Source organism: Coregonus lavaretus, assembly GCF_964263955.1.
Source record: "Coregonus lavaretus genome assembly, chromosome: 5".
In the NCBI taxonomy this organism is placed as follows: Eukaryota; Metazoa; Chordata; class Actinopteri; order Salmoniformes; family Salmonidae; genus Coregonus; species Coregonus lavaretus.
Genome location: NC_139992.1, coordinates 63,014,683 through 63,086,771, shown reverse-complemented (window position 1 = coordinate 63,086,771; position 72,089 = coordinate 63,014,683). Strand labels below are relative to the sequence as shown.

General features: G+C 43.1%; 2 protein-coding genes across 2 annotated transcripts; one reads left to right on the top strand and one right to left on the bottom strand.

Annotated features, from left to right (window-relative positions):
- Positions 1-15,122: 15,122 nt before the first annotated feature.
- Positions 15,123-40,733, top strand: wdr75 (WD repeat domain 75). The gene is made up of 20 exons (XM_084162385.1): positions 15,123-15,221; positions 23,800-23,929; positions 26,015-26,080; positions 26,176-26,275; positions 26,466-26,590; positions 26,781-26,851; positions 27,344-27,460; positions 27,581-27,669; positions 29,149-29,307; positions 31,417-31,592; positions 32,056-32,231; positions 32,898-33,049; positions 33,278-33,455; positions 34,495-34,589; positions 34,743-34,838; positions 35,073-35,242; positions 35,515-35,574; positions 35,697-35,843; positions 36,222-36,313; positions 40,170-40,733. Exons 1-20 carry the CDS (start codon positions 15,136-15,138, stop codon positions 40,387-40,389), a joined length of 2,505 nt encoding a protein of 834 aa, XP_084018511.1. The 5' UTR covers positions 15,123-15,135; the 3' UTR covers positions 40,390-40,733.
- A 4,908-nt stretch (positions 40,734-45,641) lies between these two features.
- Positions 45,642-67,330, bottom strand: slc40a1 (solute carrier family 40 member 1). Its single transcript, XM_084162386.1, has 8 exons — positions 66,995-67,330; positions 66,779-66,846; positions 65,548-65,707; positions 65,139-65,254; positions 56,060-56,186; positions 55,398-55,643; positions 48,533-49,183; positions 45,642-47,648 (listed from the first exon to the last, which is right to left on the bottom strand). The coding sequence occupies exons 1-8, from the start codon at positions 67,026-67,028 to the stop codon at positions 47,326-47,328; spliced, it is 1,725 nt and encodes a 574-aa protein (XP_084018512.1). The 5' UTR covers positions 67,029-67,330; the 3' UTR covers positions 45,642-47,325.
- Positions 67,331-72,089: the final 4,759 nt, after the last annotated feature.

Here is a 72,089-nt window from a genome sequence, read left to right as displayed (position 1 = left end):
TTAGAAAATGGAAGAAGTTCAAGATGACGGTCAATCACCCTCGGTCTGGGTCTCCATGCAAGATCTCACCTCGTGGGGCATCAATGATCATGAGGAAGGTGAGGGATCAGCCCAGAACTACACGGCAGGACCTGATCAATGACCTGAAGAGAGCTGGGACCACAGTCTCAAAGAAAACCATTAGTAACACACTATGCCGTCATGGCTTAAAATCCTGCAGCGCACGCAAGGTCCCCCTGCTCAAGCCAGCGCATGTCCAGGCCCGTCTGAAGTTTGCCAATGACCATCTGGATGATCCAGAGGAGGAATGGGAGAACGTCATGTGGTCTGATGAGACAAAAATATAGCTTTTTGGTCTAAACTCCACTCGCCGTGTTTGGAGGAAGAAGAAGGATGAGTACAACCCCAAGAACACCATCCCAACCATGAAGCATGGAGGTGGAAACATCATTCTTTGGGGATGCTTTTCTGCAAAGGGGACAGGACGACTGCACCGTATTGAGGGGAGGATGGATAGGGCCATGTATCGCGAGATCTTGGCCAACAACCTCCTTCCCTCAGTAAGAGCATTGAAGATGGGTCGTGGCTGGGTCTTCCAGCATGACAACGACCCGAAACACACAGCCAGGGCAACTAAGGAGTGGCTCCGTAAGAAGCATCTCAAGGTCCTGGAGTGGCCTAGCCAGTCTCCAGACCTGAACCCAATAGAAAATCTTTGGAGGGAGCTGAAAGTCTGTATTGCCCAGCAACAGCCCCGAAACCTGAAGGATCTGGAGAAGGTCTGTATGGAGGAGTGGGCCAAAAACCCTGCTGCAGTGTGTGCAAACCTGGTCAAGCCCTACAGGAAACGTATGATCTCTGTAATTGCAAACAAAGGTTTCTGTACCAAATATTAAGTTCTGCTTTTCTGATGTCTCAAATACTTATGTCATGCAATAAAATGCAAATTAATTACTTTAAAATCATACAATGTGATTTTCTGGATTTTTGTTTTAGATTCCGTCTCTCACAGTTGAAGTGTACCTATGATAAAAATTACAGACCTCTACATGCTTTGTAAGTAGGAAAACCTGCAAAATCGGCAGTGTATCAAAAACTTGTTCTCCCCCACTGTATATATACAGTTGAAGTCGGAAGTTTACATACACCTTAGCCAAATACATTTAAACTCAGTTTTTCACAATTCCTGACATTTAATCCTAGTAAAAATTCCCTGTCTTAGGTCAGTTAGGATCACCACTTTATTTTAAGAATGTGAAATGTCAGAATAATAGTAGAGAGAATTATTTCTTTCAGCTTTTATTTCTTTCATCACATTCCCAGTGGGTCAGAAGTTTACATACACTCAATTAGTATTTGGTAGCATTGCCTTTACATTTTGTAACTTGGGTCAAACATTTCGGGTAGCCTTCCACAAGCTTCCCACAATAAGTTGGGTGAATTTTGGCCCATTCCTCCTGACAGAGCTGGTGGAACTGAGTCAGGTTTGTAGGCCTCCTCCTCGCACACACTTTTTCAGTTCTGCCCACATATTTTCTATAGGATTGAGGTCAGGGCTTTGTGATGGCCACTCCAATACCTTGACTTTGTTGTCCTTAAGCCATTTTGCCACAACTTTGGAAGTATGCTTGGGGTCATTGTCCATTTGGAAGACCCATTTGCGACCAAGCTTTAACTTCCTGACTGATGTCTTGAGATGTTGCTTCAAAATATCCACATAATTTATCTTCCTCATGATGCCATCTATTTTGTGAAGTGCACCAGTCCCTCCTGCAGCAATGCACCCCCACACCATGATGCTGCCACCCCCGTGCTTCACGGTTGGGATGGTGTTCTTCGGCTTGCAAGCGCCCCCTTTTTCATCCAAACATAACGATGGTCATTATGACCAAACAGTTTATTTTTGTTTCATCAGACCAGAGGACATTTCTCCAAAAAGGACGATCTTTGTCCCCATGTGCAGTTGCAAACCGTAGTCTGGCTTTTTTATGGCGGTTTTGGAGCAGTGGCTTCTTCCTTGCTGAGTGGCCTTTCAGGTTATGTCGATATAGGACTTGTTTTACTGTGGATATAAATACTTTTGTACCTGTTTCCTCCAGCATCTTCACAAGGTCCTTTGCTGTGGTTCTGGGATTGATTTAAACTTTTCGCATCCAAAGTACGTTCATCTCTAGGAGGCAGAACGCATCTCCTTCCTGAGCGGTATGACGGCTGCGTGGTCCCATGGTGTTTATACTTGCGTACTATTGTTTGTACAGATGAACGTGGTACCTTCAGGCGTTTGGAAATTGCTCCCAAGGATGAAGCAGACTTGTGGAGGTCTACCATTTTTTTTCTGAGGTCATGGCTGATTTCTTTTGATTTTCCCATGATGTCAAGCAAAGCGGCACTGAGTTTGAAGGTAGGCCTTGAAATACATACACAGGTACACCTCCAATTGACTCAAATTATGTCAATTAGCCTATCAGAAGCTTCTAAAGCCATGACATTTTCTGGAATTTTCCAAGCTGTTTAAAGGCACAGTCAACTTAGTGTATGTAAACTTCTGACCCACTGGAATTGTGATACAGTGAATTGTAAGTGAAATAATCTGTCTGTAAACAATTGTTGGAAAAATTACTTGTGTCATGCACAAAGTAGATGTCCTAACCGACTTGCCAAAAATATATATTTTGTTAAAAAGAAATTTGTGGAGTTGTTGAAAAACGAGTTTTAATGACTCCAACCTAGGTATATGTAAACTTCCGACTTCAACTGTATATATGCCTGGCTTTATAAATCATCCATATATATATATATATATAAAGCCAGGCACATTTATCAATTAGGCTATTGACCTAATTAAGTTGGGTTTTCCTCTCTCCTCAATTTTCTTAGACAATTAGGCTAAGGCAAGGGCTGTTTCTTCATCTCTGCTGCTGCTGCCTCTGCCGCATTGTTCTCAATCCCAATATGCTGGTTAACTTTGCTATTATGCACATAGCAACATAGGGAAAGGCACCAATTCTATGGCTCACTGAAGATTATGTTTCAGAACCAAATCACATTTTATTTGTCACATACACATGTTTAGCAGATGTTATTGCGGGTGTTGCGAAATGCTTGTGCTTCTAGCTCCGACAGTGCAGTAATATATAACAATTTCGCAACATATACCTCATACACACAAATCTAAGTAAGGAATGGAATTCAAGAATATATACATATATGGACAAGCAATGACAGAGCGGCATGGACTAAGATACAGTCGAATATTATAGAATACAGTATATACAGTGGGGCAAAAAAGTATTTAGTCAGCCACCAATTGTGCAAGTTCTCCCACTTAAAAAGATGAGAGAGGCCTGTAATTTTCATCATAGGTACATGTCAACTATGACAGACAAAATGAGGAAAAAAAATCCAGAAAATCACATTGTAGGATTTTTTATGAATTTATTTGCAAATTATGGTGGAAAATAAGTATTTGGTCAATAACAAAAGTTTCTCAATACTTTGTTATATACCCCTTGTTGGCAATGACACAGGTCAAACGTTTTCTGTAAGTCTTCACAAGGTTTTCACACACTGTTGCTGGTATTTTGGCCCATTCCTCCATGCAGATCTCCTCTAGAGCAGTGATGTTTTGGGGCTGTCGCTGGGCAACACGGACTTTCAACTCCCTCCAAAGATTTTCTATGGGGTTGAGATCTGGAGACTGGCTAGGCCACTCCAGGACCTTGAAATGCTTCTTACGAAGCCACTCCTTCATTGCCCGGGGGGTGTGTTTGGGATCATTGTCATGCTAAAAGACCCAGCCACGTTTCATCTTCAATGCCCTTGCTGATGGAAGGAGGTTTTCACTCAAAATCTCACGATACATGGCCCCATTCATTCTTTCCTTTACACGGATCAGTCGTCCTGGTCCCTTTGCAGAAAAACAGCCCCAAAGCACCCCCATGCTTCACAGTAGGTATGGTGTTCTTTGGATGCAACTCAGCATTCTTTGTCCTCCAAACACGATGAGTTGAGATTTTACCAAAAAGTTATATTTTGGTTTCATCTGACCATATGACATTCTCCCAATCCTCTTCTGGATCATCCAAATGCACTCTAGCAAACTTCAGACGGGCCTGGACATGTACTGGCTTAAGCAGGGGGACACGTCTGGCAATGCAGGATTTGAGTCCCTGGCGGAGTAGTGTGTTACTGATGTTAGGCTTTGTTACTTTGGTCCCAGCTCTCTGCAGGTCATTCACTAGGTCCCCCCGTGTGGTTCTGGGATTTTTGCTCACCGTTCTTGTGATCATTTTGACCCCACGGGGTGAGATCTTGCGTGGAGCCCCAGATCGAGGGAGATGATCAGTGGTCTTGTATGTCTTCCATTTCCTAATAATTGCTCCCACAGTTGATTTCTTCAAACCAAGCTGCTTACCTATTGCAGATTCAGTCTTCCCAGCCTGGTGCAGGTCTACAATTTTGTTTCTGGTGTCCTTTGACAGCTCTTTGGTCTTGACCATAGTGGAGTTTGGAGTGTGACTGTTTGAGGTTGTGGACAGGTGTCTTTTATACTGATAACAAGTTCAAACAGGTGCCATTAATACAGGTAACGAGTGGAGGACAGAGGAGCCTCTTAAAGAAGAAGTTACAGGTCTGTGAGAGCCAGAAATCTTGCTTGTTTGTAGGTGACCAAATACTTATTTTCCACCATAATTTGCAAATAAATTCATTAAAAATCCTACAATGTGATTTTCTGGATTTTTTTTCCTCAATTTGTCTGTCATAGTTGACGTGTACATATGATGAAAATGACAGGCCTCTCTCATCTTTTTAAGTGGGAGAACTTGCACAATTGGTGGCTGACTAAATACTTTTTTTCCCCACTGTACATATGAAATGAGTAATGCAAGATATGTAAACATTATTAAAGTGACTAGTGTTCCATTTCTTAAAGTGGCCAGTGATTTCAATAGGCAGCAGCAGCCTCCAATGTGCTAGTGATGACTATTTAAGAGTCTGATGGCCTTGAGATAGAAGCTGTTTTTCATTCTCTCGGTCCCAGCTTTGATGCACCTGTACTGACCTCGCCTTCTGGATGATAGCGGGGTGAACAGGCAGTGGCTCGGGTGGTTGATGTCCTTGATGATCGTTTTGGCCTTCCTGTGACATCGGGTGCTGTAGGTGTCCTGGAGGGCGGGTAGTTTGCCCCCGATAATGCGTTCAGCAGACCGCACCACCCTCTGGAGAGCCCTGCGGTTGCGGGCGGTGCAGTTGCCGTACCAGGCGGTGATACAGCCCAACAGGATGCTCTCAATTGTGCATCTGTAAAAGATTGTGAGGGTTTTAGGTGCCAAGCCAAATTTCTTCAGCCTCCTGAGGTTGAAGAGGCTCTGTTGAGCCTTCTTCACCACACTGTCTGCGTGGTTGGGCCATTTCAGTTTGTCAGTGATGTGTACGCCAAGGAACTTGAAGCTTTCCACCTTCTCCACTGCGGTCCCGTTGATGTGGATAGGGTGATGCACCCTCTGCTGTTTCCTGAAGTCCACGATCATCTCCTTTGTTTTGTTGACGTTGAGTGAGATGTTGTTTCCTACCTTCACCACCTGGGGGCGGCCCGTCAGGAAGTCCAGGACCCAGTTGCACAGGGCGGGGTTCAGACCCAGGGCCTCGAGCTTAATGATGAGCTTGGAGGGTACTACGGTGTTGAATGCTGAGCTATAGTCAATGAACAGCATTCTTACATAGGTATTCCTCTTGTCCAGATGGGATAGGGCAGTGTGCAGTGTGATGGCGATTGCATCGTCTGTGGATCTATTGAGGCGGTAAGCAGATTGAAGTGGGTCTAGGGTGACATGTAAGGTAGAGGTGATATGATCCTTGACTAGTCTCTCAAAGCACTTCATGATGACAGAGGTGAGTGATACGGGGCGATAGTTATTTAGTTCAGTTACCTTTGCTTTCTTGGGTACAGGAACAATGGTGGCCATCTTGAAGCATGTGGGGACAGCAGACTGGGAAAGGGAGAGATTGAATATGTCCGTAAACACACCAGCCAGCTGGTCTGCGCATGCTCTGAGGATGCGGCTAGGGATGTCGTCTGGGCCGGCAGCCTTGCGGGGGTTAACATGCTTAAATGTCTTACTCACGTCAGCCACGGAGAAGGAGAGGCCACAGTCCTTGGTAGTGGGCCTCGTCGGTGGCACTATGTTATCCTCAAAGCGGTCGATGAATGTGTTTAGCTTGTCTGGAAGCGAGACGTTGGTGTCGGCGACGTGGCTGGTTTTCCTTTTGTAGTCCGTGATCGTCTGTAGACCCTGCCACATACGTCTCGTGTCTGAGCCGTTGAATTGTGACTCCACTTTGTCTCTATACTGATGTTTTGCCAGTTTAATTGCCTTGCGGAGTGAGTAGCTACACTGTTTGTATTCTGCCATATTCCCAGTCACCTTGCCATGGTTAAATGCGGTGGTTTGCGCTTTCAGTTTTGCGCGAATGCTGCCATCTATCCACGGTTTCTGGTTAGGGTAGGTTTTAATAGTCACAGTGGGAACAACATCACCTATACACTTCCTGATAAACACCGTTTCAGTGTATTCGTCTAAATTATTTTCGCAAGCTACCCGGAACATATCCCAGTCCGCGTGATTAAAACAATTTTGAAGCGTGGATTCCAATTGGTCAGACCAGCGTTGAATAGTCCTTAGCACGGGTACTTCCTGTTTGAGTTTCTGCCTATAGGAAGGGAGGAGCAAAATGGAGTCGTGGTCAGATTTGCCGAAAGGAGGGCAGGGGAGGGCCTTATAACCATCCCGGAAGTTCGAATAGCAATGGTCGAGGATTTTAGCAGCTCGAGTACAACAGTCGATATGTTGATAGAACTTCGGCAGCCTAGTCCTCAAATTTGCTTTGTTAAAATCCCCGGCTACAACAAATGCAGCCTCAGGATATGTGGTTTCCAGTTTGTATAAAGTCCAGTGAAGTTCTTTGAGGGCCGTCGTGGTATCGGCTTGAGGGGGGATATACACGGCCGGGACTACAACCGAAGAAAATTATCTTGGGAGATAATATGGTCTGCATTTGATTGTGAGGTATTCTAGGTCGGGTGAACCATAGGACTTGAGTTCCTGTATGTTACTACAATTACACCATGAGTCGTTAATCATGAAACACACACCTCCGCCCTTCTGCTTCCCTGAGAGATATTTATTTCTGTCTGCGCGATGAACTGAGAACCCATCTGGCTGGACCGATTTCGACAGAATATCACCAGAGAGCCATGTTTCCGTGAAACAAAGTATGTTACAGGCCTTGATGTCTCTCTGGAAAGAAATCTTTGCCCTGAGCTCGTCAACCTTGTTATCCAAAGACTGAACATTAGCGAGTAGTATACTTGGAAGCAGTTGGTGGTGTGCGCACCTCCTAAGTCGAACCAGCAGGCCGCTCCGCCGGCGATGTTTTGGGTCAGCCGCTGGAATCAGTTAAATTGCCCTGGGGAGAGCAAACAAAGGATCTGCTTCGGGAAAGTCGTATTCCTGGTTGTAATGCTGGTGAGTTACCGCCACTCTGATATCCAATCGTTTTTCCCAGCTGTATGTAATGATACAAAACACTTCTGAACTAATAATGTAAAAAAATAATACATAAAAAAAACAAAATACCGCAAAGTTTCCTAAGAGCTAGTCGTGAGTCGTCTTCGTCGGCTCAAACATCAACCACGACCGTATCCAACACGGGAGAAAGCGCATTTCTTATAAAATAACATTAGATATATTAGTGTTGCACCATTATTTTTACATAATAAAACCATATACAATTTAATGTCTTAGCGTGATGGACTGTGCCATCCCTGTGGGCTCCGCAATGTATTAGTCCACAGAGACAGGCGCGAATCAGACAGGTGTCCATGTGCACCATGAAGAAAATAACTTTTGCGACTGCTTGACTAAAGAAATCTCAGTTGACCAACAGCCTATCGACCAAACAATTGACCAGTCGACCAAATGGGGTCAGCCCTAGTAGTAAATCGATGATTTACTATTAGGAGATAAAAGTGTATGGTATGGGCAATTTACCTTCCTTAGAACAACATGTTGTAGGGGCAGGGTGTAGACATGAAAGATATCACAAATATCCAGATCTCTGCTCAATCTATTCCCTCACCTTGACTTTATTTCTCTTCACGGCATCCTGCTCCATCTGAGGCAGGGGATCCTTCTTCACCTCTTCCTCATCTTCATCATTCTGATTATCAACGAAATCTCTCTCAGCTGCATCAGTATCAGTGCTCCGGTCAACTGTTGACCTGTTGGCACTGGTCCTCTTCTTGGTCTAAAAAGACAATATAGTCAATGACATACTGTATGTATCCACATCTCTGCTCAATCTATTCTCTCACCTTGACTTTTCTCCTCATCACAGCCTCCTGCTCGATCTGAGGCAGGGGATCCTTCACTTCCCTATCTTCTGGATAGTTTAAACCCAGGATATCATTCTTCATTTTCTGGACTTGATCTTCAAAACTTTGATGATCATTTGGATCATCTTTGTTTAAACTCTGATTGGAACAAATTAGGCCATTATTTGAATGCTCATGGATAATGTGTGGCACAAAAGAGACAAACACAACTAGGTTGTACATTTCACCACCCTTGCACACAAACAGTATTCTACAGACAACACCAAGCCTACATTTAGCCTACTACTAATGATAACTACTTTTACTTTGGATCTGGTCACTTACTCTTATCATTCTGCAATTTAAGATAAAGTTGTTGTGAGATTTATGAAAACATAAAATCTTCACATGTACTTTCACAGCAGCTAGCCTATAAAGATTTGTTAAACTATTGCTGTTTTCAACTCTAAATGATCGGCTATGAAAAGCCAACTGAGAGACCTGAGCCCTAGGACCATACGTCGGGACTACCGGCCGTGGTGACTCCTTGCTATCCCCAGTCCGCCTGGCCTTGCTGCTATTCCAGTTTAAACTGTTCTGCCTGCGGTTATGGAACCCCTACCTGTCCCAGACCTGCTGTTTTAAACTCTAATGATCGGCTATGAAAAGCCAACTGAGATTTATTCCTGATTATTATTTGACCATGCTTGTCACTTATGAACATTTTTGAACATCTTGGCATGGTTCTGTTATAATCTCCACCCGGCACAGCCAGAAGAGGACTGGCCACCCCTCATAGCCTGGTTCCTCTCTAGGTTTCTTCCTAGGTTTTGCCTTTCTAGGGAGTTTTTCCTAGCCACCGTGCTTCTACACCTGCATTACTAGCTGTTTGGGGTTTTAGGCTGGGTTTCTGTACAGCACTTCGAGATATTAGCTGATGTAAGAAGGGCTATATAAAATAAAATTGATTGATTGATTGATTGAACTGGATAAACTAATAGGGCTCACTTTTGCAAGAACAAGAATATAAATAATTCACACCTTCTATGAAGTCCATAATGCATTATAAACACACTAGGCTATAACTAAGCAATAAGGCCAGAGGGAGTGTGGTATATAGCCAATATACCACAGCTAAGGGCTGTTCTTATGCACGACACAACGCAGAGTTATTATAAACTGGTTACCAATGTAATTAGAAGAGTAAAAATAAATGTTTTGTCATACCCGTGGTATACCACAGCCTTCAGCCAATCAGCATTCAGGGCTCGAACCACCCAGTTTATAATGGCCCATATACTACGGCTAAGGGCTGTTCTTAGGCAAAATCGACGGGGCTGCAGTGGAGCGGGTCGAGAGCTTTAAGTTCCTTGGTGTCCAAATCACTAAGGACTTAAAATGGTCCACACACACAGTCGTGAAGAAGGCGTGACAGCACCTCTTCCCCCTCAGGAGGTTGAAAAGGTTTGGCATGGGTAGGGCTGTTACGGTGACCGTATTACCGCCACACTGGCGGTCACGAGTCATGACGGCAGTCAAATTCCACGTCACAGTTTAGTCACGGTAATTAGCCAAGCTCCAAGCTCTGATGCTGCTGATGGTCATTAGTAGCCTACCAAACTTGCTAAATGCCTGGTACTCAGCACTCTATTGTCCCTCTAATCACTCTGACGTCAATGCAAATGTAATTGAAAATCTAATCAAACACTTCATGAGAGCCCATGAGCTCATGTTGCCAACATTTCTATAGGCTATGCAATTGAGTGAGAAAACAGAGTGATGGCCTCCTATATTTATATCTAAACTTTCCTAATATTAAGCACATTGCTTCTCTTTAAAACAGGAGTATAGCCTACCTGGCTGGCATGAAAATGAACCAAGGGAGAAGATAGATGACATGTATTTTTTCCCCCTGCCCCTGTTTCGAGACAGGTGCATGATAATTGTCCATTCTAAATCTAAAAAAATGTCACACATATTATTTTGTATATGTAAAGATGAAATTAAGAATAGTCTGATGGGTGACAATACTAGCCTATCACTTGTGAATGATATATTATCACTTGCTCATGCAATTTTTTGCGACTTTTTCAAATCATAGTCGCACACCTCATGTAGCCTAGCCCATAGGCCTATATGTTTTGATAAGGTTTGTATCACAACTAAAGTGGCCAAATAACTTCTTAAAATTAAGCACATTAATCCACTTTACAACGGGTGTAAAGTCTAACTGGCATACAGTGCATTCGGAAAGTATTCAGACCCCTTGACTTTTTCCACATTCTGTTACGTTACTGCCTTATTCTAAAATGGATTAAATAGTTTTTTCCCCCCTCATCAATCTACACACAATACCCCATAATGACAAAGCGAAAACTGTTTTTTATCAATTTTAGCAAATTTATTAAAAATAAAAAACTGAAATATGACATTTACGTAAGTATTCAGACCCTTTACTCAGTACTTTGTTGAAGCACCTTTGGCAGCGATTACAGCGTCACTGCACAGCTATTTTCAGGTTTCTCCAGAGATGTTAGATCGGGTTCAAGTCCGGGCTCTGGCTGGGCCACTGAAGGACATTCAGAGACTTGTCCCGAAGCCACTCCTGCGTTGTCTTGGCTGTGTGTTTAGGGTCATTGTCCTGTTGGAAGGTGAACCTTCGCCCCAGTCTGAGGTCCTGAGCGCTCTGTAGCAGGTTTAAATCAAGGATCTCTCTGTACTTCGCTCCGTTCATCTTTCCCTCGATCCTGACTAGTCTCCCAGTCCCTGCCGCTGAAAATCATCCCCACAGCATGATGCTGTCACCACCATGCTTCACCGTAGGGATGGTGCCAGGTTTCCTCCAGACGTAAAGCTTGGCATTGAGGCCAAAGAGTTCAATCTTGGTTTCATCAGACCAGAGAATCTTGTTTCTCATGGTCTGAGAAGCCTTTAGGTGCCTTTTGGCAAACTCCAAGTGGGCTGTCATGTGCCTTTTACTGAGGAGTGGCTTCCGTCTGTCCACTACCATTAAGGCCTGATTGTTGGACTGCTGCAGAGATGGTTGTCCTTCTGGAAGGTTCTCCCATCTCAACAGAGGAACTCTGGAGCTCTGTCAGAGTGACCATCTGGTTCTTGGTCACCTCCCTGACCAAGGCGCTTCTTCCCCGATTGCTCAGTTTGGCCGGGAAGCCAGCTCTAGGAAGAGTCTTGGTGGTTCCAAACTTCTTCCATTTAAGAATAATGGAGGCCACTGTGTTCTTGGGGACCTTCAGTGCTGCAGAATTTTTTTGGTACCCTTCCGTATACAGTGGGGGGAAAAAGTATTTAGTCAGCCACCAATTGTGCAAGTTCTCCCACTTAAAAAGATGAGAGAGGCCTGTAATTTTCATCATAGGTACACATCAACTATGACAGACAAAATGAGAGAAAAAAAATCCAGAAAATCACATTGTAGGATTTTTTATGAATTTATTGGCAAATTATGGTGGAAAATAAGTATTTGGTCACCTACAAACAAGCAAGATTTCTGGCTCTCACAGACCTGTAACTTCTTCTTTAAGAGGCTCCTCTGTCCTCCACTGTATCTGTGCCTCGACACAATCCTGTCTCGGAGCTCTACAGACAATTCCTTCGACCTCATGGCTTGGTTTTTGCTCTGACATGCACTGTCAACTGTGGGACCTTATATAGACGTGTGTTCCTTTCCAAATCATGTCCAATCAATTGAATTTACCACAGGTGGACTCCAATCAAGTAATAGAACATCTCACAGATGATCAATGGAAACAGGATGCACCTGAGCTCAATTATCGAGTCTCATAGCAAAGGGTCTGTAAATAAGGTATTTCAGTTTTTTCTTCGTAATAAATTTGCTAACATTTCTAAAAACCTGTTTTCGCTTTTTCATTATGGGGTATTGTGTGTAGATTGCCCAAAAAAATGGAATCAATTTTAGAATAAGGCTGTAACGTAACAAACTTTCGAATACACTGTACAAGTTTCAAGTTTAGGGAAGATAATTTTCACCATAAAAAATGAACCTTTATAATGAAAGCATTACATGCATAATTGCATTTGCGGTCACTTTTCATAATGTTGTTTTCCAGCTAATTGATTGCATTTTGGAACATTTGCACTCATAGCCTACTGCTGTGTGTGCATTGCTGCGCTTATAATGTGAAGAAATAGCCTAATAGTTTATCATAATTTTAAGCTAAACGTTCTGATCTGTTGCGTCAGCCTCATTGCTTAAAAAAGTTTTTGGATGCTAACGGTTTTATAAATTTTGGGATCTATCACATCCCACAACTGTCCCAGACTATGTTTGGAATATTTAGATCTTGCACAGAATAGAATAGGTCAACTTTTGTACTATGGGGATAGTAGATTGACATAGGCTAGTGCTTTTGCTGTTCGTTAGGCCTACTCATTTTGTTGGCTGACAAAAAGTAAATGTGGACAGAATTGGATATTGGATGCACACAGTTGCGGCCCCGATGTGTCTGTCTTCACTTGTAGCCTGTGAGAAAGACCTGATCATATGACGGGCATTGGCTAATGAGAATTGAGCTATCTGAGAGAGCCATGTGAGTGAGAGGTGCTTCGGAGCCAGGAAAAGGGAATTATTATTATTATATTCAGCCCAAGGGCACAATGGCCACTGGCTGCAAAAGGCATGGATTTTTTTAGGGGGCATTACAGCCACACAAAGGGGATGCTGCCGGGAAATTCGAGGCATTATCAAGTGCTTGTCAAATTGTGAATGAGACTGATTAAGTGTGCGCAGCCTGAGCAACAAAAAAAAGCAGAGCTCATGCAACTTTTTTCAAATCATCATTAGTCGCATCATGCAGCCTTAGAATGTATTCAAAATCAAAACTTATAGCCCAACGTTTGTATCACAACTAAAGTTGCATAAATAACTCTAAATTAAGCATAATCGGAGAACCTGCTTATTTGTTAACCGCTCAACACAGAATAGCCGCATGTGCGCACTCCCTCAAATCATTTGGAGAAAATATATTGTTCAATTGTATTCTTCATACTATAATATCATATAAAATAATGCCACGGATTTCTAAGCAAATCTTGTCTGCTAAATGAACTAGTGTAGCCCACAGCCATATGGCATAGCCAGATCAGGGTCTAACATAAAGACAAGTCAGAGTATGCTATTCTGTTCTTCTGAAATAGACTACATTTTCTTCATATAATGTTTCTTTAGACTTTTCTAAAATAAATAATGGATTTATTGTGATGGTGTAGGCTATATTACATGGATTTATTTGACTTTTTAAAATGTAGATGTTCCAAAGGTCTGCATCAGTGGGTTTTAGGCTATGTGTGGAAGCCAGGAGATGGGTGTAAGTCGCTCTGGATAAGAGCGTCTGCTAAATGACAAACAAACAAAAAATGCTAAATGTGTTTATGTTAAGTGAGACCGTCAGTTATTTGTTTGACAATCACCAGCTGACAAAATTTCATGACCACCACGGCCCTAGGCATGGGCCCTCAAATCCTCAAAAAGTTTTACAGCTGTAACATTAGGAGCATTTTGACTGGCTGCATCACTGCTTGGTATGGCAATAGCACCTCCCTCAACCGCATGGCGCTACAGAGTGTGGTGCGGACAGCCCAGTAAATCACAGATGCTGAGCTCCCTGCCATCCAGGACCTCTATATCAGGTGGTGTGAAAGGAAGGCCCGGAAAATCGTTAAAAACTACAGCCACCCAAACCATAGACTGTTCTGTCTGCTTCCGCACATCAAGCGGTACCGGTGCATCAAGTCTGACACCAACAGGCTCCTGAACAGCTTCTATCCCCAAGCCATAAGACTGCTAAATAGCTAACTAAATAGCTAACAAAACGGCTACACAGACTATCTGAGTTGACAGTAAAAAAAATGTACAGTACAGGTTTTCTTTATGAATACACATAGCTTCTATTGTCTCATATCAAGATTCGTAATTAATGCGTTATGGAGTCGCCTATTATTATAATAACTTAGGTCAAATTATGATAATTAGCCTACTGCTGTTATTTTTGCAAGGATCATTTTATTTATAGCAAGTCCCATAGATAGTTTATTATAATGCATACTTTTATTTTACAATATTCATAATAATTATAATATTAGCGGCACCCCACCCCTACATTAACGTTAGCCCACACCGCCACCCAGCTGCCACTACTTGCGGCACCCCTAGCGGTATGTCCTGTATACCCTGTGGTTCCTGCCGCAGCATTTTAAAAAAGACTGCAGTGGTCCTGGTCCCTGCACCACTGCATAGGGTTTCTCTGTTAGCAATTATAGGCCTACCTTATTATCCTCCATGGTCAAAGTCTATGGCTGGAGCGCATTTACCCATCATGTGCAACTTTACCATGTGATTACCAAAGAGATAAGATACCGCATTTTATACGGTAACTCAGCAAACGTCATAATGTGAGTGAACTTTTACGTAATAAAACAACTTCAGGGATGATCTGTCAATCAATGCGATCCGCGATTCCCATACTACTAAAAAGACCACTCGAAACAATGAATACTGGTGTATTAGCTACTTACCCGTTGTTTTTTCTGGTACATAATGTGATAAGTAAACAACAGCCGACAACAATAATGAGCAATACATAACAAAGGGCAGCCAAAACAAATGCAGTAATTTGAGAAGAACGCTTGAGGGCGACTACGCACCAGTTTTGAATAAACAAGGACAGAAGCGTGCCATGTGTTGTTGGGTCAGAGGCGAAGGTTCATAGTTGAAATTCGGAAACATGGTAGCGCACGCAGAAATCCGCGTGGTTCACCGTGGTGGCAGCAAAATAAACTTCAGAGAGCCAGTTATTACAAATGATTCCAGGTACGTGTGTGTGCATTGCAGCTGACATGAGCTAAACCTAAACTAACTGTATGTCACAAGTATGGCATGGACGCAAACTGTAGCCCTGGCTAGCTAGCTTGCTAACCTAGCTAACGTGTTACTGTATAGCTACAACACAAGTACTTTAACCCTGAGATAAACGTAGCTATCGCTGTCTGTGGTCCTGTACCTTAGTTGGTACAGCATGGCGCTTGCAACGCCAGAATTGTGGGTTCTATTCCAGGGAGCACCCATACGTAAAATGTATGCGTGCATGACCGGCGTTGCTTCGTCCCGCAACGAACCATTGTTTATACAGATGGCTCGTTGCAGAAGCTTCCGTACATAGCCAGGCGTCCTTGATCAACTAAAAAAAAAGTACCCAATTGTCATACTTGAGTAATTTTCTATTAAGGTATCTTTACTTTTACTCAAAAGTGAAAGTCATCCAGTAAAAACTTGTGTAGTAGTCTAAAAGTATTTGGTTTTAAATTTTTATTTTATTTTTTATTTAACCTTTATTTAACTAGGCAAGTCAGTTAAGAACACATTCTTATTTACAATGACGGCCTACACCGGCCAAACCCGGACGACGCTGGGCCAAATATACTTAAGTGTAAAAAATACATGTTATTGCTAAAATATACACTGCTCAAAATAATAAAGGAAACACTAAAATAACACATCCTAGATCTGAATGAAATAATCTTATTAAATACTTTTTTCTTTACATATTTGAATGTGCTGACAACAAAATCACAGAAAAATTATCAATGGAAATCAAATTTATCAACCCATGGAGGTCTGGATTTGGAGTCACCCTCAAAATTAAAGTGGAAAACCACACTACAGGCTGATCCAACTTTGATGTAATGTCCTTAAAACAAGTCAAAATGAGGCTCAGTAGTGTGTGTGGCCTCCACGTGCCTGTATGACCTCCCTACAACGCCTGGGCATGCTCCTGATGAGGTGGCGGATGGTCTTCTGAGGGATCTCCTCCCAGACCTGGACTAAAGCATCCGCCAACTCCTGGACAGTCTGGTGCAACGTGGCATTGGTGGATGGAGCGAGACATGATGTCCCAGATGTGCTCAATTGGATTCAGGTCTGGGGAACGGGCGGGCCAGTCCATAGCATCAATGCCTTCCTCTTGCAAGAACTGCTGACACACTCCAGCCACATGAGGTCTAGCATTGTCTTGCATTAGGAGGAACCCAGGGCCAACCGCACCAGCATATGGTCTCACAAGGGGTCTGAGGATCTCATCTCGGTACCTAATGGCAGTCAGGCTACCTCTGGCGAGCACATGGAGGGCTGTGCGGCCCCCCAAAGAAATGCCACCCCACACCATGACTGACCCACCGCCAAACCGGTCATGCTGGAGGATGTTGCAGGCAGCAGAACGTTCTCCACGGCGTCTCCAGACTCTTGTCACGTGCTCAGTGTGAACCTGCTTTCATCTGTGAAGAGCACAGGGCGCCAGTGGCGAATTTGCCAATCTTGGTGTTCTCTGGCAAATGCCAAACGTCCTGCACGGTGTTGGGCTGTAAGCACAACCCCCACCTGTGGATGTCGGGCCCTCATACCACCCTCATGGAGTCTGTTTCTGACCGTTTGAGCAGACACATGCACATTTGTGGCCTGCTGGAGGTCATTTTGCAGGGCTCTGGCAGTGCTCCTCCTTGCACAAAGGCAGAGGTAGCAGTCCTGCTGCTGGGTTGTTGCCCTCCTACGGCCTCCTCCACGTCTCCTGATGTACTGGCCTGTCTCCTGGTAGCGCCTCCATGCTCTGGACACTACGCTGACAGACACAGCAAACCTTCTTGCCACAGCTCGCATTGATGTGCCATCCTGGATGAGCTGCACTACCTGAGCCACTTGTGTGGGTTGTAGACTCCGTCTCATGCTACCACTAGAGTGAAAGCACCGCCAGCATTCAAAAGTGACCAAAACATCAGCCAGGAAGCATAGGAACTGAGAAGTGGTCTGTGGTCACCACCCGCAGAACCACTCCTTTATTGGGGGTGTCTTGCTAATTGCCTATAATTTCCACCTGTTGTCTATTCTATTTGCAAAACAGCATGTGAAATGTATTGTCAATCAGTGTTGCTTCCTAAGTGGACAGTTTGATTTCACAGAAGTGTGACTGACTTGGAGTTACATTGTGTTGTTTAAGTGTTCCCTTTATTTTTTTGAGCAGTGTACTTATAATATAAAACTAATTCCATATATTACGCAACCCAGACGGCACCATTTTATAGTTTTTTTAATGTATGGATAGTCAGGGGCACACTCCAACACTGACATAATTTACAAATGAAGCATGTGTGTTTAGTGAGTCGCCAGATCAGAGGCAGTAGGGATGTTCTCTTGATAAGCCAGATCAGAGGCAGTAGGGATGACCAGGGATGTTCTCTTGATATGTGCGTGAATTTGACCATTGTCCTGTCCTGCTAAGCATTCAAAATGTCAGAAAATGTATGGTGTAAAAAGTACATTATTTTCTTTAGGAATGTTGTGAAGTAAATGTAAGGTACTTATACCAAAAAAAACTACTTGGGTAGTAGTACTATTTTTACTTACGTACTTTACACCACTGCACAGAACAAAAATGTCAACGCAACAGGCAACAATTTCAAAGATTTTACTGAGTTACAGTTCATATAAGAAAATCAGTCAATTTAAATAAATTCATTAGTCTGGATTTCACGTGACTGGGAATACAGATATGCATCTGTTGGTCACAGATACCTTAAACTGGTAGGCGCATGGATCACAAAACCTGTCAGTATCTGGTGTGACCACCATTTGCCTCACGCAGCGTGACACATTTCCTTTGCATAGAGTTGATCAAGCTCTTGATTGTGGCCTGTGGAATGTTGTCCCAGTCCTCTTCAATGGCTGTTCGAAGTTGCTGGATATTGACGGGAACTGGAACACGCTGTCATACACGTTGATCCAGAGCATCCCAATTGTGCTCAATGGGTGACATGTCTGAGTATGCAGGCCATGGATGAACTGGGACATTTTCAGTTTACAAGAATTGTGTACAGATCCTTGTGAAATGGGGCAGTGCAATATCATGCTGAAACATGAGGTGATGGTGGCGGATGAATTGCACGACAGCGGGCCTCAGGATTTCGTCACGTTATTTCTGCATTCAAATTGGCATCAATAAAAGGCAATAGTGTTCGTTGTCCGTAACTTATGCCTGCCCATACCATAACCCCACCGCCACCATGTGGCAAACCACTCGCCCACACGATTCCATACACGCTGTCTGCCATTTGCCCGGTACAGTTGAAAATGGGATTCATCTGTGAAGAGCACACTTCTCCAGCGTGCCACTGGCCATCGAAGGTAAGCATTTGCCCACTTAAGTTGTTTACGACGCCGAACTGCAGTCATGTCAAGACCCTGGTGAGGATGACGAGCACGCAGAGGAGCTTAACCGAGACAATTTCTGACAGTTTGTGCAGAAATTCTTCGGTTGTGCATACACAGTTTAATCAGCTGTCCGGATGGCTGGTCTCAGACGATCCCGCAGGCTGGCGTGGTTACATGTGGTCTGCGGTTGTGAGGCCGGTTGGATGTACTGCCAAATTCTCTAAAACAATGTTGGAGGCAGCTTATGGTAGAGAAAGGAACATTCAATTCTCTGGCAACAGCTCTGGTGGACATTCCCGTAGTCAGCATGCCAATTGCATGCTGCCTCAATTTGAGACATTTGTGGCATTGTGTTGTGACAAAACTGTACATTTTAGAGTGGCCTTTTATTGTCCCCAGCACAAGGTGCACCTGTGTAATGATTATGCTATTTAATCCACTTTTTGATATGCCACACCTGTCAGGTGGATGATTATCTTGGCAAAGGATAAATTATTTAACAGGGATGTAAACAAATTTGTGCACAAAATAAGACGTTTTTTGTGCGTTTGGAAAATTGCTGGGTTATTTTATTTCAGCTCATGAAACATGGGACCAACACTTTACATGTGGTGTTTTATAGTTTTATTCAGTATACAGTACCAGTCAAAAGTTTGGACACACCTACTCATTCCAGAGTTTCTTTATTTTTACTATTTTGTACATTGTAGAATAATAGTGAAGAAATCAAAACAATGAAATAACACATATGGAATCACGTAGTAACCAAAAAAGTGTAAAACAAATCAAAATATATTTTATATTTAAGATTCTTCAAAGTAGCCACCCTTTGCCTTGATGACAGCTTTGCACAGTGTCAGACACATCTCAACATCAACTGTTCAGAGGAGACTGCATGAATCAGGCCTTCATGGTCGAATTGCTGCAAATAAACCACTACCGAAGGACACCAGTAAGAAGAAGAGACTTGCTTGGGCCAAGAAACACGAGCAATGGACATTAGACTGGTGGAAATCTGTCCTTTGGTCTGGAGTCCAAATTTGAGATTTTTGGTTCCAACCGCCGTGTCTTTGTGAGACGCAGAGTAGGTGAATGGATGATCTCTGCATGTGTGGTTCCCACCGTGAAGCGTGGGGGTGCTTTGCTGGTGACACTGTCTGATTTATTTAGAATTCAAGGCACACTTAACCAGCATGGCTACCACAGCATTCTGCAGCGATACGCCATCCATCTGGTTTGCGCTTAGTAGGACTATCATTTGTTTTTCAACAAGACAATGACCCAAAACACACCTCTAGGCTGTGTAAGGGCTATTTTACCAAGAAGGAGAGTGATGGAGTGCTGCATCAGATGACCTGGCCTCCACAATCACCCAACCTCAACCCAATAGAGATGGTTTGGGATGAGTCGGACAGCATAGTGAATGAAAAGCAGCTAAGAAGTGCTCAGCATATGTGGGAACTCCTTCAAGACTGTTGGAAAAGCATTCCTCATGAAGCTGGTTGAGAGAATGCCAAGAGTGTGCAAAGCTGTCATCAAGGCAAAGGGTGGCTATTTGAAAAATCTCAAATATAAAGTATATAACACTTTTTTGGTTACTACATGATTCCATATGTGTTATTTCATCATTTTGATGTCTTCACTATTATTCTACAATGTAGAAAATAGTAAAAATAAAGAAAAACCCTTGAATGAATAGCTGTGTCCAAACTTTTCACTTGTACTGTATATTAACTCTATCTTACTTCTAACTAGGCAAGTCACTGATTCAACTAGCTCGCTAGCTGGCTACTGATTCAAAATGTAATGTTACACATACCGGTAACTAGCTAGGTGCTATTAGCAACGGGGGTGTAACGTTAACGTTATTTAAATACACTAGCATTGCTTTCAATTGTATTGGGTTGCACAAAAACAGTCCATGGGAAGCCAGAATGTAAATACAATTCTATTTCAACTTAGGGTGTTTCCACATATAGTCCTCTTTAAAAGAACCGATCTCGGTCCTCTTTAAAGTGAACTCGGGAAGAAAAGAAAGAGGAAAATAACTGTTCCCTTTGAATGAGGACTGAAGGTTGTATTTATTTTTTATTTTATTTTTTTTATTTTTTATTTCACTTCACCTATTTTGTGGTCCGAAACCTCTTTGCATTCCCATTGCTATGTTTAGAAAGAAACCAAGGTATTTTTCCAACATTCACTCAATGAACTCTGGCTGGCCCACAGTCTGGGTTTTTACAAAGGGCAGGACGAGCCATTTCATCAGAACGTGTTATCGGACCGCTAGATATACCTACTCACATTTTGGAAGCTAATAAATTGAATTTAGGTAAACTATGAGACATAATAATTATAATCAGATGATTAATAATAACATGTAAATATTATTGGTAACAGAATAAATAGCAGAAGAATAACTGCAGATTAAATAATGCTGTGTAATTTAAAATTGTACACCCAATGAAGGCTACTGCCCCTTTAAGAGCAAGCATTGATTCACCAAATATGTCATCATAAACTATTCAAACCGCACAATCGAATAAACGGCTTATGAAGCTCTTAGCCTATAGATCATGACTCATATTGCAAATAAATAATCTGAACATCGTGTCGATACAAAACTCAATACATATTTTGTCATGTCTGTGCATCCTTGACGCTAATCAATGTCCAAAAACAGCACACGTTTTTTCCGCGAACCTGAACATCGTATTATCTCTCTTGTGGCACCAATGTGAGTGGTTATGGCAGGGGGAACGGTATTGCAGTAGTCTAGTGTGTGGTGCGGCATTAATGACAAGCGAACATTACATTTAAAAAAACATTTTAGTCATTAAGCAGACGCTCTTATCCAGAGCGACTTACAGTTAGTGAGTGCATACATTTTTCATACTGGCCCCCCGTGGGAATCGAACCCACAACCCTGGCGTTGCATGTACCATTCTCTACCAACTGAGCTACAGGAGGCCCTAACATGGAGAGCTTTGTTTTCACATTGCCCTAAAAAAGGGAACCGGACCACAGACTTCAAGCGAACCGAACTTAGACCACCTCTTGAGATGGTTTCCGTTCTTTTCGGGGCTCTTTTGAGGGGTCTGGGTTCCCTTGGAGTGTTCACACTGAGTTCACAAAAGTTGTCTGAAAGGGGCCAAGTTTGAAAACACTTAAGGGACTCTCTGCTTACCTCATGTCAAAATAAAAGTCCCCCTCAAGTTATTCCTTTTTGTCTACATATGGCACACATGCAGTACTTTTTTATTTTGACATGCGGTAAGGAAAAAGGAAGTGAACAGACCCACGTTTGGAAAGTGTTTATTATTAATCTTTTAGATATTGTGTCTGAAATGTCCTCCCATCATAATGACCAACTGTCCTGCCCACCGGCACAGTAAGTTGAAATTGAATTATATTTAACTTCTGACTGTTTTTGTACAACCCAATACAATTGAAAGCAACGCTAGTGTATGTACAGTGAGGGAAAAAAGTATTTGATCCCCTGCTGATTTTGTACGTTTGCCCACCGACAAATAAATGATCAGTCTATCATTTTAATGGTAGGTTTATTTGAACAGTGAGAGACAGAATAACAACAAAAAAATCCAGAAAAACGCATGTCAAAAATGTTATAAATTGATTTGCATTTTAATGAGGGAAATAAGTATTTGACTCCTCTGCAAAACATGACTTAGTACTTGGTGGCAAAACACATGTTGGCAATCACAGAGGTCAGACGTTTCTTGTAGTTGGCCACCAGGTTTGCACACATCTCAGGAGGGATTTTGTCCCACTCCTCTTTGCAGATATTCTCCTAGTCATTAAGGTTTCGAGGCTGACGTTTGGCAACTCGAACCTTCAGCTCCCTCCACAGATTTTCTGGCTAGGCCACTCCAGGACCTTAATGTGCTTCTTCTTGAGCCACTCCTTTGTTGCCTTGGCCGTGTGTTTTGGGTCATTGTCATGCTGGAATACCCATCCACGACCCATTTTCAATGCCCTGGCTGAGGGAAGGAGGTTCTCACCCAAGATTTGACGGTACATGGCCCTGTCCATCGTCCCTTTGATGCGGTGAAGTTGTCCTATCCCCTTAGCAGAAAAACACCCCCAAAGCATGATGTTTCCACCTCCATGTTTGACGGTGGGGATGGTGTTCTTGGGGTCATAGGCAGCATTCCTCCTCCTCCAAACACGGTGAGTTGAGTTGATGCCAAAGAGCTCCATTTTGGTCTCATCTGACCACAACACTTTCACCCAGTTCTCCTCTGAATCATTCAGATGTTCATTGGCAAACTTCAGACGGGCATTTTTATGTGCATTCTTGAGCACGGGGTCCTTGCGGGCGCTGCAGGATTTCAGTCCTTCACGGCGTAGTGTGTTACCAATTGTTTTCTTGGTGACTATGGTCCCAGCTGCCTTGAGATCATTGACAAGATCCTCCTGTGTAGTTCTGGGCTGATTCCTCACCGTTCTCATGATCATTGCAACTCCACGAGGTGAGATCTTGCATGGAGTCCCAGGCCGAGGGAGATTGACAGTTATTTTGTGTTTCTTCCATTTGCGAATAATCACACCAACTGTTGTCACCTTCTCACCAAGCTGCTTGGCGATGGTCTTGTAGCCCATTCCAGCCTTGTGTAGGTCTACAATCTTGTCCCTGACATCCTTGGAGAGCTCTTTGGTCTTGGCCATGGTGGAGAGTTTGGATTCTGATTAATTGATTGCTTCTGTGGACAGGTGTCTTTTATACAGGTAACAAGATGAGATTAAGAGCACTCCCTTTAAGAGTGTGCTCCTAATCTCAGCTCGTTACCTGTATAAAAGACACCTGGGAGCCAGAAATCTTTCTGATTGAGAGGGGGTCAAATACTTATTTCCCTCATTAAAATGCAAATCAATTTATAACATTTTTTTTTGTTGTTATTCTGTCTCTCACTGTTCAAATAAACCTACCATTAAAATTATAGACTGATCAATTATTTGTCAGTGGGCAAACTTACAAAATCAGCAGGGGATCAAATACTTTTTTCCCTCACTGTAAATACACCCAAGTTGCTAAAAGCACCTAACCGGTAACGTAAGCTAGCTAGCTAAACCTGTTTTTGGTATTTAGCTAGCTAGTTAGCTAATCATAATAAACAGTCTACATTGAATCGGGAATAACCGTAGTCTCTAAAACTGATTTTCTTTTCGTCAGGTTCCTTTTGTGTGCCTCGGGGGAGTCAGTGAAAGTGTACAGTTCCAGCTCAGAGGAATGCATCCATGATTTGCAGGGACACACAGACCTGGTGTCGGGCATTGTCCGCAACCCTTCAAACCACCTGCAGGTTTGTAAATACAGTAGCTACCAGTTTGTGGGCCCGATATGTGAAAACTTTCCATACTGGGCGTTACAGGAAAGCCCTATACAAAACGTCACCATAGACTTTAACTAACCCGTTCTTGGCGACACTTTTTTCACCGACTCAAGAACGAAGAAAGTATCTTAGAAATGTCTGTGTCCAGTTGCAGGTGGTTTACAAAAAACAGCGAAAACGCAAAGATATTAAATCCTTGTTTTGTACCGAGTGAGAAATGCCTCTTGCATGTGTGTAGATCTTTGTTTTGGTCGCACAGTGTGACGCGCTGTCATCTACTTCTACACGCATAGTTCCTGCAAAGATGTTGTGAAATGCAAGATGTCTGGCAGCTAAAATGCAGAGGGAACGCCTCACTTGGTGCAAAACATAGATTTAATATCTTTCTGAGTTTCCGCAGGTTTTTGTAGAATGACCTGCAACTGACACACACATTTCTAAGATACTTTTTTCACAGAATGGAGAACAAAGAAAGTATCACTAAGAATAGGTATTATTATTATTATTATTATAAAATAGGTAGGTTGAAGAATCTATGGCAGCGTCTTGTATAGGGCTTTCCTGTAACACCCAGTATGGAAACATAGTTATCACATATCTGGTAGCTATAAAGACAGTAGCTACATACAGTACCAGTCAAGTTTGGACACACCTACTCATTCAAGGGTTTTCTTTATTTTTACTATTTTCTACATTGTAGAATAAAAGTGAAGACATCAAAACTATGAAATAACACATATGGAATCATGTAGTAACCAAAAATGTGTTTATATTTGAGATTCTTCAAAGTTGCCACCCTTTGCCTTGAAGACAGCTTTGCACACTCTTGGCATTCTCTCAACCAGCTTTATGAGGAATGCTTTTCCAACAGTCTTGAAGGAGTTGCTGAGCACTTGTAGGCTGCTTTTCCTTCACTCTGCTGTCCAACTCATCCCAAACCATCTCAATTGGGTTGAGGTCGGGTGATTGTGGAGCCAGGTAGCTTAGTGGGTAAGAGCGTTGTGGCAGTAACCGAAAGGTCGCTGGTTCTAATCCCAGAGCCGACTAAGTGAAAAATCTGTCTGTGCCCTTAAGCAAGGCACTTAACCCTAATTGTTCCTGTAAGTCGCTCTGGATAAGAGCGTCTGCTAAATGACTTAAATGTAAATCTGATGCAGCACTTCATCACTCTCCTTCTTGGTCTTACACAGTCTGGAGGTGTGTTTTGTGTCATTGTCCTGTTGAAAAACAAATGATAGTCCCACTAAGCGCAAACCAGATAGGATGGCGTATCGCTGCACAATGCTGTGGTAGACATGCTGGTTAAGTGTGCCTTGAATTCTAAATAAATCACAGACAGTATCACCAGCAAAGCACCCCCACACCATAACACCACCTCCTCCATGCTTTACGGTGGGAACTACACATGCGGAGATCATCCGTTCACCCACACCGCGTCTCACAAAGACACAGCGGTTTGAACCAAAAATCTCCAATTTGGACTCCAGACCAAAGGACAAATTTCCACCGGTCTAATGTCCATTGCTCATGTTTCTTGGCCCAGGCAGGTCTCTTCTTATTATTATTGGTGTCCTTTAGTAGTGGTTTCTTTGCAGCAATTCGACCATGAAGGCCTGATTCACACAGTCCCCTCTGAACAGTTAATGTTGAGATGTGTCTGTTACTTGAACTCTGAAGCATTTATTTGGGCTGCAATTTTTGAGGCTGGTAACTCTAATGAACTTATCCTCTGCAGCAGAGGTAACTCTGGGTCTTCCATTCCTATGGCGGTCCTCATGAGAGCACACAATTTTGGTTACTACATGATTCCATTTGTGTTCTTTTCATAGTTTTGATGTCTTCACTATTATTCTACAATGTAGAAAATAATAAAAATTAAGAAAAATCCTTGAACGAGTAGGTGTGCCCAAACTTTTCACTGTTACTGTACGTGTCTGCAATCAGCAACTTGTTTGTCTAAAGAATAGTTTGTTGTTGCTTCTATGGTTTGGTGTCTCTGAGGAATGTTTGTTCATTGCAATGTTTTGAGTGTAGACTTGTTTCACTCTCCTGCAGGTATACTCGTGCTCAACAGATGGCACTGTCCGATTGTGGGACTTCACAGATGGCATCCTCATCAAGGTACAGCCACAGCCGCACTCTTCGAAGTCATTTGCCATCGCTGCGTCCTTTTTGCTTCATGTATTTATAAATCACTTTACTATAATACTTTTCAGACCTTCATTATTGGGTACCCCATCTACTCCATATACGTCTCTGAAAAACATGGAGGAGTTGTGTTTGTCGTCATCCCAATGGCAAATGACAAAAGCTCTGGTAAGTACAAATCAGAGGTTGGCATTTGCTCATCGATTGTCCTTAAGCCTATATAGGGCCTTTTTGCAGTCAGAGTAAAAGTGTTCTTTCAAGTCACAAGTGATTTATTTTGTAATTTGTCAACATAATAGTGCAGAATTTTGAGGAGGGTGACCTCTGACAGTGATGTGGTATGTGTGTGTGTCTTCAGAGCTGTTCCAGCTGGTGGCTGTTCATCTGCCCCGAAGTGTGGACCAGGAAGTGGAGGCGCGAGAGCTCTCGGCCGTGCTCTATGATGTCAGCCCCTACCCTGGGGCTGCCTCCTTTGGCAGAGAGGTACGTGTAGTAGGCCTACCAGGGACTTCAGTAGCAAACAAGTCTCTGGCAGTAAACGACTTACGCTTGGGTCACTTGTCATAGTTTGCCCATTGTATTGTTAAGCGAAAGGCATGAGGTTTTTTATTACCACCTCCAATATGGACGCCAGCTCTTCACGAAAAGCTTATTTATTTCTCCAATCTAACAGGGTGAATACATTGCTGCTGCCAAAGGTTTACAGCTTGAGGTGTTTTTCTTCAAGAAGCAGAAGTCCTACAGGTAAACAACATTCTGCCCCATCAGGTGGCTGTCCCCTTCAAGGACTCTAAGCATGAATGTTAATGACTGGTTTTGTCTCTCTGGCTAGTGTTTGTGCAATACAAGTCCAAACACGCTGAACGGCAGTCTTGTTATCTGTTGGATGAGTGGCCTTTCTGCTTGTTTGTGGTCAGGAGTGGGGGAGTTCAGCCAGCCCTCTCAATTGTTTTGAGCAACCCCCTCGTCTGGAAACAGGATTCATTACAGTATTATATGGGGATTTGACATTGCCCAACTAACATTACTCATCAAAGTAAGCCTCCTGTAGCTCAGTTGGTAGAGCATGGCGCTTGCAACGCCAGGGTTGTGGGTTCGATTCCCACGGGGGGCCAGTATGAAAAATTTATGCACTCACTAACTGTAAGTCGCTCTGGATAATAGCGTCTGCTAAATGACTAAAATGTAAAAATGTAGCACTCATTCAACTGTATTGTCTGTTTCTGTGACCCACAGGTTTCTCCTGAAGTCGGGGATTAAGAAAGGGGCCAAGAATGAATTCACCTGTGTCTCGTGCCACCCTAAAGAGGACTGTATCGCCACAGGTCACGCGGACGGCAAGATTCGCCTGTGGTGAGTGATGCCGGAAGAACATAGAGTCCCTGACCATACATGGCCTCACTTAAGACCAAATTTAGGGGAAACACTGGATTGGCATCACTCACAATCAATGTTCTTTCTCTGTCTTCATAGGAGAAACTTCAACCAGAAGAAGGAGTACACGTACTCCACCCTGCACTGGCACCACGGGGCCGTCAACACACTGCACTTCACCCCTGAAGGTAACCTATAACCCCTGACCCTATAACTGTTGAATTATACCTATACAAATCTTCATCTTTGATCACACTACATTGGTTGTGTAGAGAAGCATGTCTGTTATATGAAATATATTTTATTTTCTCTGTTAAGCTGTGTGCACTGAACTGACATGCATGATTGTTGCTGACATGCATGATTGTCCAGATTAAGGGAATTAAATAGTATATAATGTGCACCACTGTGGCACTCAACTCAAGCAGTGGTAGCCTACTGCTGACAAAGTAATTCAAAGCCTCTACTTTATCACTCGGGTCAGGATGCTACTTTCTAGTGCTACTATATTTGCCTTGTAATGTTATTAAAACATAGTTAACCTATTTACCTAGTTGGCTTGCCGTGTGTTCTGTAAGATAACTATTCCTCTTGAGTCGCATTCATGTTGCGAGAGCCATAGGGAGGGAAACATGTATTCTGACAAGCAATCAGTACACATAAATTCCTAATTCAAAGCTGTTTTGGGAAATGTATTATGAAAGCAGTTTGGACCTTTTGTTAAAAATTGTTTTTTTTCTCCATTGCTACCATTTTATTTATTTACTCCTTCTATGGCGCGAGTGACATCGTTTTACAAATGCAGTTACAACCGACGTTTCAAGCATGGTTTAGGAGCAGCTGCGCAACATAGCCCAAAGGGGACAATGGCATCTAGAATAGAAACCCCAAAAATCAAAGGGAACAATTATTTGTAATAAAATATTAATTATGAATAATAACAACAACAATTAGGATGTTGTGTCCAATGGGGTAAATGCAGATCGCAAACTCCATGCTTCAGCCTATGGAAATGTTATAGCCACTATGCTGCATCAGTTGGGCTACAGGTGATCATGCTTACTGCTAATGGCACATCTGATAGACCATGCATAGGCAATATGCATGGTCCAATATGTAAACATTATTTTAAACATTTTTACCAATATGTTATTGGGCTAATTTCTGGAGGTGGAAATTATATTTTAGATGGTGTCAGCATAATTTTATTTTTGTTTTTTAAAAGTCAACAGAACTGAGCTTCTCAGTCCTTCTATATAAACATTATCCTGAATGAACTTCAAGCAAAACATTAGGAAATTTAGCTGGCTACATTCTTTCTATGATAAACATGAGAAATCTGATGGCAATGCATAGGTTTTGCAAAAAATACCTTGCTTTTTCATTCTAAGCTAATTTAGTTGTGTGGCCAAGTAATGTTGCACTTCTGTTGTTATCGATGAAAACAAAGCTATTTTTTGCCGAATGTGTTGCATTAATGTGAAGAAAAACTATAGTTGCACGTCCTGATCACTCTATTGAAGCAAATAAACACATTTGACTTTCAATATAAAACGCAGGTGAAATGGTTTAAAACTGTCTGCTCTATGCCAACTGTTTTCCTGGTTCATGATGTAAGCATTCTGACCAGTGGCGTGACGGTCTTTGTCTCCACTTCTTTTCTGTAGGCACCAACCTGTTAAGCGGGGGGATAGAATCGGTGCTGGTCCAGTGGTGCTACACACAGGAGAACCAGAAGGACTTCCTGCCGCGCCTGGGCGCTGCAATCACACACATTGCTGTGTCACCTGACGGTTCATTGTTCTGCACCTCCCACTCTGACAACAGTAAGGACTGTTACACCCTGTTACAATAATTTCATGGTTAATTCCTCCCATCTTTCCTCCCTCCCTTGAAGTAATCACTGATCTGACATGACTGGAATGGTCACTGCTATGTAGCGGATTTCATTGCTATTAATTTGTTAGATCAGTGATTACTTTAAGGAAAGATTCTTAAAATTGTTCAGGGTCCTCAGTCTCACACTAGAAGGGGACAGCAGATTCCCAAGTAGCATATCATATTTTATCTTAGCAATGGCTGGTGCTGACATCATCATGTACAGTGGGGTCCAACATTTGCTAGAGACTGTATAGACTAAATAATACATACTGAGCTATATTGTATGCCTTTATTAAATTATTTTATACTAATTCAATTACTCAGAGAAAGAGATTTTGTTTAACAAGTAATAAATACATCTCAGAAAGATAGGGGTCAAAAGTTTTGGATCCCCTGTTTTCAATATGCCCCTTGCGAGGATAACGACACTGAGCCTTTTCCTAAAATGTTTATGAGATTGAAGAACACATTGTAAACGCCTGGAGCATTGGCACTTGGATTGGAACCAGTGCTATGGTCAGATGACATGAAAATAGAGCTCTTTGGCCACGCACACTTCTGGACGGTTTTGCGTTGAAGAAAGATGCATAATCAGAAAATAACCACATAGCTACTGTAAAATATGGTGTTGAATCTTTGATCTTATGGTGCTGTTTTACTTCCACTGGTCCTGGGGCCCTTCTTAAAACCTTGAGACCTGCGGTCACTCCGGCGTCATTTAGTGCCTTTAACCCCTCTTAAACATTGCGTTTGAGCTGCAGACTTCTTTGCATTGGATTCGTATATTTCTTCTGCGTCCACTGATGCCAACCATTAGTCTATGTGATTTAATGGGAACTAGTGGTGTTAGTGAGACCAGGGCGGATCACGAAAACTGTTCCTCTCACAAAAACGTCAGTAATGTCCGAACAGTTTGAGCAACAATGACCCCCTATGAAAAGCTGATACACACACGTGTAATCTGTTTTGCTCACAAGCAACACAAGTCGTTAGAAGGTAAGGGGTTCTTCTACATAGATCATAGGAAATCCCAGGACATAGTAATATAATACTGTAATAAACTCACATAGTTGTCACTGACTAGTTGGATATTCATTTCCCACTGAGCAAACAATTTCTGTACTTACAGCACTCTTATAAACACATTTTCTATCAGGTTTTTGCTTGGCGGACCTTGTTTGTTTATTGACATTTGTCAAAACTCATGAATGCAGCTGTTTATGTCAAATTGTTTTGTGTTCTACTTGTAGCCCTGGATGTCCTGAAAAGTAAATAGTAAAACAATTAAATGTGAGGCTAAATATGAGGGCAGAGCAAGCAGATGAATGAAATAACAGAATTTCTGCTTTTTCACTGGAGGATTTCCTGGTTTCAAATGAGTTAAGGTCCAACGGCATCATGACCTTTACCAAGTACCAGGACATTTTAGCCAAAAACCAGGTTGCCTCTGCCAGGAGGCTTATACTTGGCTACAAGTGGATCTTCCAGCAAGACAACCACGAGCACATCTAAAATCCACAAATGGTTAATTGACCACAAAATCAACATTTTGCAATGGACATCTCAGTCTCCGGACTTGAAACCTGTGGTTTGAATTGACGAGGGCAGTCCATAAGAGCAGACCAAGGATATCAAGGATCTGGAAAGATTCTGAATGGCGGAATGGTCTAAGATTTCCTCCCAATGTGTTCTCCAATCTCATAAAACATTTTCGAAAACGGCTGTGTCGTTATCCTCGCATGGGGAGGGTGCTGGAGTATTTATTTTAATTTTTTATTATTACTTGTTGAACAAAATCTCTTTCTCTGAGCAGTTGTATTAGTATAAAATAATATAATTTCCCGATGTTTTTTTTTTATAGCTCAGTATTTGTATTATTTATTTAATAGTCTTTTTGCTCCTCTTTATCAAGGGATCCAATAATTCTGGACCCCACTGTATGTTATTTTGTCAAACAACTGGAAGGGCTTTTGGATGTTGTCACAGAGTTCAATCTGTAGACCTGATCCATCCTCTTTATTTTTATTATTTCTCTCTCTTCCCTATCCCTCAAGAAATCACTATAATCCAGAGCTGTGTTAAAGTGTCGGCCATCATCCAAGGGCTGGTAAAGGGCGAGGGTGTGCGGACAGACCTGACGATCGACCCGCGTAGTAAAGCCTTGGTGCTCAACGGGAAACCAGGCCACTTGCAGTTCTACTCTCTCCATCACGACAAGCAGCTCTACAATGTAAGCATGTCTTTTATCGCCAGGAGCTGTCAATGAAAAACACAATACACTGTCCTTGTAAACTTGGCCCAGGGAGCTATCTAGGAATGTTCTTGAACTTTGATGTCATGTGACTCATAGACAGAATGACTAGAATGGATTTGTGGTCCTCTGTAGCTCAGCTGGTAGAGCACGGCGCTTGTAACGCCAAGGTAGTGGGTTCGATCCCCGGGACCACCCATACACAAAAATGTATGCACGCATGACTGTAAGTCGCTTTGGATAAAAGCGTCTGCTAAATGGCATATTATTTATTTATTATATTTATTATATTCAAGTCATTCTATTTCTATGGCCTGAGTCTTGGAGGTCTGGCTTCGCTCTTTTGTCATGAACTCAAAATTAGCTCTTTGATAACTTAATTAACTCTTATTGACCAATCAAGCTGATAAAAATGATTTTACTATTTCTCTTCTACCTTCAGTTGGACATAGTACAGCAGGAGTACATCCACGAAGAGGGTCTGGATCAGTTTGAGGTGGTCAAGGCGGCGTTCGACACCCGCGGCGACTGGCTTGCTACGGTGGAGGAGAGGAAACAAAAAGGCTCTGAGCTGGAGATTAATTTGAAGCTGTGGGCGTACGATGAGCAAACTCAGAGGTACTATTTGTTTGCACACCATAGCCAGATGGTGAAGCGTGATTCATCACTCCAGAGAACGCGTTTCCTCTGCTCCAGAGTCCAATGGCGGCAAGCTTTATACCACTCCAGCCGACATTAGGCATGTGTACGGCTGCTCGGCCATGGAAACCCATTTCATGATGCTCCCAACAAACAGTTATTTTGCTGACCTTGCTTCCAGAGGCAGTTTGGAACTCGGTAGTGAGTGTTGCAACTGATGGTAGACGATTTTTACACGCTACGCGCTTCAGCACTCGCCAGTCCCGTTCTGTGAGCTTGTGTGACCTACCACTTCGTGGCTGAGCCGTTGTTGCTCCTAGACGTTTTCCACTTCACAATAACAGCACTTACAGTGGACCAGGGCAGAAGTTTTACGAACTGACTTGTTGGAAAGGTGGCATCCTATGACGGTGCCACGTTTAAAGTCACTGAGTTCTTCAGTAAGGCCATTCTACTGGCAATGTTTGTCTATGGAGATTTAATGGCTGTGTGCTCGATTTTATACACCTGTCAGCAACGGGTGTGGCTGAAATGGCCGAATTCACTAATTTGAAGGGGTGTCCACATACTTAAACGTACACTATATATACACAAAAATATGTGGTTTCCATCTTTCACCCACTCTCCACCCTTCCCCCTCCGTAGTTTTGTGCTGAACACTACAGTCACAGCCCCCCACGAGGACCGGATTACAGCCATGTGCTTCAGCCCCTCACCAGAGACCACCATGCTGGTGACCATCAGCTTCGACGGCCATTTCAAAGCCTGGCTGCTGGCAGACCACTCGGACACCAAGGGTAAATGGTTCTTTCTACAGCGTTTTGGTTTGGATCACTGAGCCTGATGGCCAGGATTTCGCAAGAGTCTGCCTATATATGTTCTTTCATTTTGGTCCTGGAGACCTGCTAGTTATTGTTCACTGACACATGATTTGGCTAATCAAGGTATTGATGAGCTAAATCAGATTGATGCTCTAACATTATCCCTGGCTTTTCCTTTCTCTCTATGCCGCTGACTACCAGCAGAGGGCGCCTCCTGGTCATGTGACTTTGTGGGCGGGTACCACCTTCTTAAGCCTGGCTGCTGCTGCTTCTCGGCTGACGGCTCCCTATTGGCTGTCGGTTTCCAGGAAGTGGTGACGGTATGGAGCCCCGCCTCCTGGGAGCTGCTCACCACCCTGTCCCAGCCCCCAGGGGCCATCAGGTCAGAGCTCACACTTACACACGTATAAACAAACACACACACTTACAAACAACTTCACACACTGATACAAGTATACACAAACACGCATTACCATTCAAACGAACAAACATTTCAACAACTTTCCTAACAAAAAAACGTGTATGTTAGCAGATAAGCCGTCTGTCAACAAACAAGATGGCCTTTTAAACTAGCAGCTATGACTCATGATATGAACTTAGATTCACATTTACATTGTTTATTTGTGTAAAACCCTCCGTGGTAGATAAGTCTAATATTTGACCTCACTGGCACAAAACAAGAGTGCACTTTATGGCAACAGATCGGGAACATACAAAAAAACTAGTGATATTGGCCAGCCATGTCAACTTGGGAGACAGAACCTGCTCTGCAACATTGAGGGAGCTTGCCAAGTCAGCTCCCCCCTCCTTAGGTTAGCGAGTGCAGAAAACTAGTATTTGGTGTTGTCTTACTCAATTGCATGCCAGAGCTGCCTAGCTGCTGCCTATAAACTCGTGATAAATGTTAACTGTTGCAGTGCTGTGTGATTTACCAGTCCCAATTAAAATGTGTTCTTTTACTTCCTCTGGACATTTGCATGCCCTGGTTTTAGTGCTGTTATTCACAATGGTCCCAAGAGTCAACTATACATCACTCTTAATTATTTTACTTCCTCCACCTAAATGAGGATCTAATGTATAGGACTAGCTCTGCCTCATATGTGCTCAGAGTAATGGAGACACTTGCTGGTACAGAAATGGCTTTGGAAGTTGAGCACTGCAGACATCCTCTCTGCACTGTTATTCCAGCTGCCCACAGCCCCTTCTATAACCGCCTCCTATGGATTTTCTGTTTGGCGTCTACCTGTGCTCTGAACAGAAATGATTTCAGGTGACTAAATTTGTTGTTGTAGCTCTGGTGTGGAAAAGCTCCTTGCCGCTAATCCTGTGATTGGGTTGTGGTATGGTCAGGGGGACTTTGAAAGTATGGTAAGAGACTGGTGACAGGGTTTGAAAGTTAACAGACTCTTTTGATCCACCAGGGACCTTTGTTTTGGACGGTTAAGCTGTTCCAAGTACCTGTTGGGGACCAGCACCAAGAACCAACTCAGTTGCTGGAACCTCCTCACCTGCTCACGTAAGACAGACCCTCTGACACGTGTGTGTGCCTATGTGCAACTGTCCTATAAGCAACATATCCACAACCTAAAATAAAAAAAATCTGTTCAATCCATAGACCTAACTTTTCTGTTTCTACTTTTGTTTCTCTCTCTTTCCTTCTCTCTCTCAGTGGAGTGGAGTACCCCGATGGATGTGAGCCTGCTCCAGGCCGACCCACTGTCTGAGAACATAGCTGCCTTCTGCAGTCAGTCTGACTGCTCTGACTGTGAGTGCTTCCAGGTTCTAGCTCCCAGCTCCAACGGGACTCTTTCTGTTTGCTTAGTTAGATTTAGACTTGGCTGGGTCTACCATATGACAAGGCTAAAGTACATATTATAGAATACCTAGGGGACCCTGCCATGCTAAACTTTGGGTCCCTGGGTTGTGCGGTATGGCAACATCACCTAAACATAAATAGGTTATATGGGCTTCACTCATCAATGCCCTCTCCTCCCACCAGTGTTTGTGTTCAAGCCCAGCGAGCCGCGGCCCCTCTACTCCCAGAGGGCCTTGTGCACGGGCCAGGTGCAGCACGCCGTCTTCGCCCCGCGTGACCAGATGCTGGAGAGCTGCGAGGAGCGCGCTCAGTGGCTCAACAGATCCCAGCTCTACTTCCTCACCCAACACATGGTGAATATATAATACACAGACTGTCTCCAGACTCAAGGCTTCCTCTCCACGTCTCCTTTCCTTTGTCACCACTAATGGATTAAAGGACTGGACACACCACATGTTCTGTTCCAATTCAAACCTTGAAGATAAGTTCCCCCAAACTACTAAATTACATTGAAAGTAAAGAACCCGTTCATCTGAGGTGATGGAGCATGCGTGGGTTTTACTTCTTATTCCACTGGCAGGTAACTAACCACAGAGTTCTGTCTGACATCCTCTCTCCATTGTAGGATTTGATGACATTTAGCACCAAGACTGAGGAGGACAGACTGTTGGCATCCAGTAAACAGGTACAATCCCACTTTGTTACAAAGCAGTTGCAAAACATATTGCCAAAGTAATCTATTCCTGTAACACATGTATAGCATTCTCTATTTAAGTCCTGACTATTTGTTTTTGGGGTGTTTTTCAGCTCGTGGTGGACGACAGTGTTGCTGTGACGCCGTTCTATCTGTTGCTAGGGAAACACAGACAGCAGCAGCAGGAGAAGCAAGAAGTGCTGACCAATCCCATGGCAGAAAGGACTCAGCTACCACAGGGCTCCATTGCCATCAAGGAGGTGTGTGTGTGTGCACGAGCATTCATGCAAGGGTCACTGGCCATTCATTTGCGGACCTGCAAATAAGCTAGTGTTTTTACGTTCTGTAGTGTTGGCCCTCAAAGTTCATGTTTGTTTTGCTAGAATGCTTAAATAGTGCATGTGCCAAGTACTTGTACACTTCCATGTAGTGAACTACTGAATATACGGAGTTCACTTTAGATGCTAGCTGAGACTAATTGGTCTGCAAATATTTCTAGATTGTATTAGAAAGTTCAATAAAAATGTTATGTACTTTTTAGATCAGGTTCTTGATCATTGCCTTGAAGGGGGGGAGTGGAAGACAGTGAGCAATAAGCATCAGGACCTCCACATAACTCACTCCTCTCTCCCCCTCAGCTGCTGTACACCCCAGCCCACGTCCTGCCTTCAGCCTCGTTCCTCTGCTCTATGTTCGTCCGCTCCCTGCTCATCTCCAGCTCTTCAGCCAGGTGAGTCCAGTAACTAGTAGTTACTTTATTGTCCCAGACAAGAAAATGGTTTGTGGCATATAGTCAAAAAAAAAAAAAGAATAACAAATTGTGCCAATGTGGTGTAGCGGTCGGGGCTCCCGACTCAGGAACGCATATAGATTTTGGCCACCCTCTGTCTATTCCCCTACTATTGAGGTCTGAATTCTGATTGTAAAAAATTATACATTACAATTGACATAGAATCACAATAAATAGGTTAAGCTATATTGGCCTGAAAACAATTAAGGTCAAAGCAGTATGGTGATGATGGCCTTACACCCTAGCAGACTCTTTCACCAGTCTTGCTCTGACACATCAGTGCAGATGGAGACAAGGTGAGGAAGCCACATCAAACAAATGAGATTTGACCACCTGGTTTGTCTTAATCAGAACTAAAAGGCCAGAATTGAATCCAGCGCATCCGGTTCAAGAACTGGAGATGTGCAGGCCACCACACACTGGCTGTGTCCGAATACCCATACTAGTGTACTACAGACTTAAACTGCATACTATTTACTCATCGCTGCATACTATTTAGCACGTACCGTTTAGTAAAAAGTATGCCCCGGCTGCAACACAGTAGCGGCTCCTGATTGGCTGAGTAGGTGGGGCGGGACCGAGTGCAGATGGATTTTTCCAAATTCAACAGACATGCATCTCATTAACCTGCCTGATAATAGCACATTTCCAACTTGATTAATTTCTCTAAACTCTGAATAGAATAGGAATGGCATTCTAGGCCTACTCAGGCTGGTTATAAGCACACTATCACATTCAACCTATACTGTAGTAGACCATATAGCCCATCTATCCTATTTAAAAAGGACTGAAGACAGAAACAGATCATGTTGATTCCATTTCAACATATTTATTAGCGAAACCAAAGTGCTGTAACATACACTACCAGTCAAAAGTTTGGACACACCTACTCATTCAAGGGTTTTTCTTTATTTGTACAATTTTTTACATTGTAGAATAATAGTGAAGACATCAAAACTATTAAATAACACATATGGAATCATGTAGTAACCAAAAAAGTGTTAAACAAATCAAAATATATTATTCAAGTAGCTACCCTTTGCCTTGATGACAGCTTTGCACACTCTTGGCATTCTCTCAACCAGCTTCATGAGGTTGTCACCTGGAATGCATTTCAATTAACAGGTGTGCCTTCTTAAAAGTTAATTTGTGGAATTCATTTTGAGCCAATCAGATGTTTTGTGACAAAGTAGGGGGGGGTATACAGAAGGTAGCCCTATTTGGTAAAAGACCAAGTCCATATTATGGCAAGTTGAGCTCAAATAAGCAAAGAGAAACGAGAGTCCATCGTTACTTTAAGACATGAAGGTCAGTCAATATGGAAAATGTCAAGAACTTTGAAAGTTTCTTCAAGTGCAGTTGCAAAAACCATCAAGCGCAGCACTATGATCAAACTGGCTCTCATGAGGACCGCCACAGGAATGGAAGACCCAGAGTTACCTCTGCTGCAGAGGATAAGTTCATTAGAGTTACCAGCCTCAGAAATTGCAGCCCAAATAAATTCTTCACAGAGTTCAAGTAACAGACACATCTCAACATCAACTGTTCAGAGGAGACTGTGTGAATCAGGCCTTCATGGTTGAATTGCTGCAAAGAAACCACTACTAAAGGACACCAATAAGAAGAAGAGACCTGCTTGGGCCAAGAAACATGAGCAATGGACATTAGACAGGTGGAAATTTGTCCTTTGGTCTGGAGTACAAATTGGAGATTTTTGGTTCAAACAGCCGTGTCTTTGTGAGACGCGGTGTGGGTGAACAGATGATCTCCACAGGCTTAACCAGCATGGCTACCACAGCATTCTGCAGCGATACGCCTTCCTATCTGGTTTGCGCTTAGGGGACTATCATTTGTTTTTCAACAGGACAATGACCCAACACACCTCCAGGCTGTGTAAGGGCTATTTGACCAAGAAGGAGAGTGATGGAGTGCTTCATCAGATGATCTGGCCTCCACAATCCCCCGACCTCAACCCAATTGAGATGGTTTGGGATGAGTCAGACAGCATAGTGAATGAAAAACAGCCAACAAGTGCTCAGCATATGTGGGAACTCCTTCAAGACTGTTGGAAAAGCATTCCAGGTGAAGCTGGTTGAGAGAATGCCAAGAGTGTGCAAAGCTGTCAAGGCAAAGGGTAGCTATTTGAAGAATCTCAAATATAAAATATATTTTGATTTGTTTTTAACACTTTTTTGGTAACTACATGATTCCATATGTTCCATATTCATAGTTTTGATGTCTTCACTATTATTCTACAATGCAAAATAAAGAAAAACCCTTGAATGAGTAGGTGTGTCCAAACCTTTTGACTGGTACTGTATATCAATTAGATCCAATAGCCTAGTACACACACCAAAACTTTTCAGATGTTCAAATCAAAAGGCTATTGCACAGACAAACGTGGACAGTCAGGTGCATTACAAATTCAGAACCGCTGGACAGCAACATAATAAACTAAACCACTGATCATTGGGAATGAGATCAGAATGACTGCTAAGGCTTGATCCATTAATTAAATAGGTAGCCTAGCCTACAAAACTAAAACGATACATATGTTCAAATCAGAATGCCTGATTTAACATGACATCAGTAACGCAGTACTTGGTGCCGACACATTCAGAAATCAAGATGGTTTAGTATTTAGTTTAAAAGCTGTGACGAAGGCCAAGAGAACAAGAAACACTTTTCAGTGAAAAAATAGAATCACTATAAAAAAAAATAATACTTGCAATGCTCATTTTAAGGAGCACAAAAATGACTTAGCCTACATTTTTTAACTCTACTGCAGAAGCTTCAGGCATCTTCCCATTTAAGTAGCCTAGTTTTGTTGTTTGGCTACTTGAAGAGACCTAGGGCCTATCACTCGCAGCCCACCTCTTCCAATGCATTGTGGAAAAGTGTGCATCAAATTCTACTAGATTATCTGAAATGAGTATAACATCCTGGCATTTACCACTATTCATTGATTTCTGTAGCACATCCACATATCTAATTGATCAGCTGTTGTCAAAGCCTAAATGAGTATGACATCCGGGCATTTAAAGTATATTCGATTTTCGAAATGTCGAATACTATTAAACTTAAATTTAAAACGGCCTACTATTTAGGATTCAAGTATGGGTATTCAGACACTGCCATTGACTTCATTTGGAAGGTTGTGAAGTTCAACTGTCCGCTTTTATTGAGAGGTTGATGTGGACTGAATAATGACATATGAAGAGGCATGTGCATACTGCACAGTCATTATTTGGATGGTTGTCTGCACCACTCAGACTTGGCATGATGTCTGTGTTGACATTGCTCAGGGTCAAGGGTCACTCAGCCAAAGGCCTACTGGGAGATCGGAGAGATGGCTCTAGTCTTGGCAGCGAGGCTGAAAACACTATCAGCCTCGTTAATCTTTGAAATGTTTTTCAAATCAACAATATGCCTTCAGAACTTTTCAATTCCTGACTGAAAAGATCCAAAATAATGTCCCATGATTTGTATTCTTTGTATTTAGGCTAGTTATTGGATTCCCCCAGGTTGTTGTTGTAAATGAGTGTTCCCAGTGAACTCATCTAATCTTAAACATAAAAGGTTACATGGGTACAAAAACAAACCGTATGGTTGGACTACTTGAGATGGAAACAGGGGCTGATACACCTCGGTTCAGCAAATTCAGCAGATAAATTGACAATGCTACGGAAAATATTTCATTTTATGCTGACTGTTAGGAATAGTTGCTTAGTTGGCCTCACGACCAGGACTTTCACCACGCTTATACAAGTGTTTTGTTGTTTTCTAATTGCTGAAGCGAGGAAAAGGAACCTGTAGAAGAGGAAATGGAGAGTGAGGAAGGGGACTCTGAAGGGGAAGCAGACCCCCGAGACGCCAGGCAGGATCTGGGGGGGTCGGCAGCATGGGGCCCAGGTGAGGAGTTGGGGGCACCAGCTCTCACGAAAGCCCAGGAGAGGGAACTGAGGAGAGTGAAAAATGTTGACCACAGCTGGCTCAGCAACCTCCTGGAATGTTAACCTTTACCAAGCCGAAACACACCACACACACCCTTTACCCAGTCATAGTTTTCCTATGGCTGTATTTTGATGTAATAAAATAGATTTCAATTTTGAAATGTGCCGTATCATGCTTATCGTTTCTGGCATATAACAGTCATAAATCTTTAAGTGTTTTCTAAACTCAGATTGTAATTTCTGCTCAGCATCAGACAGATTTTGTGCTTCAGTCTACACTCAGGCATTCTATCACTGGTAGACAACGCTACTTTTCTCTGGTAAAATGCTGGATTAACTTTAAGCAAAACATTAGGAAATGTAGCGGGCTACACTCCTTCTATGATAAACATTAGAAATATGATGGCCATGCATTGTTTTTTTTACAAAAAATACCTTTCTTTTTCATTGTAAGCTAATTTACTCGTGTGGCTGCCAGCCAAATAGTGTTGCACTTCTGCTGTTATCATTTTCTGACAAATGTGTGGCACTAATGTATTTTCTGTGAAGGAAAACTGTTGCACATCCCTGATCACTCTATTGATGACTTTCAATATAAAATGTGATCCCTGTCAATACACAGCTGGACTCACCTGCTCCCGCTTTCTCCCATTGTGCTATTTACAAACAAACACGTGACTGGCTCAACTGTTCTGGGGAACTACTGTAAGCTTCATAATGTGACAGGTGAAATTAAGAATGCAATCTGCTTTATCTCCTAACGTATTGCACAAGTTGACTGCAGGTATTTACTTAAAGTATCTACAAAAATAAAAATGTATTGAAAAACTTCAATGAAATAGTTTCAATAGTATTGGAAAAACCATCTCCTGGCTTTTTCCAAATATCCCGGTATACCGCCCAAGCCTATCATGCATTAGTGTTTATTATGCAGTGACTCACTTATCAAAAGTCCAACTAGTGCAATCAATGTTATTCATACACTGTGTCAAGGTTGCTGGCATACACACTCATGGATGTAATTGTAGTTCCTAGAGGTAGAATGAGCTCAAAGCCCTGACTAGGCAGTTAAAACAGACCAAATTACGTTTTTTTCTGTTCCTCAAGTTGACAAAGCGTGCGTCTGTCTGCCTCAGCGGTTTCTAACCGCGGCGCGTGTCACCCTGGGCTGTTCTGGCCAAGGTCCACCATGACTCGATCAGCCCCATGCGATGCATCTTCATTGCCACTACCTTCACCTGAGGTACAGCGGGTTCACCTGGAACCTACCATAAACTCCAGAGCGGGAGGGGGGGGGTGAAACTGGGTCACCCTCAGTTGGTTTCCCTATTGGCCCATAAGGATATGTTTAGTCAGTGAGGTATATTTTGTCTGTTAGTGACCCAATATCACCTGGGACTGTAAACCTGATTCCATTTAACCAAAATAGAAATCACTGAGGGTAGAAAGCCAGTCAAGTGTTCATAAGGTGCTAGGGGCAATAGGTCACTGTGCTCCTAATAAAAAATAAAAGTGTTAATTCAGCAGGAAATATTAAAAAATATCGGAACTATTAAGATTCTATTTTGCTAAAAGTATGTTCATGGTGTTTCTTTAAGAGCAGCGTGACAGTATCTGAGGAAACAAACGTATCTTCTGCGTGTCTGTTTTATCTGGAGTCTTAGTTCATTTAAGTAGACATTGAACTTCTTAAAGTGCACTTTTTCCCTTAAACCCTCAAGGCAAGGAGGAGCGTTTGTAACTGTTGGTAGGGTGTGTCAATATTATGTACCGGGCCTCTTGTAGAGCTTGTGAGCATTTGGGGGACAGGCGGCACTGACGCAAATCCAGAAAAGCCAGTTGACCTACTGGCCACACGAGTCTGTTCCGCCCAATCTGTCACACATGTTTGTGAAACCAGGTCACTCTTGGTCTTTTGCCCACAAGCACACAGGTCCAGATCATACAGCTCGGCTTAAAGTCAGTCAGTCCATTTAACACTGGCTGTCTGAAAGGGGCTTCTGGGACAAATTAGGGACTAACCCCTGTAGAATGTGAATCTGCACAGTGGCGGCCAGAGCTAGAGAGCTAGAGAACTGGGGACTAGGAACTCTGAGGGGCTTCTTAAAATGGCTGCCGTCTTCTTATACAGTACAATGACTTGGTTCCTGTGTTAACATGAAACACTAACGAGACAATGTAAAGACACTTTTTATTTCAGAGCTCATGCAATACAAGCCGTATAAACGTCCTCCACTTCAATGGAGTGTGATGTAATTCTTGCATACAAACATCTCAATTTACTCCAATGTTGCAAGCTGTGATTACATAATGATTTCACAATGTTTGTTTGTTTAAACAAAGATGGTCTAACAATGCTGTATTTAACAATGGGAGATTATGGACGGTACATTATGGTCTGTTGGAACGGTGTACTCATGATTTTCTTGGTTAATGCATTAGGGCTGGGAATTGCCAGGGACCTTACTTTACTTCGGTGCAAATACGATATGTATTGCGATTCTCATGATTTTATATGTATTGCGATTCGATATTGCGATTTGATGTTCCAAACATTTTACTCACTATATGTCTGCTGCAGAGAGACGAGAGCATGAGAAAACGAGTTTTGATCAGTCATGGAAATAAAAGTGCTGAAAACATGTTGGCTTACTATTTAAAAAGATGGAGAACCAGCTATAGATGAAAAATACCTGAGTTTTGGTGCAGGTACAGCCGACCAGCGCTAGCGAGCACTACCTACAGTAGCAAAAAAATACAAAATAATAATATTGCGATATGTAGCTCAACAACAACAAAATCCTATTATCACTATGCATGAGAGCATTGCTTTGTACACACGAGGCAGATACATTTCACAAATCGTTAAGAAAACATTTATTTGCTAATTGAGAAGTTAACACTTCTATAAAAACATTTAACAGAAAAAAAAAAGACATCCAACATTTAAAGACAACAATCTGACAATGTTCAACTACAATTTTGTTTTTACATCCAGTACAGTGTATCGAATAGTATATCAATTGACGTCTATTGTTATATGAAAAATATAAATTGCCTTGTATGAAGTACTCCTGAATAAATGTTCATAACAAATGCTCTGTTCTTTTCTGGAGAATGTGCTTACTTTACATTTGAGGGCTAACCTATGCCAAACATCAACATTGAGCTCAGTTCCTGGCATTTCTCTACAGAACACCAGCTGCAGTTCCACAAACCTGTAGTCCTGTCTGACTCTACATCTGCCTACAGGAGCCTTTAATATACCGCCCAGAGCTAAAGAAAGGCCCCACTGTTCTCTTAAAGTGCCGTGGCTATTCTCTGCACCAACCCTAATATTTTCTTTACCAAATCACCAAATCACCTAGGTCAGCCATGGTTTTCATGGGCAGAGGTAATAACCATAGTCTATTGTGAACGTGTGAGTATTACAGCGAGTCAAACCACATTTAAAAAATAAGGCTTCTGCAAGCCTTTAGTGGTGTTGGAGAGCTCCAAGAGCTACAAACTTACAGTTTTGCCTGGCTACCAGCTGGTTGTTGTACTGGCAGTCAGTGGCCAGCTGAGACAACCTGAAGATGCAGACATTCTACTCTGGCAAGTGAACACTGGGTGGGGAGGTCTGCTAGACTTAAGGGGGAAGAGGGGAAAATCTCAGGTTAACTTGGGAGGGATTTTGAAAGCCGCCCACAGGAAAAAGGTGGTACGGTTTTTCATGCTCACACCTGGTGTCTGGGTTTAGGATTGTGCTGTGTGTGGCAGAGGTTAGCGTAATGATGGCTCGGTATCATGGGCCCGCCAGGAAACGAAAAGTCCTTCAGTTAACTTCAAAGTGGGGAAGCAGGAGCTCAGCCTTGCACAAAATGCTGAAGCTGTGCCTGAAGGTCTTTTGTACTATGTCCATAATAACAAATCACTTAAAGTGCCTGTGTAACAATCATGATTAAAAATCACCTTGGAAGACATACAGTGCCTTCAGAAAGTATTCATACCCCTTGACTTATTCCACATGTTGTTACAGCCTGAATTCATATTATTTTTTATTTTGTTTAATTATCAGCCATCTACACAATACCCCATAATGACAAAATGAAAACATGTTTGTTTATTTTTGAAAATATATTGAAAATGAAATATCTAATTTACATAAGTATTCATACCCCTGTGTCAATACTTTGTAGAAGCACCTTTGGCAGCGATTCCAGCTGAGTTTTTCTAGGTAAGTCTCTAAGAGCTTTCCACACCTGGATTGTGCAACATTTTCCCATTTTTATTATTTTCAAAATTCTTCAAGCTCTATCAAATTGGTTGTTGGTAATTGCTAGACAACCATTTTCAGGTCTAGCCATTTGATTTAAGTACATTTAAGTCAACTGTAACTCAGCCACATTCACTGTCTTCTTGGTAAGCAATTCCAGTGTAGATCTAGCCTTGTGTTTTCGGTTATTGTTAAGGTGAATTCATCTCCCAGTGTATGTTGGAAAACAGAAAACCAGGTTTTCCACTATGATTTTGCCTGTGCTTAGCTCCATTCAGTTAATTTTTTTATCTTGAAAAACTCCCCAGTCCTTAACGATTACAAGCATTCCCATAACATGATGCAGCCACTACTATGCTTGAAAATATGGAGAGTGGTACTTTAATGTGTTGTATTGGATTTGCTCTAAACATAACACTGTTCAGGACAAAAAGTTAATTGCTTTGCCACATTTTTTGCAGTATTACTTTAGTGCCTTGTTGCAAACCGGATGCATGTTTTGGAATATTTGTATTCTGTACAGGCATCCTTTTCACTCTGTAGTTACTCCACAATACTAACATAATTGACAATGTTGATCCATCCTCAGTTTTCTCCTATCACAGCCATTAAACTCTGTAACTGTTTTAAAGTCACCATTGGACTCATGGTGAAATCCCTGAGCGGTTTCCTTTCTCTCCGGCAACTGAGTTAGGAAGGACACCTGTATCTTTGTAGTGACTGGGTGTATTGATACACCATCCAAAGTGTAATTAATAACTTCACCATGCTCAAAGGGATATTTTTTCCCATCTACCAATACGTGCCCTTCTTTGCGAGGCATTGGAAAACCTTGCTGGTCTTTGTGGTTGAGTCTGTTTTTGATATTCACTGCTCGACTGAGGGACCTTACAATTATCTGTATGTATGTATGGGGCACAGAGATTACTTAGTCATTCAAAAATCATGATAAACTCTTATTGCACACAGTCCATGCAACTTATGCGACTTGTTAAGCACATATTTACTCCTGAACTTATTTAGGCTTGCCATAAAGTAGTTGAATACTGACTGACTCGACATTTCAGCTTTTCATTTTTAATTTGTAAAAATGTCCAACATAATTCCACTTTGACATTATGGGGTATTGTGTGTAGGCTAAATTCAGGCTGTAACACACAAAATGTGGAAAACGTCAAGGGGTGTGAATACTTTCTGAAGGCACTATAGAAATCAATGATGACATAACGATATAACAATGTAAAATACTGGTAAAGAGACAATTGCGGGGGGGGGTAGAGATCTTAAGTGTACACAAGTGGTGTCTACAATAGCGTCAATGAGCCTATACAAGTTTCATTGTCACTTCACATCAAAAAATATTTGGAATGCTCAGACAGAAAACAACATGTAACAAACCGGTTTTCCCCTCACTTCCTTTAAGCTGTACAAGAAGGTCCACTTTGGTCATTGAGCACGTTAATGTGAATGCATAGTTTTCCAGCTGTTTGCTATAGCTAGTACATTTGCACCATCATGGGTGAGAGACAATAGTGATGATACATTGAGAATGTACAAAACATTAGGAATACCTTCCTAATATTGAGTTGCACCCGCTTTTGCCCTCAACAGCCTCAATTAGTCTGGGCATAGACTCAACAAAGTGGCGAAAGCGTTCCACAGGGATGCTGGCCCATGTTGACTCCAATGCTTCCTACAGTTGTGTCAAGTTGGCTGGATGTCCTTTGGGTGGTGGACCATTCTTGATACACACGAGAAACTGTTGAGTGTGAAAAACCCAGCAGCGTTGCAGTTCTTGACACACTCAAACCGGTGCACCTGGCATCTACTACAATACCCCGTTCAAAGGTACTTAAATATTTTGACTTGCCTATTCACCCTCTGCATGGCACACACACAATCCATGTCTCAATTATCTCAAGGCTTAAAATCCTTCTTTAACTTGTCCTCGAAGTGGATTTAAGAGGTGACACCAATAAGGATCATAACTTTCACCTGGTCAGTCTGTCATGGAACAGGTGTTCCTAATGTTTTGTACACTGTATATAGATAAACATAAGTATCTGCACACCTTGAATAAATAATTAGCATAACCATGTATTAAAGAGAAATAAGCAAGAACCTGTTTCTCACTGGTGAAACCGATAATCTAAAGCTGAAGTAATTGACGCTTCTGAAATGCTAACATGAATGTTTATAGCACCAATAAACTACTGAGAAACAAATGGCTTCAAAGTGGAAATAGGAATCCCACGGCTGATGCGGAGCTGTAATGAGATGCAAACAGCACTAGAGCCACAGCACATACTTGAGCAGTACGCTGCTGTAACCGTAGTAACTGCAAGCAGCAATACCTGCAATTTTCCACCCTAATTTAGCTTTTAAGCTGAATGCATGCATGTCTTGCATGACAAGAGCTACATTTCAATATTGGAAGGAGGGAAGTAGGGAGAAGTGATGGTTAATTTGTGACACTTAAGCCCTCAAACGTTCTGGGTTGTTTGTCTGAGAGGGGCTCCTCTATGTCTACGGCCGCACTGCGCTCCTCCATCGGCAAACGGCAAATGCTATCTACAATGGCAAAGGACAGCACATGCTAGGGTAAGTCGCAAAAGTAAATACATTAGCCCTGCGGGAGCTACAAGCATGTTTAGGTTGATGGCTAGGGGGCTGGAGGAGGAGGGGGCATTTGTGTGCACTGCAGGCGGAGCTGTAAGCAGGGAAATAGTCTCTTTAATGGATTAGACCGTGGTGGGAAGCGAGGAGGGAGAGTCCGGGAAGGCCTGAGTCTGCTGCTCTGGCGAGCAGCAGAGGAAGAGGCGCCGCCCGAGGCTCTTGAAGGCAAACCTGAAGTACATTATGTGGCCCATGGCCACAAAGGAGACGGAGAGGATGACGAGCAGTCCGAAGGCCTCTGGGTTGGGCGCCAGAATCACCATGATGAAATGCAGAAGGTCTAGGAGGTAGTTCATGGAGTTCTGGACGCCGTTGATCACTCCCCTCTCCGACTCGATCACATTCTCTTGGATGAGCTGGGTCACGGTTAAGTCAAAGGACCATAGACCTGCAGAGGGGAAGACAGCACAGCAGTAATTCAGAATGGCATTTTTACGGCTGCATAAATATGATATAGGAAAAGAATCAGAACGATGACTAATTATCAGATGATATTGGCATCAAAGGTTGCCAATATTTCTCTGTGGAGACATTAACACCGGATCTGGAGCCGACTTCCCTCCAAGTGGTGGCTGCTGCCTTATACCAGTGGGGAGGTCTCAATTTCTTAATTTTTCTTAATACATATTTCTAGCAACAACAGATTAACCAAATGTGGGGTCTGTGGAAGAAGTTTAGAGGGTGCAATACAATGTAGTATTATTAATCTACAATATACCCTTAGATGGATGGCCAGGGAGACTCACAGGGATCCACAGTACTCCATTTTCAACTCGGTACTTCTTGTATTCCCTAATATTTAAATTACAGTGCATACATGTTCAAAATGTTGTTTTGAACATGTATGCACTGTAATTTAAGCTTTAAAACTGCAAAACGTTCTTTCTGCCCCATGGCATAATGTGTGGAGTTGCAGGAAATGAGCAGCAAAATGTTCTCTCCCAGGGCCCGAGACTTGGTTAGTCCGGCCATGCACTGCAGCTGTCATAGTAAAACTCTTTGTATGCTATTTTTATCGCACTCTGAAGGCGAAGTTGTGTTCTGATTTTGAGGGGGTCCCTGACGAATTTGCTATCACGAAAGGGGTCCCCGCCCCCATAAAGTTTGGGAACCCCTGCCTTATACAACAAAGTTCATGCACTACGGAACGCTGTGACACATTGTTTTAGACCTTCCTCAAACAATTAATTTCTGTGCCAGCGTAACTGTTAACACATGACATAGTAGCACTCATTGAGTGCTTTTCCCAATGTGGACTTTCAAGTTACTCACCAATTCTAGCAGCAATGACCCCAGAAAACAGCAAGCTGACTGACAGGTAGGACTGCAAAGGCGGCAGTTCCTCGGTGGGCGGCACGGTCGAATCGTTGACCAGCAGACCCTGACCATCAATGGTTGGCACGCTAGCCGGATGGGCGGCCTCCGGGAGGGCGCTGCTCTCCCCAGTCAGGTGGCTGTAGATGTCCTGGAAGGGCGAGACACTGAGGTCGAAGGGGCTACCCGGTGCGAAGACTGACGCCACGCACAGCATTAGGCAGGAGAGCTGCACCACACCCGAGATGAAGCCTGTGCGGATCAGGCCACAGTTCTTTCGAACCCAGGTAAAGGCCACCGTGCCACAGATGCCCGACACAGCTGAGGCGCCCATCAGCAGGCTGAGCACAGAGCCGTTGAGGCCCTGCATGTAGGCGTAGCCTGTGGTAATGCAGTCAAAGCCCAGCACTGTCATGTAGAGGAAAGCCAGCGACATGCCAGCGAAGAAGATGGACTGGTTGTAGTAGGCCACCCAGCCGTCACGGATGGTGCGCAGGGGCTCCGCCATCTGGTAGCAGCAGCCAGTCTTCTTGGGAGAGTCGGCCTTGACGACAGCTGTCTCATTCATGAGCTGGGAGCTTTCCACTGGGCCATGGCCGTTCTCCAGCTCTGCAGACCAGAGAAGGAAGAGCAGATAGACATGAGTTTTGGGGCCACACGACTGTACACAGATCAGGGCCCGTATCCAAAATGTCTCAGTAGGAGGGCTGATCTAGGATCTGTCCATATATTATTACAGGCTGTTTTGAGGTTTGAATCCTAAGCAACCTGCATACACATTGTTTGAAGTAAAATAGACCAACATACAGTGCCTTGCAAAAGTATTCATCCCCCTTGCCGTTTTTCCTATTTTGTTGCATTACAACCTGTAATTTAAATTGATTTTTATTTGGATTTCATGTAAGGGACATACACAAAATAGTCCAAATTGGTGAAGTGAAAAGAATAACTTGTTTCAAAGAATTATAGAAAATAAATAACGGAAAAGTGGTACGTGCATATGTATTCACCCCCTTTGCTATGAAGCCCCTAAATAAGATCTGGTGCAACCAATTACCTTCAGAAGTCACATAATTACTTAAATAAAGTCCACCTGTGTGCAATCTAAATGTCACATGATCTCAGTATATACAGTGGGGGGAAAAAAGTATTGTCAGCCACCAATTGTGCAAGTTCTCCCACTTAAAAAGATGAGAGAGGCCTGTAATTTTCATCATAGGTACACGTCAACTATGACAGACAAAATGAGAAAAAAATAATCCAGAAAATCACATTGTAGGATTTTTTATGAATTTATTTGCAAATTATGGTGGAAAATAAGTATTTGGTCACCTACAAACAAGCAAGATTTCTGGCTCTCACAGACCTGTAACTTCTTCTTTAAGAGGCTCCTCTGTCCTCCACTCATTACCTGTATTAATGGCACCTGTTTGAACTTGTTATCAGTATAAAAGACACCTGTCCACAACCTCAAACAGTCACACTTCAAACTCCACTATGGCCAAGACCAAAGAGCTGTCAAAGGACACCAGAAACAAAATTGTAGACCTGCACCAGGCTGGGAAGACTGAATCTGCAATAGGTAAGCAGCTTGGTTTGAAGAAATCAACTGTGGGAGCAATTATTAGGAAATGGAAGACATACAAGACCACTGATAATCTCCCTCGATCTGGGGCTCCACGCAAGATCTCACCCCGTGGGGTCAAAATGATCACAAGAACGGTGAGCAAAAATCCCAGAACCACACGGGGGGACCTAGTGAATGACCTGCAGAGAGCTGGGACCAAAGTAACAAAGCCTACCATCAGTAACACACTACGCCGCCAGGGACTCAAATCCTGCAGCGCCAGATGTGTCCCCCTGCTTAAGCCAGTACATGTCCAGGCCCGTCTGAAGTTTGCTAGAGTGCATTTGGATGATCCAGAAGAGGATTGGGAGAATGTCATATGGTCAGATGAAACCAAAATATAACTTTTTGGTAAAAACTCAACTCGTCGTGTTTGGAGGACAAAGAATGCTGAGTTGCATCCAAAGAACACCTACCTACTGTGAAGCATGGGGGTGGAAACATCATGCTTTGGGGCTGTTTTTCTGCAAAGGGACCAGGACGACTGATCCGTGTAAAGGAAAGAATGAATGGGGCCATGTATCGTGATATTTTGAGTGAAAACCTCCTTCCATCAGCAAGGGCATTGAAGATGAAACGTGGCTGGGTCTTTCAGCATGACAATGATCCCAAACACACCGCCCGGGCAATGAAGGAGTGGCTTCGTAAGAAGCATTTCAAGGTCCTGGAGTGGCCTAGCCAGTCTCCAGATCTCAACCCCATAGAAAATCTTTGGAGGGAGTTGAAAGTCTGTGTTGCCCAGCGACAGCCCCAAAACATCATTGCTCTAGAGGAGATCTGCATGGAGGAATGGGCCAAAATACATTTACATTTACATTTTAGTCATTTAGCAGACGCTCTTATCCAGAGCGACTTACAGTTAGTGAATACATATATATTTTTATACTGGCCCCCCGTGGGAATCGAACCCACAACCCTGGCGTTGCAAACGCCATGCTCTATCAACTGAGCTACATCCCTGCCGGCCATTCCCTCCCCTACCCTGGACAACGCTGGGCCAATTGTGCGCCGCCCATGAGTCTCCCAGTCGCGGCCGGCTGCGACAGAGCCTGGATTCGAACCAGGATCTCTAGTGGCACAGTTAGCACTGCGATGCAGTGCCTTAGACCACAGCAACAGTGTGTGAAAACCTTGTGAAGACTTACAGAAAACGTTTGACCTGTGTCATTGCCAACAAAGGGTATATAACAAAGTATTGAGAAACTTTTGTTATTGACCAAATACTTATTTTCCACCATAATTTGCAAATAAATTCATAAAAAATCCTACAATGGGATTTTCTGGATTTTTTTTCCTCATTTTGTCTGTCATAGTTGACGGGTACCTATGATGAAAATTACAGGCCTCTCTCATCTTTTTAAGTGGGAGAACTTGCACAATTGGTGGCTGACTAAATACTTTTTCCCCCACTGTATATGCTGTTCAACATAGCTATCTTACTGTTTCTTAACAAAGCAACTTGTTTTCTTGGCTATGGTTTGTGTTGTGGTCTTGGTTGTTCTTAGTCGAGGAAATGTAGCATAGCTAACTCCAGTGTTTGTCCTGTCTGAAATCTGTCTACCTCGTCTTACCATAGCTTGGCCTATGGAGTAGCCTACTTAGCTAGTTTTGCAATGCCCATTGCATGCATTGTTAGGTAGGTAGCTAGCTTCCCCAAGTTTGGCATTGGCTTTGAACCTGCGTTGAACCTATTTAACTAACTTGCTATGTTTTGTGGAAGAATGTTTCTAGGATATATTATCAACATTGAGTTATGAAAAACTTTCTTGGCAAAATATAGCTAGCTTTTAGGCTTGGGTGTTATCCAGATTGTCATACCTTCATACCGACCTTGTGCCATACCTGGACATTCGGTAATACCTGCACTGAACACAAGGGCTGCTATTTTCAAATCCCACTGAGCCTTTGTAATCCGAAGGTTAGCAATGCTAACAACCACATGAAAAAATCCCATAGAGGGTGCTAACTAAATGCATTGCTAACATTTTATAGACTGACCTAAAGTATTTGCAGGACAGACATCCCAGCTCAAAGTTATACAAGTAACTCAAAAATCCTACAGTTTGCTGCACGCACAAAACAAATATTAGATGGCAAGGCTCTTGATCCAGGAGGGGATTCTGTGCTCTTACCAAGCGAAGCTTAATTTTGGAAGAAGCTAACCACTTAGCTAGATAGCAAATTTAATTTGCAAACCAAATGCACAACTGCAGAGCATTTAGCACATTTTAGACAGTTAACGTTATAAGATGTCTAGCTGGCAAACATTTAGCTGTGAATTCCATACTGTAACTAGATCACCTGACGCGTGCTACGTAAAGCTGTCCCAACAGCAATCCCAACACCTTACCACTGCTACACCTGGCTATCAGCGGAGCCATGTCTGGCAGTGACAGTTAATTTAGCCTCATTTACTGCCTTTAAAAAAAACATAGCTGATATGGCTTACTGGCTTTAACAAATGTGGTTTCTACTGACAATTGAGATGTACAAACTATGGCATCAGGGGACGATGAGCTGATGAGGCAATCCGTAATTTCGATTAAGACATTAATGAGCGAGCTAGGACGGACGTAGTCAATATAACTATTTGTTCAGCACTTTTGAAATGTACAGCGACAGAATTCAGAACATGGGCCGTTCTTACAGTATTCTCCCTGTACACCAAGTCAGAACTGTAGGATAAATAAAGGGGGCATATAAGCAGACATTGAAAGCTCTTACAATATTCGTTGATTACATCTCTAAAACAGGCTATAGGCTAAATGTGCACCACCAAGTTATAACAGTATGCTAAATTATGAGAGGAAAATTGACCAAATTATTAGGGTGAGGCACATGGGCTACTAACAGCTTACTACACAATATACACTTAGTATTACTTTCTTAGCTACAGTATGCATATCTCCCTGGCATATTACATCATTTATGCAGACGCATACAAGACATTTTTGGATTCACCTTGTTGTGCTGTGCTCACTTGAACAGGAAGGTGGCGCGGGTCGAATAATGAAGACATCAGTGATCTTCAGGTCGGAGCTCTAGAAAGAGGCCCGAGTTCCCGACTTGCAATTCTGAGTTGGATGACCATTCAAAACATATTTTCCCAGGCGGAGCTCGTTTTTATCCTAGTTCCCAGTTGTCTTGAACTCACTGAAGTCTGAGATTTCCCATTTCTGAGATTGCAGTTGTTTTGAGTGCAGCAAAAGTCATACTGGATTGACAACATGGCTAATGTTGAATGTTTATCCTTTTAAGCTTGGAAAAGAGACCCTTAAACCCAGATTTGGACCACACACCCACTCCACTGAATAGCAGGCTAGTGATTGCTTTGCAATGCTTGCAGTTAGCCACTGATTCCTTCCAAACCACTCATTGTTGAATTTGCGATTTCCAACTTGTTGTGTAATGTATATGTCTAATGGCCGATGAGCACCGATACGTTTTTCTATAATTTCTCTTCATATGACAAGGATTGAAAAGGATTTGCCAGTAGATTGTCGACTTGATTCATGATGATGACTGCTAGCTTGCTAGATAAGATGTTGAAAGTATGATGTTGACATGATCAGTCCAATCAAAGCTACTGTAGCTATAACGTGATTTGACGTTGTTTTATCTGTGGCCAATGACCTTGAGCCTTCTTGGATGGGCACTTCTAATGTAACTATGGAAGCACCAAAGGGGCTTGAATTTTCGAGCTCTACCCGTAGATTTTGCGGTGACATAGTGTCCCCATGAGTGACAGAACACTGAGCCAATCATGCTGCAACTAGAGAACATTACCAACCCCTACGCTCTGTATTTTCCGCTGGCTGCCCCATCACCACAGAAAGCATTGAGCTAGGCTGAAACACCTGCATTTTGGAGCTGCCTTACTCAAGAAAGCCAAAAATAGACGTAATTTTTTTTAGCTAAACAGGTGGGGCTCTGAATGACGGGTCGCCACTGGGAGAAATGAAGAACGCAATCTTTTTTATCTCTTAACGTATTGCACAACTTGACTGCAGGTATTTACTTAAAGTAGCTATAAATATTCAAATGTATTAAACTTCAAATAAATAGTTGACGGTATTGAACAACTATCCCGTGGCTATTTCCAAATACCCAGATATATGATATACCGCCCAAGCCCACTAGCTTTCCTCGCTTCATGGTTAGCTACCTAGCCAACGTTAGCTCTCATCTGACTAGTATAACGTTATGTTTGCTAGCTGGCTAGATAGCGATGTTAGCTAGCTACTAAAAAAAATATTAATTGGCTAGCAACCTTTCTTTACCTGGTTGTTGTCTAGCTAGCGTTCAGCTGACTGGTGTTAGCTAGCTACAGAGGCTAGCTGCTGGACTTTGGACAAGCAACAACCTAATGTTAGCTAACGTTAGCTAGCTAGCTAATCAAAATATCTGTTTGCATTTATTGATTAACCTCAACTTGAATACCACCATATAGCTAGCCATCTACAGTAGCCTAGGTTTGTTCACATACACTTATGATTGGCAGCCTGGTGCAAGCAGCTGTGTTGTTGCCGAGCAACAGACCAGGTGTTAGAACTCTGAGCTTCGGCTAAAAAAATGTTAGCGTTGTCAGAAATGCTACAAAATGGTAGCACATCGTTGGTTCTTAAAATGGACAGAAATGTGCACGTGAAAGCGATAAATTATAAATGTAATCAAAACTGTTGCCCCTACAAACATATTCTGTCCGAAAGGTGGCAAGTCTAATGACCACTTTATGGACGCTGTAGTCTCGTTCTTATCCGACGCCTAGATAGATATTGAGCTTGGTCGGGGCAAGAAATAGTATTTTTTCCCTAATGCTAACGACCCGGTTTGTGGTTCTCGGTAACGACCGGACAGCTCATGACAAGAGGCGGGGGTTGTGTTTTGTAGACATTGGTGTCACATTGGCTTAGATATGATGGTAGGGAGATTTGAGTTTAATATTGAGCTTCAATCAAGACTATAATTCATTATGATCTATAAGGCAAAACTGATCCTAGCTCAGCACTACTACACTGTGACGCTTTGTGGATACAGGCCCAGATCTCAGCATTTAGTCTTTCTTTAAGGGAGGGCCACCTCAACAACATATTTATATTTGGTTGACAAAGCAATTACAAGAACACTGATGTTAAGACATGATATCTATCAGCGATGTTCATTGATATTTCAGAGAACTGGAGGGCTAGAACATACCTTTCGGGGAGTTCAGTCGTTTCAGTTCCTGGTAGTCTTCTTTCTTGCCAGCCTTCATGGCCAGTGCTGGAATTTTCTGGTAGACTTTCCACAGCAGACAGTACTCCAGGCACATAGAACACAAGTTCCAGCCGACGATGAAGCCGCAGCCAATTAAGTTGGAGCAGAAAGTCATGATCTGGCCCACCAACATAGGTGCCAGGATGTTTGTTAGCTGGTCGATGATCCGCACTGTGGCATTCATGTCTATTGAAGAAGCACAGAATTATTTTATTGTCCATTGTCCACAGGAAACAAATTCATATGACAGGGATTTTTATAGATTTCATGAAGGTTATACAGTGCTGCAATGCACTTCAGGTTACTTTACTTCACTGGTGCAGATAAGCAAACTGTAGCACATAGCTCTGGTCATTTGTGAACCGTGGGTCTTTATGGCTTGTGAAACAATTCCTTTGAGATTAGCTGTTCGGAAGTGTTGCATTTCTACTGTGTTAAAATCTGTTTGATAGCATTGGTGAACCAAGGTGAAACCGGGGCAGTTATAAAATAACAATTAGTGATTTAGCTTTGATTGGGTTCAAAGTCACGCCACTGCAAGGAGATAAAGGCCCGGTCACATGAGCCCTATTGATTTGGGCTGGTTTCCCATGGAGACTGACCTGCCAGCTTGCTGCTGTCCTGTCCAGCCACAACCACCACCCAGTCTCGCTGGATGGTAATGGACATGGCAGTACTGGCCAAGTTAGCAATATTGGCTATGGAGATGACCAAGATATAGCAGCATGTCTGAAAACCAAGAAAACAATACATTATTGTTCGCTTAGGTAAAAATTGAAACATACAAGTTTACTTTATAAATGTACTTTTGAAAAATCTAAACATTTACATTTGACATTTTAGTCATTTAGCAGACACAGTTTGTGCGTGTATACATTTTTCATACTGGCCCCCCATGGGAAACGAACCCACAACCCTGGCGTTGCAAAGCGCCATGCTCTACCAACTAAGCTACAGGGGACATGGACAAAGTTTCCAGTGTGATATTTTTGGCCTCAACATGTGATCTTACTTTTTTTTTTTTTTTTTTGTTAACCTTTGTTTTAACAGGGTGTCACATTGAGACAAAGTCTCTTTCAAATGAGCCCTGCGCAATACAAAACACACACTTGAATACAAAATATTAAATGACAAAACATGATCATAAAAAACAAACTATCTTCACTTAGAACATCCTAAAGGGCATTCAAGCCTCCCCTGCAACATATTCCACATCTGTGCAGCATAAAAACTATAAGTATCTCTCCGTAAATAAGAAGCCACCTTTGGAACCTCTAGCACTATGCAATCTTGTGCTCTTGTACTGCATTTGATTGTTTTGACATTGATTAGTGTTGTCAGATACATTGGAAGTTTCTACACGAGCGCTTTGCAAATAAACAAAAAGGGAATGCTGCTCTCTTCTTACATACAGAGGCCCAACCCACCTTTTGATACAATACATAATGGTGAGTTCTAAAATTATCACCTGTAATGAATCTAAGGTTACAATGGAAAACAGCATCTAGAGATTTAAGTGTGGAAGCTGCTGTGTGCATGTAGATTATATCCCTGTAATCTAAAACAGACATAAATGGCCTGGACAACTTCCTTTCTATTATCAAAAGACTACACATGCTCTATTTCTGTAAAATTATCCAAATTTGATCTTCAATTTATTTACCAGCTCAGTAACATGTGATTTAAAACACCAACTTATCATCTAGCCAGATACCAAGATATTTATAAGACTGAACTCGTTCAATTTGTGTTCCGTTCAAATCAAATTTTATTGGTCACATGCGCCGAAAACAACAGGTGTAGACCTTACCGTGAAATGCTTACTTGCAAGCCCTTAACCAACAATGCAATTCAAGAAATAGAGTTAAGAAAATATTTACTTAATAAACTAAATAAAACATTAATTAAAAAGGTAACACAAAATAACAATATTGAGGCTATATACAGGGGGTACCGGTACCGAGTCAATGTGCGGGGGTACAGGTTAGTTGAGGTAATTTGTACATGTAGGTAGGGGTAAAGTGACTATACATAGATAATAAACAGCGAGTAGCGGGGGGTCAATGTAAATAGTCTAGGTAGCCATTTGATTAGATGTTCAGGAGTCTTATGGCTTGGGGGTAGAAGCTGTTTAGAAGCCTCTTGGACCTAGACTTGGCGCTCCGGTACCGCTTGCCGTGCGGTAGCAGAGAGAACAGTCTAGGGTGGCTGGAGTCTTTGACAATTTCTAGGGCCTTCCTCTGACACCGCCTGGTATAGAGGTCCTGGATGGTAGGAAGCTTGGCCCCAGTGATGTACTGGGCCGTACGCACTACCCTCTGTAGTGCCTTGCGGTCAGAGGCCGAGCAGTTACCATACCAGGCAGTGATGCAACCAGTCAGGATGCTCTCGATGGTGCAGCTGTAGAACCTTTTTGAGGATCTGAGGACCCATGCCAAATATTTTCAGTCTCCTTAGTGGGAATAGGTTTTGTCGTGCCCTCTTCACGACTGTCTTGGTGTGCTTGGACCATGTTAGTTTGTTGGTGATGTGGACACCAAGGAACTTGAAGCTCTCAACCTGCTCCACTACAGCCCTGTCGATGAGAATGGGGGCGTGCACGGCCCTCATATTTTTCCTGTAGTACACAATCTCCTTTGTCTTGATCACGTTGAGGGAGAGGTTGTTGTCCTGGCACCACACGGCCAGGTCTCTGACCTCCTCCCTATAGGCTGTGTCGTCGTTGTCGGTGATCAGGCCTACCACTTGTGTCATCGGCAAACTTAATGATGGTGTTGGAGTCGTGCCTGGCCATGCAGTCATGAGTGAAAAGGGAGTACAGGAGGGGACTGAGCACGCACCCCTGAGGGGCCTCCGTGTTGAGGATCAGCGTGGCGGATGTGTTGTTACCTACCCTTACCACCTGGGGGCGGCCCGTCAGGAAGTCCAGGATCCAGTTGCAGAGGGAGGTGTTTAGTCCCAGGGTCCTTAGCTTAGTGATGACCTTTGAAGGCACTATGGTGTTGAACGCTGAGCTGTAGTCAATGAATAACATTCTCACATAGGTGTTCCTTTTTTCCAGGTGTGAAAGGGCAGTGTGGAGCGCAATAGAGATTGCATCTTCTGTGGATCTGTTGGGGCGGTATGCAAATTGGAGTGGGTCTAGGGTTTCTGGGATAATGGTGTTGATGTGAGCCATGACCAGCCTTTCAAAGCACTTCATGGCTATAGTTGTGAGTGCTAAGGGTCGGTAGTCATTTAGGCAGGTTACCTTAGTGTTCTTGGGCACAGGGACTATGGTGGTCTGCTTGAAACATGTTCGTATTACAGACTCCGATAGGGAGAGGTTGAAAATGTCAGTGAAGACACTTGCCAGTTGGTCAGCGCATGCTCGGAGTACACGTCCTGGTAATCCGTATGGCCCTGCGGCCTTGTGAATGTTGACCTGTTTAATGTCTTACTCACATCGGCTACGGAGAGCGTGATCACACAGTCGTCCGGAACAGCTGATGCTCTCATGCATGTTTCAGTGTTACTTGCCTCGAAGCGAGCATAGAAGTAATTTAGCTTGTCTGGTAGGCTTGTGTCACTGGGCAGCTCGCGGCTGTGCTTCCCTTTGTAGTCTGTAATAGTTTGCAAGCCCTGCCACATCCAACGAGCATCGGAGCCGGTGTAGTACGATTCGATCTTAGTCCTGTATTGACGCTTTGCCTGTTTGATGGTTCGTCGGAGGGCATAGCAGGATTTCTTGAAAGCGGCAGCTCTACCCTTTAGCTCAGTGTGGATGTTGCCTGTAATCCATGGCTTCCTGTTGGGGTATGTACGTACAGTCACTGTGGGGACAACGTCATCGATGCACTTATTGATGAAGCCAGTGACTGATGTGGTGTACTCCTTAATGCCATCGGAAGAATCCTGGAACATATTCCAGTCTGTGCTAGCAAAACAGTCCTGTAGCTTAGCATCTGCTTCATCTGACCACTTTTTTATTGACCGAGTCACTGGTGCTTCCTGCTTTAGTTTTTGCTTGTAAGCAGGAATCAGGAGGATATAATTATGGTCAGATTTGCCAAATGGAGGGCGAGGGAGAGCTTTGTGTACGCGTCTCTGTGTGTGGAGTAAAGGTGGTCTAGAGTTTTTTCCCCCTCTGGTTGCACATTTAACATGCTGGTAGAAATGAGGTAAAACTGATTTAAGTTTTCCTGCATTAAAGTCCCCGGCCACTAGGAGCGCCGCCTCGATGAGCGTTTTCCTTATGGCCGTATACAGTTCATTGAGTGTGGTCTTAGTGCCAGCATCGGTTTGTGGTGGTAAATAGACAGCTACGAAGATTATAGATGATAGTGTGGTCTACAGCTTATCATGAGATACTCTACCTCAGGCTAATAAAACCTTGAGACTTCCTTAGATATCGTGCACCAGCTGTTGTTTACAAATATACATAGACCGCCACCCCTTGTCTTACCAGAGGCTGCTATTCTATCCTGCCGATACAGTGTATAACTCGCCAGCTGTATGTTATTCATGTCGTCGTTCAGCCACAACTCGGTGAAACATAAGATATTACAGTTTTGAATGTCCCGTTGGTAGGATATTCGTGCCTGTATTTCATCCACTTTATTATCAAGCGATTGTAAATTGGCCAATAGTATCGATGGCAAAGGCAGATTAGCCACTCGTCGCCGGCTCCTTACCAAGCACCCCGATCTCCTTCCGCGATATATCCTTTTCTTTCTACTGCGAATGACGGGATGAGGGCCCTGTCGGGTGTCTGGAGCAAATCCCTCTCGTCCGACTTATTAAAGAAAGATTATTCGTCCAGTTCAAGGTGAGTAATCGCTGTTCTGATGTCCAGAAGCTATTTTCGGTCATAAGAGACGGTAGCAGCAACATTATATAAAAAAATAAGTTACAAACAATGCGAAAAAACACACAAAATAGCACGGTTGGTTAAGAGACCATAAAAACGGCAGCCATCCCCTCCGGGGCCATCTTGGGCACAGGGACTATGGTGGTCTGCTTGAAACATGTACAGTGCCTTGCAAAATTATTCATCCCCCTTGGCGTTTTTCCTATTTTGGTGCATTACAACCTGTAATTTAAATTGATTTTTATTTGGATTTCATGTAATGGACATACACAAAATAGTCCAAATTGGTGAAGTGAAATGAAAAAAATAACTTGTTTCAAAAAATTCTAAAAAATAAATTACTCAAAAGTGGTGCGTGCATATGTATTCACCCCCTTTGCTATGAAACCCCTAAATAAGATCTGGTGCAACCAATTACCTTCAGAAGTCACATAATTAGTTAAATAAAGTCCACCTGTGTGCAATCTAAGTGTCACATGATCTGTCAGATGATCTCAGTATATATACACACCTGATCTGAAAGGTCTCAGAGTCTACAACTCCACTAAGCAAGGGGCACCACCAAGCAAGCGGCACCATGAAGACCAAGGCGCGCTCCAAACAGGTCAGGGACAAAGTTGTGGAGAAGTACAGAACAGGCTTGGGTTATAAAAAAATATCAGAAACTTTGAACATCCCACAGAGCACCATTTAAATCCATTATTTAAAAAATGGAAAGAATATGGCACCACAACCAACCTGCCAAGAGAGGGCCGCCCACCAAAACTCACGGACCAGGCAAGGAGGGCATTAATCAAAGAGGCAACAAAGAAACCAAAGATAACCCTGAAGGAGCTGCAAAGCTCCACAGCGGAGATTGGAGTATCTGTCCATAGGACCACTAAGCCGTACACTCCACAGAGCTGGGCTTTACGGAAGAGTGGCCAGAAAAAATCCATTGCTTAAAGAAAAAAATAAGCAAACACGTTTGGTGTTCGCCAAAAGCCATGTGGGAGACTCCCCAAACATATGGAAGAAGGTACTCTGGTCAGATGAGACAAATTGAGCTTTTTGGCCATCAAGGAAAACGCTATGTCTGGCGCAAACCCAACACCTCTCATCACCCCGAGAACACCATCCCCACAGTGAAGCATGGTGGTGGCAGCATCATGCTGTAGGGATGTTTTTCCATCGGCAGGGACTGGGAAACTGGTCAGAATTGAAGGATGGCGCTAAATACAGGGAAATTCTTGAGGGAAACCTGTTTCTTTCTTCCAGAGATTTGAGACTGGGACGGAGATTCACCTTCCAGCAGGACAATGACCCTAAGCATACTGCCAAAGCAACACTTGAGTGGTTTAAGGGGAAACATTTAAATGTCTTGGAATGGCCTAGTCAATGCCCAGACCTCAATCCAATTGAGAATCTGTGGTATGACTTAAAGATTGCTGTACACCAGCGGAACCCATCCATCTTGAAGGAGCTAGAGCAGTTTTGCCTTGAATAATGGGCAAAAATCCCAGTGGCTAGATGTGCCAAGCTTATAGAGACATACCCCAAGAGACTTGCAGCTGTAATTGCTGCAAAAGGTGGCTCTACAAAGTATTGACTTTGGGGGGGTGAATAGTTATGCACGCTCAAGTTCAGTTTTTATTTTCTTATTTCTTGTTTGTTTCACAATAAAACATATTTTGCATCTTCAAAGTGGTAGGCATGTTGTGTAAATCAAATGATACAAACCCCCCCAAAATCCATTTTAATTCCAGGTTGTAAGGCAACAAAATAGGAAAAATGCCAAGGGTGGTGAATACTTTCGCAAGCCACTGTAGGTATTACAGACTCGGGCAGGGAGAGTTTGAAATGTCAGTTAAGACACTTGCCAGTTGGTCCACGCATGCTCGGAGTACACGTCCTGGTAATCCGTCTGGCCCCGCGTCCTTGTGAATGTTGACCTGTTTAAAGGTCTTGCTCACATCGGCTACAGAGAGCTTGATCACACAGTCGTCAGGAACAGCTGGTGCTCTCATGCATGCTTCAGTGTTGCTTGCCTCGAAGCGAGCAGAAAAGGCATTTAGCTCATCTGGTAGGCCCGCGTCCCTTTGTAGTCCGTACTAGTTTGCAAGCCCTGCAACATCCGACGAGCATCAGAGCCTGTATAGTAGGATTCAATCTTAGTCCTGTATTGACGCTTTGCCTGTTTGATGGTTCGTCTGAGGGCATAGCGGGATTTCTTATAAACGTCCGGATTAGTGTCCCGCTCCTTGAAAGCACCTAGCCTTTAGCTCGGTGCGGATATTGCCTGTAATCCATGGCTTCTGGTTGGGATATGTACGTATGGTCACTGTGGGGACGACGCCGTCGATGCACTTACTGATGAAGCCGGTGACTGAGGTGGTATACTCCTCAATGCCATTGGATGAATCCCGGAACATATTCCAGTCTGTGCTAGCAAAACAGTCCTGTAGCGTAGCATCTGCGTCATCTGACCACTTCCGTATTGAGCGAGTCACTGGTCCTTCCTGCTTTAGTTTTGCTTGTAAGCAGGAATCAGGAGGATAGAATTATGGTCAGATTTCCCAAATGGGAGGGCGAGGGAGAGCTTTGTATGCATCTCTGTGTGTGGAGTAAAGTTGGTCTAGAGTTTTTTTTTTTTCCTCTGGTTGCACGTGAAGACATTAGGTAAAACTGATTTAAGTTTGCCTGCATTAAAGTCCCTGGCCACTAGGAGCGCCGCTTCTGGATGAGCATTTTGTTTGCTTATGGCCTTATACAGCTCAGGTCTTAGTGCCAGCATCGGTTTGTGGTGGTAAATAGACTGCTACGAAAAATATAGATAAACTCTCTCGGTAGATAGTGTGGGTTTGTACTTTCAGGCTAGTACTTTCAAGGCCACTTAACTCTAAGTTATGGGACCTAGAAAATAGCATGTATTTTGTTTTGTTTGCATTAAGTACTAACTTAAGATCCAAGAGTGACTTCTGTAGCGCTTGGAAATCAGACTGCAAATGTGAAAAGGCTTGGTTTACAGATGGTGCAATAGAGTACAATACTGTATCATCAGCATAAAAATGTATATTACAATTTTTCACAGTATTTCCAATGTCATTTATATACATTTACATTTTAGTCATTTAGCAGACGCTCTTATCCAGAGCGACTTACAGTTAGTGAGTGCATACATTTTCATACTGGCCCCCCGTGGGAAACGAACCCACAACCCTGGCATTGCAAGCGCCATGCTCTACCAACAGAGCTACAGGGGACTTCTACAGTGTCCCCAAAATCGAACCCTGGGGTACCCCTTTATGCACTTCAAGGAATTCAGAGTTGAACCCCTCTGTCACAATAGCCTGAGTTCTATTACTGAGAGAGTTCTGAAACCACATACAGGCTTCCGTGCCCAGGCCTTGTTCAATAAAATAAAATGATCAACTATGTTAAAAGCCTTTGACAAGTCCACAAACAAGGCAGCACAATTAATTTTGGCATCTAAAACATTGACAATATAATGTACAACTAATGTGGTTGCAGTAATAGTACTGTGCCCTGGTCTAAACCCCAATTTATGTACATTCAGAATACAATTCTCAGATAAAAAGGAACAAAGTTGTACATTTACCAAAGATTCAAGAATCTTAGCTAGACAAGAAAGCCTAGAAATGGGACAATAATTTTCAAGAACACTAGTGTTCCCACCCTTATGGAGCAGCAGCACATAAGCAGCCTTCCATACTTTTGGAATATTTCCCGATATCAATATTACAATTTGAAATGTGGGTTATTGAGCCAGCGATGAGGGGAGCTGCGCAGTTAAGCAGACCCAGCTCAAGTTTGTCGGCCCCTGTGGACTTCTTCGTGTCTATATCTAGCACTTACACTCAACAACAACAAGGAAAAACTACTGTATTGTTCAGCTTAGCATATTATTTCATCTAGAAACCGCTAACACTACAATGCTTGACAGCCATCAGCCAGTGTGAGAGTGAAACAAACATGCCTGCTGTTTTGTTTGTTTTTTGTTGTGTATTTATGGTTGCAGCTGTTCTGGCCAGAGGAATACAGATGGATTGACTCAACTGGTAAGGCAGCATTTCTAGACCTCACATGACAGCCCTAGAAGAACCTGCTGACTACACAGTCATGAACAAGACACTCAATCTCCTGTTTCGCCCCCATCTCCAGAAGCACACAAATACCAGACAACTTACAGCAACCCCCTACCCCCTCTCTCAAAAACCATGGCCCCTTCACAAAAAACATGATTTGTCCCACAATACACCACGTGAGAGACACTTTGTTCATGATCCTGATAGTGTAGCAGCCAGCAGATTGTAACACTCGCTATTGCAACAGTCTTCTTTTATTAACAAAAAACAAGGCACAGGGTTTCTTCCATGGGACAAAGTCTTGCTGTGCAATGTAAATTAATTCTGCTAATTTGGACCCGATCTACACATTCAACCAAAAGAACAAGCCCCTTCAAGAAGCCAAACATGTTTCCTGGCAAACCCTTGTGTAATCTTAAGAATCAAACAAGTTTCTCTTGATTGCTACTCAGGCAAGACACTGTCCAAGGCCTGCTGTTTCAAATGTGAGGTAATTGAGTGAACTTGAGATCTCAGTGTAAAATACTGGTGTAGCTAATTTCAAAGCCAAAGTGAAGAACACTTTCAGACATTCTTCAATGTGTAGCCTAGGCTACTGTCCAGAGGCTGAATTGATATGTAAAGGTTGTTTTAAATTATGGATTTTACATCATATTAGACAATGATGTAAATGCTTCTGCTGCAAATAACCATTCAATTATAAGTTTAAAATGATAGTATGAGAAAGTCGAGGCAATGGAATCTTACCAGAACCCATCCATTATATAACTCTGCAAGCTGTTCTTTGAACTGGAAAATCACCATCAAGAGGATCCCACACAGTATGACGGCACAGTTCTGGACAACCAGTGAAGTCTGGGCCACTATCAAATTAGAGGACAAGCATTAGAGATGTGGGGTTGGTCATAAACAATTGATTTCTGTCTGAGTAAATCACTTAATTGGAGATTTCCCCCAAGACGCATAGAGTTATTTTAATGGTCTCGAATAGAGATTTATGCCAATTTCCATTCAATTAACACATTCCCAAAAAATTCTAATCCCAAAGAAAATGTACAATTTACTAATGTTTTGAGACTATGTATATTGCTTATTCATGTATTCAGTTCTGTTCAGAAACACTAACTGTAGAGTAGGCCTACTTATGGCTGCATACCTTTGAGTCTGGGGTTTTTATCCACCCAGTCACCGATAATGGCTCCAAGCAGCAGGACTGACCCTGCCACCACCAGTCCGTACACGGCCGTGAGCAGGAGGCTGTTGCCATACAGCCCCACCAGAAATACAGCTACAGCGAAATTCCACATACGATCTCCCTACAAATACATGCATGTTACATTGTTGTTTCAATCAGCAGCCTGGTCTCATAGACTAGACGTAACATAGTAAATGTAAATCTGGCACAATAAAATGTGTACGATATGTTACGTTTGGTATGGTTACATAAGACAGATGGTTACTTAAGGCAAAAACAAAAGTAGGGTTGATGGGTGGGCGTATAACGTGAACATCTAGCAACCCAAAGGTTGTAAGTTAGAATCTCATAACGGACAACTTTTGCATTTTAGCAACTTTTCAACTACTTACTACTTTTTAGTTACTTTCCAACTACTTAGCATGTTAGCTAACCCTAACCCTTTTAGCTAACCCTTCCCCTAACCTAACTCCTAAACTTAACTCTAACCTTAACCCCTAGCCTAGCTAACGTTAACCACCTAGCTAGAATTCGTAACATATCATATGTTTTCCAAATGCGTACCACATAGTATGTTTGGCAAATTTGTAACAAATGTTTCCCATTCGTAATTAATACATACCATACGAAACGTAACATATTATATTAAATGGAGTGTCTTGGTTTTACTTACAGAATAATAAGAAATGCTCTGAGAACAGGTTGCAACCAGCTGTTAAAATGTACTGCACACTAGGCTACAGTAGATGGATGATGCTTGCAGAAACATGATCCTAGTCTACTATCGAGCCTATATAAAGCAATCCCGTATCCTGTATAAATTAATAATGGTCTACTTTCAAGGACTGTACACAAAAGAAACATGATCTAAATAAATGCAATCACCTGATTTAGAAATACCATGACAGAACAAATATTGTAAAGACCATTGCACATTATATGGAACCATCCATGTGTCCACTGATGTGCGATTGGACTTTATCGATGTTTTTTTTCAAGTAAGGGATGGGAAATAGCCTATATATCCCATACGTGTGTCCCTATTCTAAAACATAAATAAGCTATAAGATTTTGTCAAATGACCCTCCACCTATGATGAGCAATTAGGGTGATAGCCTACCTACACCTTCTTTTACTGTAGTGGTTTACAATGGTTGTGATATTTTGTATTGGCTACTTTTGATTCACTTACCCATGTCGAGAGGGCATGTCCCAGGTAAATAAGGAACTTTGGTGATGTAAAGAACGATTGGACTGATTCTGCAAGAGAAAGGATGTTTACGATTCGTTATTGATATCGGAACACCTGTGGTCAATACTACAATAGATCGGCAGTTATCAACACTTGATCAAATATTCCATTCGAATGAGTCCTTGTAAAAGCACTGAAAACATAACATTGACCTACCACAGCAACGTTTCTTAGGTCCCGCGTTATCCATTTGTAATATTTTCCTCAAAATAATTAAGTCAATATTTATTTCCCTTTGTACAGGCTATCGATGCGGGCGATCCTCTGTGCATAGAATTTTCGATAAACGCACGCCAAAGCTACCCTTTCTCCTTTCCAAACTTAGCTATCACTGTAGCTGAAGTTGGAAAGATATATATTTACCGAAAAGCCTTGTTAGTTCAAATGCAAAACAATAACATCTCCTGGACGGCTCCAGCAGCCTTCTGTCGTCTTTTCTGCACTGCCAACAGTGGTTTTGTCCCCGCACTCCCCTGTCAATATACCTACAGCAGAGATATTAGAGAAAGGAGGAGATAGGAATCACTGGGTAAAGAATGCACACCAGCAGAATGTCGACCAATCGCGTTCACGTTGTCATGCTGCGTCACGCGATTGCTAAACTAATCGTCACGCAATCCCTTCTCAGAGTGAGCGTATGAGTCGAGAAACGTGCCTATTTTCCTCAATTTCCTAATGTCACGATTCCAAAGCTGTATAATATTACAGATAGCAAATAACTTATCTCACGTCTTGGAAAATACTTGTAATGTTGTACTTCATGTTGACGAAATTCATGCGTTTGGTTTTTTGAGCTAGCGACCAATTGACTCCCATTCAATCCTTGAAGGAGAGCTCTCCTTGTCCCAGAGTCGGCCAGAATGCATCGCCCATTGCCGTAGCATGGGCAACGTACACAATAGGCGGTAATACGATTCTATATAAGGTCCCACAGTTGACAGTGCATGTCAGAGCAAAAACCAAGCCATGAGGTCGAAGGAATTGTCCGTAGAGCTCCAAGACAGGATTGTGTCGAGGCACAGATCTGTGGAAGGGTACCAAAACACGTCTGCAGCATTTAAGGTGCCCAAGAACACAGTGAACTCTAACATTCTTAAATTGAAGAAGTTTGGAACCACCAAGACTCCTTGGCCTGAATGCCAAGCGTCACGTCTGGAGGAAACCTGGCACCATCCCTACGGTGAAGAATGGTGGTGGCAGTATCATGCTGTGGGGATGTTCTTCAGGGCAGGGACTGGGAGACTAATCAGGATCGAGGGAAAGATTAACTGAGCAAAGTACAGACAGATCCTTGATGAAAACCTGCTCCAGGACCTCAGACTGGGGCGAAGGTTCACCTTCCAACAGGACAACAACCCTAAGCACACAACCAAGACAACGCAGGAGTGGCTTCGGGACAAGTCTCTGAATGTCCTTGAGTGGCGGACTTGAACCCGATCGAACATCTCTGGAGAGACCTGAAAATAGCTGTGCAGCGACACTCCCCATCCAATCTGACAGAGCTTGAGAGGATCTGCAGAGAAGAAAGGGAGAAACTCCGCAAATACAGGTGTGCCAAGCTTGTAGCGTCATACCCAAGAAGACTTGAGGCTGTAATCGCTGCCAAAGGTGCTTCAACAAAGTACTGAGTAAAGGGTCTGAATACTTATGTACTATGATATTTATTTAATATTTTATTTTTGCTAACATTTCTAAAACATTGTTTTTGCTGTGTCATTATGGGGTATTGTGTGTAGATTGATTAGGGGAAAAAACGATTTAATCAATTTTAGAATAAGTTTGTAACGTAACAAAATGTGGAAAAAGCCAAGGGGTCTGAATACTTTCCGAATGCACTGTAGATCTGCATTTACAAAATGCAACAAGATACTGTATTTCTTATGCGTTTTATCATTTTTTCTGCTGAACAACGCCCTGAGTGGCATAGACAGCACCCACATTAATGCCAATAACACTATCACGTTTTGTAAAGGCAAACTGTCACAAATTGATGATTTAGTCAAGATTATATATTCTGTGGGGTTATTCTGCAGTCTGTGGTCATAAACGGATTATATTTTCAAGATTTCATGGAAACTGCAATCGTGATAAGCACTAACCAATCACAGGGTAGAGTTCAGAAATACGCAGACCTGTGGCAGACCTGTTGCACCGCAGTCTTCTGTTTTATGATTGATTTCCTACTTGGAAAATATTTAATCTCAAAACGGTTTATCTCCACCTAAAACTGGATGCCATTATAATCTGATTGAACAGTTGTAACAGGCATACTGTAAAATGATGTACTACAGTTGAAGTCACAGTCACTAGCCCATTTAAGCTTAATATCCTTGTCATCTATCGCCCTCCAGGTTCCCTTGGAGAGTTCATCAATGAGCTCGATGCCTTGATAAGTTCCTTTCCTGAGGATGGCTCACCCTTCACAGTTTTGGGGGATTTCAACCTCCCTACGTCTACATTTGACTCATTTCTCTCTGCCTCCTTCTTTCCACTCCTCTCCTCTTTTGACCTCACCCTCTCACCATCCCCCACCCACTCACAAGGCAGGCAATACGCTTGACTTCATCTTTACTAGATGTTGCTCTTCTACTAATCTCACTGCAACTCCCCTCCATGTCTCCGACCACTACTTTGTATCCTTTTCTCTCTCGCTCTCCTCCAACACTACTTACTCTGCCCCTACACAGATGGTAACGCGCCGCCGCAACCTTCGCTCTCTCTCTCCCACTACTCTCTCCTCTTCCATCCTATCATCTCTTCCCTCTGCTCAATCCTTCTCCCTCCAATCTCCTGATTCTGCCTCCTCAACCCTCCTCTCCTCCCTTTCTGCATCCTTTGACTCCCTGTGTCCCCTATCCTCCCGGCCGGCTCGGTCCTCCCCTCCAGCTCCGTGGCTTGATGACTCATTGCGAGCTCACAGAACAGAGCTCCGGGCAGCTGAGCGGAAATGGAAGAAAACTAAACTCCCAGCCGACCTGGCATCTTTTCACTCCCTCCTCTCTACATTTTCTTCATCTGTTTCTGCTGCTAAGGCCACTTTCTACCACTCTAAATTCCAAGCATCTGCCTCTAACCCTAGGAAGCTCTTTGCCACATTCTCCTCACTGCTGAATCCCCCCCCCTCCCTCTCTGTGGATGACTTTGTCAACCACTTTGAAAAGAAGGTTGACGACATCCGATCCTCGTTTGTTAAGTCTAATGACACTGCTGGTCCTGCTCACACTGCCCTACCCTATGCTTTGACTTCTTTCTCCCCTCTCTCTCCAGATAAAATCTTGCGACTAGTGACTGCAGGCCGCCCAACAACCTGCCCGCTTGACCCCATCCCCTCCTCTCTTCTCCAGACCATCTCCGGTGACCTTCTCCCCTACCTCACCTCGCTGATCAACTCATCCTTGACCGCTGGCCATGTCCCTTCCGTCTTCAAGAGAGCGAGAGTTGCACCCCTTCTCAAAAAACCAACACTCGATCCCACTGATGTCAACAACTACAGACCAGTATCCCTTCTTTCTTTTCTTTCCAAAACTATTGAGCGTGCCGTCTTTAGCCAACTCTCTTGCTATCTCTCTCAGAATGACCTTCTTGATCCAAACCAGTCAGGTTTCAGGACTGGTCATTCAACTGAGACTGCTCTTCTCTGTGTCACGGAGGCTCTCCGCACTGCTAAAGCTAACTCTCTCTCCTCTGCTCTTGTCCTTCTAGACCTGTCTGCTGCCTTTGATACAGTGAACCATCAGATCCTCCTCTCCACCCTCTCCGAGCTGGGCATCTCCGGCGCGGCTCACTCCTGGATTGCGTCCTACCTGACCGGTCGCTCCTACCAAGTGGCGTGGCGAGAAGCTGTCTCCGCACCACGTGCTCTCACCACTGGTGTCCCCCAGGGCTCAGTTCTAGGCCCTCTCCTTTTCTCCCTATACACCAAGTCACTTGGCTCTGTCATATCCTCACATGGCCTCTCCTATCATTGCTACGCTGACGATACACAACTAATCTTCTCCTTTCCCCCTTCTGATAACCAGGTGGCGAATCGCATCTCTCCATGTCTGGCCGACATATCAGTATGGATGACGGATCACCACCTCAAGCTGAACCCTGGCAAGACGGAGCTGCTCTTCCACCCGGGGAAGGACTGCCCGTTCCATGATCTCGCCATCACGGTTGACAACTCCGTTGTGTCCTCCTCCCAGAGTGCGAAGAGCCTTGGCGTGACCCTGGACAACACCCTGTCGTTCTCCGCTAACATCAAGGCGGTGACCCGATCCTGCAGGTTCATGCTCTACAACATTCGGAGAGTACGACCCTGCCTTACACAGGAAGCGGCACAGGTCCTAATCCAGGCACTTGTCATCTCCCGTCTGGATTACTGCAACTCGCTGTTGGCTGGGCTCCCTTTCTGTGCCATTAAACCCCTACAACTCATCCAGAATGCCGCAGCCCGTCTGGTGTTCAACCTTCCCAAGTTCTCTCACGTCACCCCCCTCCTCCGCACACTCCACTGGCTTCCAGTTGAAGCTCGCATCCGTTACAAGACCATGGTGCTTGCCTATGGAGCAGTGAGGGGAACGGCACCTCCGTACCTTCAGGCTCTGATCAGTCCCTACACCCAACCGAGGGCATTGCGTTCATCCACCTCTGGCCTGCTGGCTCCCCTTCCTCTGCGGAAGCATAGTTCCCGCTCAGCCCAGTCAAAACTGTTCGCTGCTCTGGCACCCCAATGGTGGAACAAGCTCCTTCACGACGCCAGGACAGCGGAGTCACTCACCACCTTCCGGAGACATCTGAAACCCCACCTCTTTAAGGAACACCTGGGATAGGATAAAGTAATCCTTCTACCCCCCCCCCCCCCAAAAAAAAAAGTATAATTGTAAAGTGGTTATCCCACTGGCTATAGGGTGAATGCACCAACTTGTAGTCGCTCTGGATAAGAGCGTCTGCTAAATGACGTAAATGTGCCCTTGAGCAAGGCACTTAACCCTAATTGCTCCTGTAAGTCGCTCTGGATAAGAGCGTCTGCTAAATGACTAAAATGTAAATGTAAAAGTCGGAAGTTTACATACACTTAGGTTGGAGTCATTAAAACTTGTTTTTCAACCACTCCACAAATTTCTTGTTAACAAACTATAGTTTTGGCAAGTCGGTTAGGACATCTACTTTGTGCATGACACAAGTAATTTTTCCAACAATTGTTTACAGACGGATTATTTCACTTATCATTCACTGTATCAGAATTCCAGTGAGTCAGAAGTTTACA

Coding starts and splice junctions, on each gene's coding strand:
- wdr75 (XM_084162385.1), top strand. CDS start 15,136: ATGGTAGCGCACGCAGAAATCCGCGTGGTTCACCGTGGTGGCAGCAAA. Junction 29,308..31,416: donor CACCTCCCACTCTGACAACA/GTAAGGACTGTT, acceptor CTATCCCTCAAG/AAATCACTATAATCCAGAGC. Junction 33,050..33,277: donor AGACCACTCGGACACCAAGG/GTAAATGGTTCT, acceptor GACTACCAGCAG/AGGGCGCCTCCTGGTCATGT.
- slc40a1 (XM_084162386.1), bottom strand. CDS start 67,028: ATGGATAACGCGGGACCTAAGAAACGTTGCTGTG. Junction 66,847..66,994: donor ACCTAAGAAACGTTGCTGTG/GTAGGTCAATGT, acceptor TTTCTCTTGCAG/AATCAGTCCAATCGTTCTTT. Junction 55,644..56,059: donor GGACAGCAGCAAGCTGGCAG/GTCAGTCTCCAT, acceptor CTTCTTCAATAG/ACATGAATGCCACAGTGCGG.